General features: G+C 35.9%; 2 long non-coding RNA genes across 6 annotated transcripts; both read right to left on the reverse strand.

The window, feature by feature from the left end:
* Window positions 1-9,235: 9,235 nt before the first annotated feature.
* Window positions 9,236-13,055, reverse strand: LOC113301266. 4 transcript variants are annotated; one of them, XR_003336159.1, is made up of 4 exons: window positions 12,736-13,052; window positions 11,796-12,468; window positions 11,513-11,620; window positions 9,236-9,758 (listed from the first exon to the last, which is right to left on the reverse strand). It is a non-coding gene; the product is annotated as an uncharacterized LOC113301266 (long non-coding RNA). The 4 variants fall into 4 exon arrangements; XR_003336157.1 differs by having other exon boundaries at window positions 11,796-12,138; window positions 12,254-13,048; XR_003336156.1 differs by having other exon boundaries at window positions 11,796-13,036.
* Window positions 13,056-31,499: 18,444 nt separating this feature from the next.
* On the reverse strand, window positions 31,500-34,111 carry LOC113301739. 2 transcript variants are annotated; one of them, XR_003336455.1, is made up of 3 exons: window positions 33,798-34,111; window positions 32,734-33,700; window positions 31,500-31,730 (listed from the first exon to the last, which is right to left on the reverse strand). It is a non-coding gene; the product is annotated as an uncharacterized LOC113301739 (long non-coding RNA). The 2 variants fall into 2 exon arrangements; XR_003336454.1 differs by lacking the exon at window positions 31,500-31,730 and having other exon boundaries at window positions 32,591-33,700.
* Window positions 34,112-72,089: the final 37,978 nt, after the last annotated feature.

A 72,089-nucleotide genomic window follows, 5' to 3' on the forward strand; every position in this document is an offset into this window, starting at 1 on the left:
TGCTCTGATACCAATTGAAAAGGCGGGGGGTCTAACAACACCACCCAATATTTCGCTTAGCAATCTGTATGGACTAACTCCAATATACTTTACTAGAGAATCAACTAGACAGTCAGACTCAATCTAGATTAAAGTATATCGAGGAGTTAATATCTCTCTCTTGATTTAATTTACTCGAGCTAATAGAATCAGCGAGTCTTTAATCAAATACAAGGAATAACTTGGATGGTACCAAAGACCAATATCCAAGGATCAATCACTGTAAATCAACAACCAAAGGTTGGATATTCTAATTGATGATCTACAACGCACAACCTGTATTATTTCAATTATAAAGATAAACAATATAATGCGGAAATAGAAATAACACAGACACCAGAATTTTGTTAACGAGGAAACCGCAAATGCAGAAAAACCCCGGGACCTAGTCCAGATTGAACACACACTGTATTAAGCCGCTACAAACACTAGCCTACTCCAAATTAACTTCGGTCTGGACTGTAGTTGAACCCCAACCAATCTCACACTGATCCAAGGTACAGTTATGCTCATACGTCTCTTATCCCAGCATGATGCTACATACTTGATTCCCTTAGCTGATCTCACCCACAACTAGGAGTTGCTACGACCTAAAGTCGAAGACTTTAATAAACAAATTTGTATCACACAGAAAAGTCTACGGTAATAGATAAATCCGTCACCCACGAATATACCTACGAGTTTTGTTCCGTATTTTGATAAATCAAGGTCAACATGAACCAATTGATAATACAGACTTATATTCCCGAAGAACAGCCTAGTATTTTCAATCACCTCACAATAGTCTTAATCGACGCAGCGAAAAAAGATATTGTGGAATCACAAACGATGAGACAAAGATGTTTGTGATTACTTTTTATCTTGCCTATCGGAGATAGAAATCCGAAGCCAATTATTGAAATTGTACTCGTACGATAGAAACAGCAAGTCAGATCACACAACTACAAGAAAAGTAGTATCGGTCTGGCTTCACAATCCCAATAAAGTCTTTAAGTCGTTAACCCGGTTCGAGAAAAGAAAACCAGAGGTTAAAGGAGAATCAACTCTAACCTAGCACAACTAGTATCACACAGAATTTATGAGGATTAGTTTCCCAGTTGCTAGAGTTCTCCCTTATATAGCCTTTCAAATCAGGGTTTGCAATCAATGTTAGCTTAGTAACAAAGCATTCAATATTCACCGTTAGATGAAAACCTGATTTAGATTCAAGATAATATTTATCAACCGTTAGATCGAAAACATAGATTGTCATACACAAATAAAATGCACGTTCCTGGGCTTGTGTAACCGTACCCAAACTTATACATTAGTTGGTTCAACAATAGTTAACCAAATGGTTAGCCATATGATCAATTTCATAAACCACTTCTTCACCATAACTAGTTCAAATGAACTAGTAAGAGAGTTTTTCAATTGCTTAGATCTTATGTAACTTCACAAGACACAATCGAAACAAAAACGATTTGATTCACTCGAATCGTTTCATGAACTTTATATCCACGGTTTGCAAAAGCATTGCTTAATCAATAAAGATGAGTTCAAGAACAATTGTTTTTAGATATAACCTACTCAAGTTCGCGGACTTAAGTTCCCGGATGGAGTTCACAAACTCCAGCCGAAATTCTCTGGTTTGAGAACTCCGCCAGTTCACGAACTGAGCTTCCTGAGTGAGTTTTCAAACTCCAGCAGATATTCTCGGATGAGAACTTCCGCCAGTTCGCGGACTGAGTTCGAAAACTGTGCAAACAATTTCGGTTCTCTTGATCAACAAAGTTCGCAAACTTTGGTTCAAGGAATAGGACTTATACATATATGTGTTTCCACAATAATGCTTATATCCATCAATGGTTATACAATCTAAACTCTCATTTCAATCATTGAAACATTCTCAGAGTATGTTATATAGTTGTTATTCACAAACCATTTTTCGTCAGAGCAATTTTCAAAGTGATTGAAACATAATATGACTTTCTTCACTAGGTAAAGATGAATTTGGCTAAAGCGAAATCTTTACCAACACATATTTTGATAAATAGATAGGCGAGGTAAACTCGAAAAGAAATACCAAATGTGTATAATCTAAGTCTATATAGCAAAACGACTTTTGTCTCAAGATAGGAGATAGAGTAGATAGACTTTTGAGTGATAGATAAGTTCAAGTCTCCGCATTCCTTTTAGTCGATTAAGATCCACCGGTTCCTTGAGTAATCCTTCGTCTTGTATGATGATTTCCATGGACTTATTGAGCTCAACTACATTTTCTATCCTAGTCCGAGAACTTAGCTATAGTAGACTAGAAATCAAAACTTATAGTTTTGATCACTAACATTGACAAACATGCTTGAGATAGAAACGCATGCGAGTTCGACCGAGCAATGCTCTAACAATCTCCCCCTTTGTCAATTTTATTGGCAAAACTATTAATACATATAGAATACAAAAAAAAATACATTTTTGAAGCTCCTATTCCACATGCCTAATCTTCAACATTACTTGAAATCTTCGTCACTCCCAAGTACTCCAATGATCCCAAAGGTTGTAAGTTTAACATCATCGTTGTTCAAAATCCGTAGCTATAACAACGAGAAAACAAGAGTTCTCAATCATTGTTATACGATGTCATAGTATCATTACACCGCGTCAAAGTTCAATTGTATCACAACTTTAACAACAATACTATGGTGATATGTCACTCCCTCTTAGCCAATACTCCATCTCACATGGAAACCACTCCCCCTTACATAATGGCATGAAAACCATATGTATTTGTAGTGTGAACTACATATTAATTCTCCCCCTTTTTTTCAATAAAAGTGGCAAAGGTACAAGAACGGGATTCTAATGAAATTTTCAAAAGACATATTTCATGACCAAAAGAAAGCATATATCAACTTGTTCTTTAGATGCAATCATAAAGCCGAAGCTAAATGCATTCATCAAGGAGTTTATTAAGATACAAGATAACCCCTAAAATATTCCACATCCGCACTCCCTATAAAGATTTGGCAATTAAGCACAAGTTCAAAAGAACTCTTCCCCATTAAATGATATTCCCGAAAGAACAACAAGAGCGACCTTAATTTCAAAAAAAGAAAAGAAGGATTTTTGTTGGACACCAAAAACCATAAGAATGATTTTCTATATCCAAACACTCAATCAAATTAATCACAAGTAAACCCATGACTAATTTAATCGAAATACACAATCAAACTAATCACAAGAGTAATCAATTTAATTGGTCATATTCGAAATAAAGTATCTCATGGAACGACAACTATGCCAAAACAATGACTCAGTCGATACAGCTCAATGTAAGACACCTTATGGAACAACACGGTATGAACACAAATTGTGGATCGGAGATCGACCTAATACCGTGGAATAACCAAGGACTCATTCTATTTTCATTTTCACAAAGACATCCAATAGACATAATCCTTGAACACAAAATATTTTAACCTATCTTCCATCAAAAAATGACATAATAGGCTTAACTTTTGTATTTATCAAAAGTCAATTCATTCTTTCATCAATACATACATATCAACTCACGAACGACTTTACTTTTGACAAAGTATGGGACAATCAAGTTCAAGGACGTAAACACACATATCCCATAACAATATTGCAATATACAAAACCATAAAGATTAATACTGCTCTTCCAAACAAATTTAGAATTTAAACCAATAAATCTAAAAAATAAGAAGATGAAAACGTTGGACATAGATATGTGTAATCACAATAATAGCTATTCCAAACTCTAGTTATTATTCTAAATAAAACAAGAAAATAAGATATACTAGGAAAACATAATCAACAAGCTAAGAAAAACAGACTCCAGTGCCAAGGCCGAACACGAACTACAATCATATAGACGGTTCAGAATCTTCACGAGTCTTGAGATCTTCTTGCTTGTGATTGACAGCATCTACTGCAACTTTAGAAAAGATGTCTTCATTGAGAAGGTATTTAATTTGTGTTTTCATGAGACCAAGGTCAGATGTAACCTTTTCCAACTCAGTTTTTAACACGTCAAGACTTTTCAAGGTATCATCAAATTGCAGTTATTCTTCCTTGTAATATTTAAGAAAGTCGTGAACCACTTCATCAGATATCATATCCCCATTCTCAATATCCTCATGCGAGTAGGCATAGTAACATGAAGCCTTGGGATGATCATCTTCAACAAGGGTTATTTTCTTTCTCCCTTTGGACTCAAAACCAATACCTTTTGGAAAGAAAGCCTGTCGCAAAACCACAAGCTCGTGAAGAGAAAGACATTTCTTGACAAAATAAGATAACCTAGAGTAAGCAAACGTGACTCAAAGGTTTGGTATGTATGGTTTCTTGGGGAAGAAATTTTTTAGGGTTTACATGTGTTGACCTGTGATGGTAACCGTGTACACATACGAATACAACATGACCCTCAAAGAATATACCAACAACTTTTTCTATATGAGAGACTCATACATGGCTCAATAAATTCCATAACCATGGTGAAGAATTTAGAGCACAAGTGTAGCAGGCAAAAAGAATTCCAAGGAGAGAAACAATACTAGACACACAAATACTTTTTAGGCAATATTGTCTGCAAACACTAGTTTAGCTAAAGACGATAAGAAGATAGCTCAACTAACCAGAATACAAAAAATGCCATAGTATACCTGAAATTTACACATCTTGCTCAACAGGATTTTTATGAGCTTGTGATTAATTAGCACAAGTATGAGCTTTAAGCTCATTAAAAGAATTGTGTTTATTATCGAGTCTCTTTTTCCTTCTGAATCTAGAGAGAGATCTCTTTTGATGTGAAAAATTATCATAAACTTACTGTCATCAAAATATGAGACATAGTTTGAGTTCTTACCCGAAGAAGTTTGATCTGAGGAGGATGACAACTTGTCGACAATATCTTTATACCATTCAATTATCTTTACCAGGTTATTTCTCACATCTTCAATTTTTCTTCTTTCTCCTGGAATTTCTTTCACATCAAGGGTAACGTTGTTTCCAGAGGAAACGACTTGATATTTCCTTAGGTGATTCTTGTTAAGACTTCTATTATGCTTTAAAACATTTGAGGAATTCCTTGAACTGACTTTTCCGGTAACATACACAGGATAAGTATGAAAACCAACTGGTTTAGACATAGGAATGTCAGTTACACCTTTGATAATTAAATCCAAGGTGCATTGAATTTGAACAAGAGAATTTTTATTCAACTTAGAAATTCCTTTTTGTTTAGCAGAACCTTTTGTTTCACAAAAGAGAAAAACTTTCTGATCACAAGTGTGATTAGACCAGGTAGTCTTAACAACCTCGTTAGGAGATATCTTCCTTCCATGTGATGTGGAACATCCTTGATTAATGGGGATTTCAAACACATTTTTCCTGGATTGAAGGGATTCCGTCTTTACTTCTGGAGATGTAACAATTTCAGTCGTGGCAGAAGTACTTGGTATATCAGACTGCTTAGAGAATCCTTGAATAGAGAGTTTAATCAAGCGATGTTCAATTTCCATGGCATCCTTTTTCAGGCTAGCCTCAAGAGTTATACTCGAAGAATGATCTTCAATATTTTCTTTGAATTTGCAGTCTCTTATTACACCAAGAAGAACATTGACATGGTGTTTCAACCGATTAAATTTATCAGCTTGGATTCTAGCAAGATTTAGAATCAATTCACTCTCTTCAGCTGTTTCCAGTTCATTAAAAGAGATAGACTCTTTTGAAGGGAAATCGGAACAATACATGTCAATGTTTGTCTGTCTCGTGAACACAGGGTTCGTCTATATTCAAGATTGACGAATATTTCTCTTTAATAGAATTAGACGAGACAAAACTTTTATTTATGGTGACGCGTTTATCAGAGATAGTACTCTTGTACATAGAGTCAGATCGCTACAAACACAGACTTGTAAGGTCTTAAACGTGTTGGCCTGCTCGGATACCAATTGAAAAAACGGGGGTCTAACAACACCACCCAATATTTCGCTTAGCAATCTATATGGACTAACTCCAATATACTTTACTAGAGAATCAACTAGACAGTCAGACTCAATCTAGATTAAAGTATATCGAGGAGTTAATATCTCTCTCTTGATTTGATTTACTCGAGCTAATAGAATCAGCGAGTCTTTAATCAAATACAAGGAATAACTTGGATGGTACCAAAGACCAATATCCAAGGATCAATCAATGTAAATCAATAACCAAAGGTTGGATATTCTAATTGATGATCTACAACGCACAACCTGTATTATTTCAATTGTAAAGATAAACAATATAATGCGGAAATAGAAATAACACAGACACCAGAATTTTGTTAACGAGGAAACCGCAAATGCAGAAAAACCCCGGAACCTAGTCAAGATTGGACACACACTGTATTAAGCCGCTACAGACACTAGCCTACTCCAAATTAACTTCAGTCTGGACTGTAGTTGAACCCCAACCAATCTCACACTGATCCAAGGTACCGTTATGCTCCTACGTCTCTGATCCCAACAGGATGCTACGTACTTGATTCCCTTAGCTGGTCTCACCCACAACTAGGAGTTGCTACGACCCAAAGTCGAAGACTTTAATAAACAAATTTGTATCACACAGAAATGTCTACGGTAATAGATAAATCCGTCTCCCACGAATATACCTACGAGTTTTGTTCCGTATTTTGATAAATCAAGGTGAACATGAACCAATTGATAATCCGGACTTATATTCCCGAAGAACAACCTAGTATTTTCAATCACCTCACAATAGTCTTAATCGATGCAGCGAAAAAAGATATTGTGGAATCACAAACGATGAGACGAAGATGTTTGTGATTAATTTTTATCTTGCCTATCGGAGATAGAAATCTCAAGCCAATTATTACAATTGTACTCGTACGATAGAAACAGCAAGATCAGATCACACAACTACAAGAAAAGTAGTATTGGTCTGGCTTCACAATCCTAATGAAGTCTTTAAGTTGTTAACCCGGTTTGATAAAAGAAAACCAGATGTCAAAGGAGAATCGACTCTAGCTTAGCACAACTAGTATCACACAGAATGTGTGGGGATTAGTTTTCCCAGTTACTAGAGTTCTCCCTTATATAGTCTTTCAAATCAGGATTTGCAATCAATGTTAGCTTAGTAACAATGCATTCAATATTCACCGTTAGATGAAAACCTGATTTAGATTCAAGCTAATATTTATCAACCGTTAGATCGAAAGTATAGCTTGTCATACACAAATGAAATGCATGTTCCTGGGCTTGTGTAACCGTACCCAAACTTGTACATTAGTTGGTTCAACAATAGTTAACCAAATGGTTAGCCATATGATCACTTTCATATCAACCATATTCTTCTTCACCATAACTAGTTCAAATGACTCAAATGAACTAGTTTGAGAGTTGTTCGATTGCGTAGATCTTATGTAACTTCACCAGACACAATGGAAACAACAACGATTTGATTCACTTGAATCGATTCATGAACTTTATATCCACGGTTTTCAAAAGCATTCCTTAATCAATAAAGATGAGTTCAAGAACAATCGTTTTTAGATATAACCTACTCAAGATCGCGGACTGGGTTCGCGGACTTAAGTTCCCGGATGGAGTTCACAAACTCCAGAAGAAATTCTCGGGTTTGAGAACTTCGCCAGTTCGCAGACTGAGCTTCCTGAGTGAGTTTTCAAACTCCAGCAGATATTGTTGGATGAGAACTTTCGCCAGTTCGCGGACCGAGTTCGCAAACTGTGCAAACAATTCTGGTTCTCTTGATCAACAAAGTTCGCAAACTTTGGTTCAAGGAATAGGACTTATACATATATGTGTTTCCACAACAATGCTTATATCCATCAACGGTTATACAATCTAAACTCTCATTTTAATCATTGAAACGTTCTCAGAGGACGTTATATAGTTGTTATTCACAAACCATTTTTCGTCAGAGCAATTTTCAAAGTGATTGAAACATAATATGACTTTCGTCACTAGGTAAAGATGAACTTGGCTAAAGCGAAAGCTTTACCAACACATATTTCGAGAAATAGATAGGCGAGGTAAACTCGGCTCGAAATACCAAATGTGTATAATCTAAGTCTATATAGCAAAACGACTTTTGTCTCAAGAAGAAGATAGAGTAGATAGACTTTTGAGTGATAGATAAGTTCAATTCTCCACATACCTTTTAGTCGATGAAGATCCACCGGTTCCTTGAGTAGTCCTTCTTCTTGTATGATGATTGCCATGTAGTTCTTGAGCTCAACTACACTTTCTATCCTAGTCCGAGACCTTAGCTATAGTAGACTAGAAATCAAGACTTATAGTTTTGATCACTAACATTGACAAACATGCTTGAGATAGCAACGCATGCGATTTCGACCGAGCAATGCTCTAACAATGTGTAAATGCTAGAAACCACATCCCCACTATGAAGGAAACGGGTTAATTTACACCCACTACTTCTTTCCGCCACTAACTGCCCGCTTTCCAGACACTTTCTTATAATGGGCGTGTTGCACGCCGCACGCTGTAAACCGCCAGACCAATACCCTGATGAGCATCCCCTAGTTTGTGACATGTTTGATGTCTCGAGTATTTTTGTGGAAAATGTGTAGCAGATTGATGTGTGGATCTTGTATGCAAGACCTAATTATTCTGATCAATCATGCACCAGCTAGGTGGCAGATGATCATGTTGTGGCAAGTCAAGCCATGGAACCTGCCGCAGGAAAATGGCGTGTGGACCTGAGACTTATTATGGGCCGGTTAACTCCGTGGCGAAGTTGGACGACCGTGATTGTTGTTTATGAGAAAAGGTGGTCGTTGATTATGGCCACATCTCGTTGGCACCTGGTGATGTCATAGTGGCGCCAGTGGCATGGTGGCACGATTGGCACATGCCAATGGCGTAATGGCATGATAGCTATATGCCAGTGGCATAGTGGCGCGAATAGCGCCTGGCGTAGCCACGATCGTTATATCTTGGCATATTGGTGTTGGATCCAAATATGGCTCGGCAATATTGGTTCCAGTTGCTGTATCAAACCTAATGTCCTAGGTAGCATTATTTGGCATGGTTGGCGTAGCGGCCTTACCTAAACTAGGGTTTGGCATGCCAGAACCCTAATTAGCGCGTGTGGCATGCGGACACTGGAACACAATAGGTAATTATACATCTTCTCCAAAATTGTTCTTTAGATGAATATTATTTTTTGAAAATTTTATTAGATCACGAAGATATTACATAATATATAACTTAAGGGCTGGTATTGATTTGGCCCCAACAACAATAATTGCATTTCGAATTTTCGAATAACAAATTTACATGTAGAGGTGTGTACACTGCTCTAGATAGCTTCATGCTCTTTCAAAGTGTTGTGACCATTCCATCTCCTCTACCCAATGCCCAGTTTCAAGTGGGGTGTGTGGTCTGTAGACCACAAGGCATATACAATGTGGTCCATACCACTTATAGAGCCATTAACTAAACCATTAGAGAAGGAATTGAATTGCTCATATTGTGTCTCATCCAGTGGTACTTAGCTTCCAGTCGACTTCTAAATGTTCACAATATAATGTACTTTTAACTTTGCTCAGAGCTATCTGCCTGTGTTGGAGTAACAGAAGTGATCGCTTCTCTGATCCTTTTTCCACCTCGTCAGTTATTCTTTTGCGAGGCAATTTCCTAGAGAAGTTCTTCCATTTTGATTCCAACTGGCAAGCTAGAAGAATAAAAAAGAAAGAAAACAATGGTCAGACTCTCTGCCTCTACTTAACATATATGTATAGAAAAAAAATGTGCATACTCATGCTACCGCTCAGGAATGCGCGACAAACAGGGAATACATGGAACAATTAAAGTGTAAAAAGTTCAAAAATAAAATAAACAGTAATCAGACAAAACACACACAACAAAGAAGAATACGACATATGCATGTTTAATATGCGCACTCCACCAGGGTGAATTTTCTAATGACAGGTTTTGAGTAAAATACTCGAGACTTCTCTTCATTTGGTCATAAATGAATCTCGCAAATATCATATACAGATGAACTCAGTAACAGATTATGATAGAAAAGGTGGATGTTGGTCCCTAAACAATATACTGCATAACAACAAAGGCTATTGTGATAAAAAAAAATCGAATTCAGAATCTGATGCATCTGGAGACTGGAGTCACGATCATCCCAGGCAAGGTTTCAAAAAGCGAAACGCTATCCTAATAAAGTGCAAAGCACAGCTTCAAAACGTTGTTGAAGCGTAGCTTCAAAAAATATATATAAATAAATAGATAAACTTCTTAACACAAAACCATATGAAAGTAAGATCAGAAGAATAGTAGTGTAGATTTCTTAGCTTGGGCAGGCAGGCTAGCCATTGCAGATCAGAAGAATAAAAACGTAGAATATAACGGAAGAAGAAGAAGAAGATGTAGAATAGAAGGTGAAACATTTGAAGTCTCCAAATAGGTAGCTTGTTGAGAGTTGATAATAGTTTTTAGGGTTTTTTTTTTTATTAAAACAAAAAAGGAAACTCCGGACTTGTTTTTGGGCTTTAAAGCCCTCTTTTTTCCTAAAATATTAAAGGGGACGTTTTGAAGCGTTTTTATATTGAAGGGCTAAAAAGCGAGCTTCAAAGAGTTTTTTGAAACAATGATCCCAAGACAGCATGGAAAGAATAATGCTCAGATCTCAAAAACCAGCAAGTCCACTTTGTTACACCTGGAGACTTGAAACTGGATACCAACTGAACTCCAGTTCAAAATAGTTCATGCCAATTTAGAGCATGTTTTATCCTACAACACTAAGCTTGTTCACCAAATCAGTAAGACTCAAGATGACTCACAAGAAATCATCTTTACGAGGAATTTCATTTTTGTGATGTCGCTTATAAGTAACAAGTCATGGTACAGAACTACAGACTATCTAGTGTTCTGTGGAGTCTAATTCTAAGCCATTAGCAACGGATGCACAGAGGATTGTGACCATAGGTATCTTCTGTATTTATTATTATACCTCCTGTTATTTCCATCATTGTACATAGATATCAGTATATTCAGGCTTCACCAAAATAAACAGATGCAAAGCATGAGCAGAAGGCAAAAATGCAAATCATCTTGCTGATTGTGATTGTGAAAGGCAAATATCTCCGAACAGATACAAAAACGTTAAACGAGAAAGCGAGAGAGACTACTAATTGTGATTGTACTTCCTTTGATGTATACAGAATTTCCCTCTTGCTAGTCCTTCAGCCAAAGGATTTGCAAGGGTCATCACCTAACGATACAAAGTTGGAAGTTTTGGCGAACAAGATACTGCAGTGGTGTGCACACGTACAACTACGTTTTCACTCTCTGCAATTTTTAAGGCTCAAAGGTATCCCTAGTGTAACCACCTTAAACTGAAATAATGCACGAGAATCATCTTTAGAGCCAAGACACAACATGAACTTGAGGATGAATTTGAGTAACTAATACCTTCGCCTATGGTCTTTGAATCCTTGAATAATGCATGCACAAATCCAAGGTCTTCCTGAACGTGATGCTTTGGCTCCACCTTTGAGTTCACCATTGTGTTGTTTCAGACTAGAAAAACAAAATGCATAAATTTGAAAATTAAAAACATTGACACCATAACCTAATATTATTATGCTATGAGGAAGTATATGGAGATGCCATATTGTTTTCGTCCAATCAATCTTATAAATTAGTGGATTTATTAATCTATCTAATTGATAAACACAAGAGTTGATTTAGTTACCGGCGAGAAAAATTGGTGGTGACACCAACATATGTTTTTAGAGGTGCGTTGGTGGAGAGAATCAGATAGACCGACCACGATGATGGTGATGGGGATGTTGATGATTGATTTTGGGGTATGGGAGTTTCAATGTGTGATTTTAAGGAGCGGAAGGTTTTGGAAAGGATCATCCTTCTCTCCTGCTACTGTCCGTCTGTTCATCATTTCTAGGTTTCCCATCTCGCTTTGGCCCCCCTTATAGTCACGTGCAACATCATCCTCGCACGTGCATCCCCACATCTTAACTAAACTAACTAAAACCGATTTATTTATAATAACCAGTGTAGACACATGCGCGATGCACCTGTAATTTTGTTCCAAACCAAACCGAATTTTGCACTCAATAATTTTCTTCCCGTAAAAAATCCATTTGCACACAAAAAAAAAGTGTTTTCTGTGGAAATGGTCACTTGTCAAACCTTTTACTCCCTTTCTGGAGAACTGGATGCTCGAAACGGCCCAATTGCAAAGTCTGGGTGCCTTGATCTCAAAGGGCACTTGTACACGTTTTACGCATGGAAACCACGTGTTTGAGAAGAATTATTTTCGGTAATTTAACAATCTTAGACCGATCCTCTGTCTTTCTCCCCTCCACCACGGTCGCCGGACTTGCTAGTTCTCTGTTTATTATTCCCTGTAAACCAACATCAAGCTTTCATCACAGAAGTGGGAGAGATGGTTGAACAATCATTGATATTTATTCATCGGGGAAGTACTAATGTTTTGTTAGCATTAAAATAGGTCAGCCTCAATAGAAATCACAGGTGGCAACGGATGGTTTTTTATGTTCCATTAAATCCATCTGGATATTAGGAATGGGAGCCAACAGTGTATTAAGGGTGTGGGTGTGTTTTGGATTTGGATTTCATTAAGAGATGAATCGACAAAGAGAATGACCTACCCATTCACGAACCCCAGAGATGAATATGGATGAATTAAGTGAATTCTGAAGCACATCCCCTGAACACCAACTCAGGTTAAATAAGGAATGAAACAGATTGGGTATAGAAGGAGAAAATCAAAAGAGAGATCTCAAATTCTGAGTAGAGAAAATCAATCTGTACGAAGAAGAAAGAGAATAAAAGGAATTGAAAAAAAAACGAACCGAGAGAAACAATGAAGATGAGATTCAGTAGGTGTTTTGCAAATATGCGGTGAAATTAAGGACATTTTAATAAAAGAGGGTGGCCACGGTTGAAAAATAGGTCTTTTCTTTATATTAGTAATAGCATCTCCAAGAGAAGGTGCAAAAAATTCTATGTGGATTTTTATTTAGTCCTGTTATTTATGAGGTCTACAATAGAGTGAATGTAGGACCTCATATCTAAAAAATCATCTCCAACAGTGAGAATTTTAACCCTTAAAATTAAAAGAAAATTAGTTAAAAACATGACGTGAAGGCGCAACCGGAGATGTAGATAACACTTTCTTGAACACCTTCATATTTAGTAATTGGTCCCTCCTAACTTGTAGGACCTTACTGTTGGAGATGAATTTATGTCAAACGGGGTTTTAAAATCCTATATGTCACCAAAAATAAATAAATCTACCCTCTGTTGGAGATGATCTAAGATAATAATATGATTTCAGGTGATTTTCCTCTGTTGTAGTTAAAAGCTGAATCAAACTCTCTTCTTAGAGCTTCTGGCTCCATCAAAAAAATATTGACCAATAGAAATCTAAGGATTTTTCACACCATCAATATTTTTTACGGGAGCACCACGAACATTAAACCTAAAAACTAATATTTCTTACGTCTCAATCAGAAAAAGAAAAAAAAACGTAAACAATAAATGCGTCTCAATTAAGAAAAATAAGAAAAGAATTTATAAAAAACTACGTGCTTTCGGATTCCTAATCCAAGAAAAAATCCTGAGGCCGGTGCGTATATATATTGCATGATCAAGAGATAAATACGCAACAAGCTGCAACATTAGATTGCTTCTGCCAGAAAAGAGATGGGTGTGCGCATCATATTTACAGATGGGTAGATGCAGTCATAGCCGGCAGGATACACACTCAACACTAAGTGCTGGCATAGTCTTGCAACATCGGCACAAAAAAAAAATCCATCACTGCTATTGTCTTGCGATGGTAGTGGACTAGTGGTAAAAGACTAGGAGGAAGATTAAGGTCAGAGATGAGTTTTAGTATATTTGCACCCAATTTGGGTCAAGGTCAAACATATTTGACCAAAAGTCAGCTTCCCCCGGAAGTTTTGGCTTTCCCTTTAACAAAAATCACATTAAAAGCTCAAAGATGACATTAATAGATCTAAATACAGTGAATTATATTTTCATGAAAGGAACCATTAGGTATAAGTTGTCTCTGTTCAAACAGTTGCAACAAAGCAGTCGAGTGTAATAGACGTGCATTGACTATCTTTATATTTATGAAGAAAATTACAGTAAATTGATTTCGTCCAAGTGCAGTCCATTGATCTAAAGCATACAGTGTATAAAAGTTAATTCATGAGAAAAATTAATTTAGAGTTTATTCTTTATATGGTTACCCAAGAGTTTATAAGAATAGCTAGTAAGGAAAGATATTTTTCTCTCTCTACCGAGTTTTGCTCTACAACTCGGTTTGTTAGAGAGTTTGTACCCGATCCACCATTAATAACCCTCTTCCTCCTTCCCCTTCTCTGCATCTAAGTTTAACTACAACGTGATCTTCCCAATCTCAATCATCAATAGTTTGTTTGATATTTAAACCCTGTTTAGGAAGGCAAGATGTTTGATTTGGAAATACTGGAAGGACAAAGATTTTAGGTTCGTCATCACCTTGGAAATTGCTTCTCCAATTGAAGCTTTAGTGCAGAGTTTGTGCTAACGTGGATTTGCTTCAGGGTCAGCATCAGCCTCTCACAACTCTCTACACCCGGCAAGAAGAATTGCAGATGATAGCTGTGGAACAAATCAGTTTCCAGAATCCAATCAACCCCACCTTTCTAATGGGAATTCTACCTCTGGTACCTCCCCCACCACCATCTGATACACCGCCTCCCAAAGATCTATTTTATTCAATCACTTAATCAACCTCAATCAATCAATCAAATTATCAGGGAAGCTGAAGCATGAAATTCAAGATAAAATTTCCAGAGAAACAACAATCAGCAAGTGGAAAAAAAACATCTCCATCATCCTTTTCGTTTCAAAGCTGGATATCTTCAATAATAACTCAAAAATCAAATTCCCCATCAGAGACCACACTCATCAAATCTAACCAAAATCCATTCCTCGGAGGGAATTGTAGAGAGGAAAATCCTGATAAATCTGCCATCGACGATTCAGTGAGCAAGCTTAAATCGGTAAGGGACCAGTCTGATCCAATGATCCTAAATGACTGGAAAACAGCCATATCGACGCAGAACTACAACCTTGTACTTCCCGAACTGCACGACAAAGGAAATAGCTACCTGAGTTTCTCTATAGCAACTCGGTCCTATACTGGGTCAAGTCAGGACTCCAAGCGGTTAAAAAGCAAGGGCAAAGGGTAATTATGGCGACAAAGTCCAAGGACACAAGGGTTAAATCATGGGAAGTAATAATTGGTCCGAAAAAAGCTGGTTCCTGTCACGATAAAGCGAAGTGGGGAAATGACAGACTACACAAAAGTTATCCAGAAACAGGGAAATCTTGTCTCTTATCTATCCCTTTATGTTTAATAAATAAATGCATTAAGGTTCTTAGTGTAGTTTTAGGGCAGTTAAACTGCTTTTAGTTGCCTTATGTCTGTTTTAGGAAAGTTGAATTGGTCGTTTTGAGTCTGTTTTAGTTACTATGTCTGTAAACATGTGCGCAACGATGAATATAAACATGTGCACAACTGTGTGTAATAGTTGCCAGAAAAGTCTGGATTTAGGTTATAATATCGAACACAGTCAGATAGTGATTCACTCTGCAGGTTTAAGATCGATTCGACTCCGGAAACGTTTCTACATCAGCTTGCTTCCATAACAACCTGTACATATACCATCGTCAGATTCAGTATCAAGTGATCCCTCTCTCTAAATTGGGATTGATTATCTCCATCGGGTACTTCGTTTGCCAACTAGGGATGATAAAATGTCTTGGAACTGTTGCGACCAAAAAATTTGGGTTGCTCTTGTAGGTAGTCTTTCAATAAGTGCTAATATCCTTAGCCTTCGTCTTCTACCACTCTCGAAGTAGAGTGTTTTACGGCATCTCCAACAAGCAGCTGACATCGGAATCAAGAAGAAGCTGAGGATGTCTTACAACCGGGTAGTCTCATATCACCAACAAGCTAGAGAAGTACTTAATCACGTTGTCTAACACGTTTCTATGTAAGTTATGTAAGCTAAGCGTGGAAAAACCGAAAAGGCCTCTCAACAAAAAGAGGATATCACCCGACCTCAGTCTTTACCTCTTAGACTCTTAAGAGATAAGACCCATTATGATATTCCAAATATGTAAGTTCGGTTGCTTAATGAATAAATACCAACCTTAAAAAAAAAGAGTTTATAAGAATATTATCATTAGAAATATTTAATTACGACAAAATATCCAAGCTCGTGCAGATCACGGGCGTGATACCTAGCGCGCGTTACTAGCGGGCTTTCGTCATCCGAGTAATAAAACTACAACAAAACAAATTGTGTAAAAAAAAAAACCCAAATTCCCCAACTGTCTAAAATACCCCACGTATTTCACTCGGTTCCATCGCGTATCTTCTTCTAGTTCTCTTTCATGGTCTCTCAAACATAAGAAAATATAAAATCTAAGAATTCATTTTCCCTATCTTCATCCGTAGCTAAAATCATCCTCTGATTTTCGATTTTCTCTTCTTCTCTTCTTCAATGCTTACTTACTTCAACCAATGAAACCAGTTCTGACCTAAAATCGTCTCAATTTTCTGACCTAAATCCTCTAAAATAACAAAATGGTGAAGAAGCAAACTAAGCAAACTAAACAAGAGAAAACAGTTCAAAAAACTCCAAAAGGTAAGAATCATATAAACCATGTGGTGATAGTGTTAATTTTTTTGGTCTTTTTTTGATGAAATCACGTAACCATTAATTAGGTTGATGCTTCATTTTTTTTTTCAATTGAATGTGAACAAAGATTATTAGGCTTAGTCTTTCAATTTTTTGGTTTTTTTGTTTGGTCTAGGTTTCATTTGTTAGGTTTAGGTTTAATTTGGTAAACTGTTGTTTTCTTATGTTAGGTTTAGTTTCAGATTCCATTTTCTTCAGTGGTTTCTTTGATGAAACCAAAATTGGTTTCCATCATCTTCATCTATGATTCACTTATCGAGTGTTCCTATCATGTTGTTCTTATGTTGGTTGCATTATTTTCTCTTTGACAAATTTGGTTCCACCAGAATTGTTGGTGTGTTGGTTAATTATAGTCATTCTGATGAAATCATTTTTAGTTGCATTATTTTCACTTTGTCAAATTTGGTTCCACCAAAACTCTGTTGGTTCTCTGATTAATTTTTGTAGTTTTAATGAAACCAAAAATGGTTTCATCATTCTTCCCTTGTCGAATTGGTTAATTATGGTCAGTTTACCAGTTTATTCTTGTTTTGGCTGCTAAAATCAGTTTTGTTTATGTTTTCTGTTTGGTCTAGGTTTAATTTGGTAAGCTCATCAGAATTAATCTAACACATATGGTTATGGTTTCTTCATTTTTTCTGTACTTATAGTTTTCATGTGGTTTACATATGGATTCATAATTTTTATGGTTTGGCGCTGCTGGTATAATATGGTCTTTTTTGATGAAACTATTTTTGGTTTCATCATTTTACAATTGTTAAATTGGTTCCACCATAACTGATAATGTTTTTGGTTGATTACTGTTCATTACTAGTCGGTGTGAGCAGATCTTACATTTCCCAACTGTTAGATTTAATTCCACCAGAACTAGTCTGGTATTGTTGGTTGATTCTGGTCGGTTTGATGAAACAATTTTTGGTTTCGAAATTTTTTGATTGTTGCATTGGTTTCACCAGAACGGGTTCGGTGGTGTTGGTTTCGATTTTGATGTTTTTGATGAAATTAGTTTTGGTTTCATCATTTTCCCTTGTCCAATTTAGTTCCACCAGAACTGATTTGGTGGTGTTGGTTAATTCTGGTAGTTTTGATGAAACCATTTTTGGTTTCGACATTCTTCCCTTGTCGAATTTGGTTCCACCAATACTGGTTTGGTAGTGTTGGTTAATGGGATTTTTGATAAAGTACCCCTACTTTTAACATTACACTAAAAAAATGCCCCCATTTTTTAAAAATTTGTTAAAGTACCCTTGCCTTGACCGTTTTATTCAAAAAAAGGTAAACGACAGTTAGCAGCTGTTAACACTTAGGTGGAAGGGTCAAAATGTCCAAAAAGCCCTTCCTCTTGAGTAGAGTTGGATTTTCTTGAATCGTCGACTTGAAACGCCGAGTCAAGCAAACTCCAAATCAATTCTACTTCTTATTTCCTGCAATTCCTGTCTCCCCTGTTTATGGCTGTTTCCCGACCATAATTTCATGTCATTTCATTGCTAGCTTCCCTGCACAACCTAACATTCATCTATTTAAGCCCATTCATTCTTCATTCGTCATTTGCGTCAGTTCAGCTACACATGCCAAGGCATATAAACCTTGTTCTCTGTAGTTGCAATCTGGAACTCTAACATACCACCACCACCAGCACAACTGCATCCATTCTGTAACCACCAATGCGCATAGCACCATTAGCAGCTTCATCTACTTGCAGTAATTCCATACACAACCAACTTCATAATAAACATTGCAACACTTACCACTGTCTCAGTTCATTGCAGTTTATATACTCCTGCCATTTCCTGTCTCTTAATGCAGCTCCAGTTCTTGAGATCCCTGTACTTCGACTTTAGATACATCCATGCAATGCATACTCCTGCCATACAACACCAGCTGTAAACCGCATAAACCAAATCCAGTTCATAGTTCAAACACCACCAGCTCATCAAACACCACCAGCTCATCATCACTGCGTCTTTCATGACTGTTTTCCTAGCCTTCATCTGTACAACAGCTGCAACCTTGTTCCTCCAAATACAAATCCCATAGTTCCATTGAAACCACCATTTTCTAAGCCTGCAACACAATCCCTTCTCGTTCTCTTCCAGTAGTACACAGATTCAGCACAACTCATTTCTTATCTGATTGTGGTCCTAACATACATCTAAGATCATTATGTAGCTTCAATCATCCCCAGTTTCAGTTCCCTGTAACCACCAACAATTCAACTACAGGACCAACAACTCAACCTCCATTTGCAGCAACATAACATTCATGGCCACAACAAACAACTAATTCAATCCAAGCCCACTCTTTAATTCATAACCAGCTTCTGAATCTTTCTAACATCAGCTCCATCTCAACTCCGGCTAGATTTCAATACCACCACTGCTTTACCATCAACACCACTGCGGATCCAAATTCTTCTCAAAACGAAATCAAACAAATACACATTATATTCACCACCAAATCAAGACTGTAACCAACACCAATTCCATCTCAATCGAACCCATACTTCATTTTCCACCAGCAAAACCTTTTCCCTCAAATTCGAGCAACATAACTCAAATCTAAACCAAATTAACACTTATTCAAGCTTGCTGTGTTCTTCTCTGTGAATCTCAAACCCTAGTTTTCTTCTCTTCACCATCAGATTCAATAGAATCCCTAGATTTATTTTTGTTTCTTAAAAATCCCCAAATCCGAAACCTTAAAGTTATCTGTGCAATATGAGAATCTTCTTTAGTTGGTTTTTATTGATTTACCAACTCTTTCAACTGCAACTTCTTCTTTTGTTAGCGAACCCAAATCATGTTCTCCCGATATAATATTCGCAACATCATAAATTCTTTCTGCAAAAAATCAGATCCATCAAGCCCTAGTTTTCCATTTTTTTCTCAAACTAAACAAGCCTTAATAGAAGAAATTACAGGAGGAGATGAACTTGAAATTAATTGAATGATTTGAAGAAGTTAAAGGAAAAGATGAAACTTGATTCTCACTTTCTCATTACGCTTCCAGGGAAGAAGGAGAAGAAAACCAGGGGGTCGATGAAGATTTTTGGGAATGAAAGGATTTGGGACATTTATGTTTGGGTATGGGCTTTAGTGTAATTTCTGCATACAATTTTTACTGGGTGAACTGGTCTTGACCAATCAATGTGGGTCCAAGACGGAAAACCAAACAGAAGGGCACTTTAGAAAGTTTGAAAAAAAACGTGGGCATTAATTTTATGGGTATAAAAAAACGGGGGTACTTTATCAAAATTCCATTGGTTAATTCTGGTAGTTTTGATGAAATTCTTCCCTTGTTGTTCTACCAATATTGGTACGACAGTGTTAGTTTATTCCTGTATTGGCTACTAAAATCAGTTTTGTTTTGCATGGAAAATACGTCAAGATTCCCTTGTTGGTTCTACCAGTAATGTTTGTAATTCCATACCAACAATTTTCTTTTGCAAGTGCTAACCATTGATAAATTTGTTTTGTAATTTCAGGGTAGATTGTGGCCTTCATGTTTGTTATTACATGAAGAGCCTCTTGAAGGGAAACATGAAGTCTCATGAAGAGGATATTTCAGAAAAGGTGGAAAATAGAGCAAAGTTGTGCTACAAGATCCTGATGGACAACCCACTGAAAGAATCATAAAGGAAGACATAAAAATTAGTATACTGTCAACTAGTTGTAAACTTAAATGCTTATAATAGTTTATAAAAGGTTTAAATGGTTTATGAATGGTATCAACTAGTGTACTGTCAACTAGTTGTTAACAATGTTTGTAATGGTTTCAATTATGTTTAACGCAAACCATATTGTCGCAGAATGTTATGTCTGTTTTTTTGATGAAAACGAAAAGGGTTCCAACATATTTTGATTCCATTATAGCAGTAAAATGATGAAACCAGAAAGGATTCCGACATATTGCAGGTGAAACCAAAATGAAAGGGTCGTATTACGACTTGGTTTAAACTCAAAAAATTTGACATATTTCAAGGTATGGAACATTTTTATGTTCCAAGGAAGAAGTCTAATTACAACAAAAAGTATTAGACAATAACAGGAAACACACCAAGGATCGGTTTTTGGCGATCGACATTCAATACAATGGTAACAAGTCATGGAAATAGTTTATAACACGGCAAATAAAAAAAATACAAGATAATTCCGACATACTTGGACAACTCAACAATGCACAGTTAAAAAAGCAATGAAATTATAAAACCAAAAAGGGTTCCAACTTATTTTTGTTCCAAAACAACAGTAGAAATGATGAAACCAAAAAGGGTACCAACATATTGCAGGTGAAACCTAAAATGGAAAACATAATCTAAATGAAACACCAACAGGAAATTAACATGTTTAACTATAAAAATGAAATTTAATGAACTGTAATCAAAATAAGGTTAGACTATAAGACTTCACATCCGCTTCGTAGAGCTTGTCCTTCGGTTATGAGTAGTCAATAAATTGAGACCACCACAAGTTCGCATCTTCTTGTTAGGAATTGAACTTGTATTAGGAATCATTTTCTTCTTACTTGGGCGACCTGATTGTGGATAAACTTTAGGTACAAGAACAACAGACTTGGGTGAAATTGTTGCAGGTCTTTCAACTGTGGGAACTGGATGAATTGGTCTTGAATATGATTCTCGATAAGACTTAATTGTGAAGTAGTGTTGTCTCAAGAAAATTATCATATCACAATTAAGATTGGTTTCGTCGTCAAAATCTAACAAAAATTAGATGAAACCAAAATCAGTTTTATGCAAATGTCTCTTCAGTATCTCCTTTGAACAGGTGTTGGCTTATTGTATGCCTGCCAGAGAAATTACAAATTGGTTTCGTCTACAAAAGCTAAAAAAATAGATAAAACCATAATTATTTTCAACAAAATTAAAAAAAAACATATGAAACCAAAAAGTTTCATGCAAATGCCTCTTCAGCATCTCCTTTGAACAGATGTTGGCTTATTGTATAACTACAAGAGAAATAACAAGTGGCATTATGCAAGTCCAAACCCAATCAACAAAAGCATAAAACTATCAGTATAAATTGGCGCTCTATTGCAAACAAATTTCAATCACCTACAAAAGAACAACATAGATGAATAAGATTTTATCATACTGCAGTTGTGCATTTTATCATACTACAATTGTGCAGACATGTTCAAAGATACTAAAGACACGCAAATCATTATTTATCTACTGATTTGCAAACTAATTAGTTTAGATGGGGGGAAATTGGCAACGTAAATGAAAAAATATTGGACCTACCCCAAATCTTATATGCAGAAATAGCGATACACGGATGACATCACTTCAAAGCGTCTAACTTGTCACTAATTGGGTAAAAAATTCATCTTACACTGATGTGATTTTTACACATGAAGACAATGACTATAGAACTAACAAAATATATTTTTACACATTTCTTTTGCAAATTGTAAGAAAAACGAAAGTTCTGCAAAGTAAAAGTAACGAGAAACGACATGAAGCGAGTAAATAATCTTTCATGAACGTGTTACATACAATACTGATTAGAATAGTTAGTCGTATTACTTGGTGTTTCTATAAAACGACGTCGACGATACTCTAATATAACCATCTTATCATTGAAGCTCACTTGGTGTTTCAACAAATCTATTAACACCAAAAATAATAAATATTTAACATTTCTTTGGGTTTTTAATTACCAATTGCAACAAAATTCACAACAAAACAAGATCCAGTATCCAATTTAGTTAAAAAAAGCAACGAAATGACAGGATTTTAATTACTTACCAACTTTAAATTACCATTCTAAAATTCATCGTTTCTCCCAATACAATAAGCAGATGAAATTGAATCTCCGTCAATAGTTCATTTCCACCATGAGATCAATTCGCCACCATCACCACCTTGGTTTCGCTAATTGATCTTGTAATAATAATCGAATACCTGAATCATTTCGACGCATTTTCATATTATTAGTTTTGGTGGCGGAGGAAGGGGAGGAGGTGCCACCGGTAGGTTGGAGGAAGAAGACAAGAAGCCGGTGCTGGTGGAGATGATTGTGGTTGTGTTGGTGGTATAGAAGTAGAAGGAGAAGGTGATGTTTCCGGTGGTGAAGGTGGAGGAGGATGCAATGGAGAAGGTGGTGTTGATGTCTGATCTGAACATCGTAACCGGTTTGGTGGCGGCATATGCGTTGTTGGTGGCGATGTGAAATGGTAATATGCGATAAAAGAAAGAGGTGTTGCTGGATATGAAGGAGGAGGAAGAGGATGAGTTTTTGGTATCGGATCTGGATGTGGTAGTGGTTTGGTGATGCTGCGGCGTTAGGTGGTGGCGGTGGTCTTAGGGGAAGAAGGAAAAAGAAATGAAATCACGAGAGGATAAGAAAGACTTATATGCATGTATACACTATAGGGCAGGTTTGGAAATACATAAAGTAATGAAACTAAATTTAACAATTTTAAATGGAACTTGAAACTTTTAATACTGCTCTCATTTACAAGTTAGTATGAAAAATTGTCACAGATGATAAGGAATTGTGGGTGCAAATTTTGAATGCTAAATATTTTAAAGATTGTAGCATTTTTCATTTAGAAAATCTCAATGAAAATTGTTCCTGGATTTAGAGGGGCATTTATAAATGTATTGATATTATAAAAGATAACAGTTTTTGGGCTATTGGGTGTGGTACCAGAACTAAAATTTGGCTTGATAGCTGGGTTATTGAACTTGATTATCCACCTATTCCTGCTGAAGGTCTAGTGAACACTGTTTCATATACTTATGTTTCTGATCTTTTTATAGAGAATACTAGATTCTGGAATGTTCACTTAATCTATTATCTGTTTGACAAAGATTCTGCTGAAAAGATTATTAATATGTCTGTGCCTGCTACTGGTAAGTATAATCTTATTTGGTTGCCTGATAGAAAGGGTCAATTCAGTGTTAAAAGTGTCTATAATGTGTTGAATAAAGGAACTAACATTACCGCAAGTTCCATTGCAATCCCAACTCAGGTTTGGAAATCTCTCTGGAAAGTTCAACTCCCTCATAAAGTAAAACTTTTTACTTGGAAATGCATTAGGAATATTATTCCTACTAGAGACAAGATTTCTAGCTATAAGAGTGGCATTGAAACTCATTGTAGCTTATGTAACCATGTAGTTGAATCTTGTGATCATCTCTTTTTAGATTGTCCTTATGCAAGATCTGTCTGGTTAGCAGTTAATATAAACGTGAGCACGGTTTTAACACAGCATGGCTCCTTTAAGAACTGGGTTATCTCTTGGTTCTCAATAGGTGCTCAGCTAGTTTTTGGCTCTGGTATTACAAGGGATGATATAAACAAAACTCTTATGGTTACTTCATGGATGATTTGGAAAGATAGATGCACTAAAGTTTTCCAGAATAAGAATCCCAACAGGGATATTTCAGTTGCTGGGATTAATAATCTCACTGTTTTGAATACTCATAGTTCAAACAGTCACAATGTTCACTCACAGGTTCAAAGATGGAGGCCCCCTGATCCTGTATTTTTAAAAATCAATTTAGATGCTTCATTTATGCATTTTAATTCTCAAGGAGATTGTACTAATTGTTAGGGATTTTGCCGATACCTGCATTGGAGTCCAAGGGAAATACTTTGATGGAGGAATGAAGAAAGGAATAGAAGTGGAGGAACTAGAGTGCAGAGCTATGCTAGCAGTTGCTACTTTTGCAAGCAATGTAAACTATAATATAGAAGTTTTTGAGAGTGATAGTGAGGTAGTAGTTAAGTCAATCAATGAGCAAACATCTTATGTTCATTGGATGAATAATCATTTTATCTTAGACATTAAATATCTGTTAGGAAAATTAGATGAGTGGAAATGTATCTCTGTTAAAAGAGATGCAAATGGTGTTGCTGATAAGCTAGCTAAGAAATCTAGAACATCTAAGGCATCTTTTACATATCAATCTGTTCTTCCTCGTGATGTAAAAGAGTGGATTGATATGGACTACAATGTAAACTCTTAACTCTATTAATAAACTACTTTTTGCATTAAAAAAAAAGCAATTTTAAATGGAAATGGGGTTTTTGTTTCATTTCTCCTGAATATGGTTTTCATTTATCCCAAATAATATGACTGGTGATTGTGTAACTCAAAGAGTATCACCTTGGTCTTTTAGAGCTTAATATTTTATATAAACCAAGAAAGTTTGGAGTCGTTAATTCCATTCGTTTTATGAATACCAAAGATCAAAATTTGATCATAAATTTCAAGAAAGTAATAAAAATCGGTTATTATTCCTCTCTGAAATGCACAAATTTGGTCGCCAAAACTCAAGAACATTCGGATCGCAGGTAAAGGGTTTTCTTCTTATAAAATTCTACATTTGATCATCTATCTAAATTTCTCTGGGTTTGGGTTTCATGTATTCTAATGAAATCATATTGGGTTCTTGAAATATTTAGTCAGGGTTTAGCGATTTTATTGTTGAGTAACTGAAGAAATTAACTCTCTTGAGTTCAGTTGAACTAGGATCCAACAGTAGAACTCTCAACAACCTTTTTTTTTTGCTCGATTACTTTCAAGAACCTGTACACAATGATTCTTGATTATTTTTAATAACTTTGTTAAAATCTTCTTCTAATTTTTGTATTCGGTCAAGATAAATTCTTAAAATCTTATCAAATTTTTAATTTTTCTTTTGATACGAATGTTTCTTTCTTTTAATATAAATGTTATGCTTCTTGTTTAATCATCTTTAGGAATTTTTCTTGATGATATTAGAGATAATACCTCTTCGTCTAATCCATCTTACAGATAAAGAATTGACTTTTCTAATGATGAAGACAACAGAGTCGATGACTCAACCGATGAGGATAATTTCCCATATGATATGGAGGGTGAAATATTAAATGGAACTCAACCAGTTGTTGGGACTACTGAAAACCAGGAGAATACTGCCCTGGTTCCAAGTAACGGAATGGATGATTTAAGCGATGAGGATAGTTTTCCTTACGACATGGAATGTTACGGTGAAATCTTAAACTCAAATAACATGAATGGATATCAACCAGTTGTTGAGACTAGTGAAAACGGAAATGCACAGGAAGATGTCATTGTTTCAAGTAATGCAGGTGAACCAGCTGAGTTGAATGTTCAGGTTTCTGTCCCAAATTTGGAGCGTCGTCAGCTTGATCCGAATGTGGAGACTAGTGTCAATGCTGATACTGAAATATCTGCTAATGTTAAAGTCTGTGGGCATCCAACTCAAAACCAATTGGCAATGAGTGGAGCGTCCCTTCCATATTATATTTTAAGTTAATTAAGTATAGCGATGTGGGACTATTGTCCTTTCACACGCCCTCTCACGTGTAAGGCCAGTCATTGGGCCTCACACGTGGACCTACGTACGAGTTACCAGTCCATCGGTAACAGGTGTACACAGGTGAGTGACTAAATCAGGGGGTAACACCTCGGCCAGTGTCGGCACTGGCCTACACCCCGGGTGTACAAGTGACAAAATCAATTAAACACTTCAGCCAGTAATTCGGCCTACACCCGGCGTACGCAGGTCTGAGTCTGGGGCTTAGCTCTGATATCATGTTAAAGTCTGCGGGAATCCAACTCAAAACCAATTGGAAATGAGTGGAGCGCCACTTCCATATTATATTTTAAGTTAATTAAGCGGATTACAGTGATGTAGGACTATTGTCCTTTCACAACTAGCCTGAATATTTCAGTTGGGACAGGCAAACTTCTGAGCAACAAACATGTTCAAACGATTTTGACATGTCTCCTACTTATTTTCCTTACGACACCGATCGGTTTGGTGTATTTATGAACTTGGACAGAAATGAACAGGAGCCAACGGATGGCACACGTGCAATGGAAGATGAAAATGTAGCTTCCTCAAGAAACCAAGACAGCGTTACTGATGATGTTGCAATACCGAATTTGAGTAATATATCGGTCGAAAATGAAGAAAACTTTGGCCACCAATCAGATTCGAATGAACAGGATCCATCCCCTCCATATTTCCCCTATGACATGGATCAATTTGGTGAATTCTCGGACCCCAACAACCAGAATGTACCTCTACGAACAGATGAGATTAGTGAAATCCATGGAGAAAGTGCAAGCAACGAGGACAATGAGCTGGTTGCTGAACCATCAAACTCAAGTGATATGAAGAGAATCTATCTTCTACACTTTTCCATTCCGACTGCTTTGGAGACTTTAACAATAACATGAGCGACGATTTGCATTTTACAATATGAGCGACGATTTGTATTTTGAAAATTATATGCCAAGTAAGCAAAAGTTCTGATGGATCTCAACAAACAAATGTCAATTCTAAAAATGATGGTGGATATGTCGAGGTTACACATAATGAAGATGATGCTACTGATAACTAAGGCTGCACAATAACCGGTTGAGAAGACCTGTACCGGACTGGAACCGGAAAAACCGGACCGGAACCGGTATAGTCGGTACAGGTAACGGGAATTAAACATGGGAACCAGTGTAGACCAGGACAGGTACTGGTTCTGCCAAAATTCCCGGCTTGTACCGGACCATAGTACCTGTTTAATCACATCCGTTGATTTTCTATGAATCCTAGTCGTTCATGCTAGGTATTTACTTCACTTATTACTCTTAAAAATTTTCATCGTCATTGTTCCTTCTTCTTCTTCTGTTCTTAGGCGACAGTAACCAAATCTCTTCTTCTCCAGCAACACCACTAGAATCAAATCGCTTCATCTTTCAATCAGTCAGATATGTTCGTAAGCGACACCACCAGGTCCACCACCATCTATTAGACTATTACAACTTCCAACTCCTTCTTCTTCACTTCTTCTTCAGTAGTTTCAAAAACTAGCAGCAAGTCAACATCTTGATTAATTCGTATAGCTATAAATTGACATAGGGTTCTTATTTATTTCATGTTAGATTAATTTGTTAAATGAGATTTATGTTCTTATTAATTGCATGTTTGACTTAAGGTTTTGTTTGAGATCGATTTGGAATATCGTGGATTGAATCGATTGATTTTGTTGAAATTAAACAACAACAACAACAACAGGTAATTGTGAAATGGGTTTGATTTGTTTGATCTTCGTTTTTCTTTTATCAATTGATTTGGTGAAAGAAGAAGAGAGTTGGGTTTGAGATGGAATGGTATTTTAGTTGCTGATACAGGTTATTGGTGGTGGTATGCTGCTCAAATTACGGAAGAAGAGGAGTTGGGTTTGAGCTGAAATTGAAGAAGAGAACAAGAAGAAGGGATTAAATGGGCTCTGGTGGTTGCTAATTTCTATTGCAGTGATGCAAATTAAAAGGATTTGTGATGTTGGTGTTGTTTTGGTGGATATGCAGCTGTTTATTGATTATGTGTATACAAACTCCACTGTTTATTCTGTGATTATTGATTCTGTTTCATTCTGAACTTTGTAACAACAAATTTCTGCTAATAAATTGTGTTTGTTAGGGTCTCTGAATGCTACTGGTTTAATGTTAATATGGGTAAAAACCCGGTACCGGAGGTATAGGTACAACTCTAGGTACAGGTACCGGTCCTCAAAATGAGGTACTGGTCAACACCAGGTACAATGACCGGTTCCATAAGAAAACCGGGTCGTACCGGACCATGTGCAGCTCTACTGATAACATTCCCAGCGTTGCAGTTCTGAATAGTAGGGTCAACAGTGTTACCGATGATAATGTTTTTAAAGAGTATGGTTTCTTACGCAATTTGTACCTGAATCCTTCAAACAACAACGATAACCCCCTACTATTACCTATCAGTTTTCAGTTCTTTTCCCTTTGTTATTTTTAGCACTGATATGAATTTCTGTAAGCTTATGCATTTACATTTTAAAAAGCCAAAGAAATGGAGACTTTTGAGCTATGAGTTACTTTCATCCTTAACCACATATATATGTTTTATGGCGGATGCAGATTTGGATGATTGGATAAAAATATTACTTCTCACTCTCGATTAATTTTGGTATGCTAGCATTAACAAATGTGAAGCATCCACGAGGGATCATATTGTTATGTTGTCCATCTGCAACCCGACTTTAATAATAGTAATAATATCAGCGCTCAATGAATGGATTGAGTTTCAGTATGAATTTAGATTTATTGTAGGTTCACCAAATTAAGAATCCATATATGATCTTTAATGCTCATCTTCTTCTCTTGTATAATTTTCTTTTGGGTTCCTACTTGATAACTGAACTACAGAATTATGCGGAATTCAAACGGTATATCAGACATAACATGACTTTTGTCACTAGGTAAAGATGAACTTGGCCAAAGCGAAAGCTTACCAACACATATTTCGAGAAATAGATAGGCGAGATAAACTCGGCTCGGAATAGCAAATGTGTACAATCAAAGTCTATATAGCAAAACGACTTTTGTCTCCAGATAGGAGATAAAGTAGATAGACTTTTGAGTCATAGATAAGATCAAGTTTCCACATACCTTTTTGTCGGTGAAGTTCCACCAGTTCCATGAGTAGTTCTTCGTCTTGTATGATGATCCGCCATGGAGTTCTTGAGATCAACTACACTTTCTATCCTAGCCCGAGACTTAGCTATAGTAGACTAGAAATCAAGACTTACAGTTTTGATCGCTAACATTGACAAACATGCTTGAGATAGCAACGCATGCGATTTCGACCGAGCAATTCTATAACAATCTCCCCCTTTGTCAATTTTAGTGACAAAACTATCAATACATATGGAATGCAAAAAAGATAAAGAAACTTATGTAACTCCTATTCCACATGTCTAATCTTCAACATTACTCGAAATCTTGGTCACTTCCAAGTACTCCAATGATCCCAAAGGTTGTAAGTTCAGCATCATCGTTGTTGAAAATCTCTAGCTATAACAATGAGAAAACATAATTCTCGATCATTGTTATACAGTGTCGTAGTATCATTACACATCATCAAAGTTCAATTGTATCACAACTTTGACAACAATACTATGGTGATATGTATCACTCCTCCTTAGTCAATACTCCATCTCACATGGAAACCACTCCCCCTTACATAATGATCCGAAAACCATATGTATTTGTAGTGTGAACTACATATTAATTCTCCTCCTTTTTGTCAATAAAATTGGCAAAGGTACGAAAACGGGATCCTAATGAAATTTCCAGAAGAGATATTTCATGACTAAAAGAAAGAATATATCACCTTGTTTAGATGCAATCATAAAGCCGAAGCTAAATGCATTCTTCAAAGAGTTTAAAATACAAGATAACCCCTATAATATTGCACAGCCGCACTCCCCACAAAGATTTGGCAATTAAGCACAAGTTCAATTAAGAACTCTCCCCCATTAAATGTCATTCCCGAAAGAACAACAAGAGTGACCTTAATTTCGAAATAAAAGAAGGATTTATTTGGACATAAAAATCACATACGAGTATGAATTTGAAACCAAAAATACTCAATTAAATTAACCAAAAGAGAACCTTTGATTAATTTAATCGGAAATGCTCAACATAAGTGAACTTATGGAGACTCAAAAATGCTCAATTAGATTAATCATAAGAGAACCCATAATTAATCTAATCGGAATACGCAACCAAATTACCATAAAAAGTAATCAATTTAATTGGTCATGCTCGACATAAAGTACCTCATGGAGCAACAACTAAGCTATTCGTATGAAAATAATCAACTCAGTTGATAGTACTCAACATAAGACACCTTACGGAACAACACAGTATATACAAAAAATATGGATCAGGAAAGATCAATACTGCGGAATGCACAAGGATTCATTCTATTTTCTATTACTATTCACATAACGACATTCAATAGACATAGTCCTTGTAAACAAAAGATTTTAACCTATCTTCCATCAATAATGACTAGTATATGACCCGTGCCGTAACGACCCGGGCTTTGGAGTTGGACACCTTTATATTTGTTTTTTATCTACTCTGCATCAGTCTGATGCACAATGTGCTTCCTTGGTTACGTCCCTTGTGATTCCACCATTAACACGTTCTAAGTAGAGCGCATCCCAATTATGTGCAGTACTATAGAGAAAATGAATCGATATCTGGTTGTCCAAAAATCTTTCCTAGAAATTGTATTATTTTTTATACATTGGAAATTAAATTATTAAAAGTATATTGATCAACAATCTGAGTGATAAGTTAGTCTTGTTTATTTGTAGGGGTCTCCATAATATCAGAGGCATGGTGATGATAATGAGGATCAACATGTCACCAACATAGATACAATTCAGTCAGTGCATGTCGTGTATTTGTTCAGGGTGATGTGAAATGTGAGGTCATTTACTGTCAAAGAAAATGTGAGGTCATTTGTTCTTTGGTAAAAGTTGCTGCACTATCCTTTAAAAAAACCATTTTGGTAACATAATACTTCAACCCATCGTAGAGTCCACATCCTATCACTGTATAAATCTTTCTGGAAATAAAGATACCTCTCAAGTGAAGTAGAATATTTCTCTTAATGATTAATCATAACTAAAAGCAATATGTCTGCTTATCCAAATTATTTTCTTTTCCTACTTGAAACCAATACAATTTGCGGAAAGATGCAGAGTTCCACCACTATCTTCTATAGTGTGGTCATATCCATATTTCTGGTGATTATAAGTAATTACTATAGTGGTGTTTACTGCTGATGATAAAGGATACTCACATACGCTAAAAGGACAACAGTGATTGGATCACAAAACAAAAAAAACACAACATAAGACAATTAAATGCGACATTCATGAAAGGAAAACACAACTTTGAAGCTAGGAGGCATCAGTTTCTTTATGTTAAACGCATGTTGCCATCTGAAGGTTTCTCAATGCATTATGATAACGTCGAAGGCGGACTGAACTTTGGCTTTTACCTGTCCCTCCCTGCATTACCAAACAACTCCAATGTAAGAGAATGACATATCATACACGCTTCAAAGAATGGAGTCATGCTGGCATTATATTTTAACTGTTCTAGATGTACATGGAAAAAAAAAAAAGGAATTGCACATTTTTTGGGATTCTAATTTAATCTGGTACATATATCCCTTCCCGTAAAGTTTCAAATGCATATTGAGTGACCTGTGTGGTGTCATAATGTACAAATTAACTGAGAATGAGAGAAACTCAAGGAGCAAGGAGGATATGGGACCACGATCTCGCTATTCAGAGCAGCAAAAACAGCAGACCCCTTCCACCTTCAGCTCAACCGCATTATGTCTTTCAGCAAATTAATTGTCACAAAAACAGATACATGTGGTAAAGAGAAAGTCACTTTGGTTTCGCATAAAATCTCAAATTGTGTCGATATTGTTATGTTCTTTGCTAAAAATGAAATTTTATACAGAAGAATTAACATGTGTGTCTTTGGAGAATATATATATCACATTTTGAGGGATCCATGCTTGCATTGCTTGAAATTCCTAGCTAGGGGTGGATACCTACGTGCTTGTTGGACCCATAATGCCTACCATGGGCCAGAAGAACCAACAGTATCACCAAGCAATCCCCTTTGACATAAAAAATTTCCTTTTCTTTTAATTCTCTCTCATGTCTAGAAAGTTGTCAACTTTCTAGACATGGGATTAATCAAAAGCACGGGATCCAGCATTTTGGTTTGAGTACCAAGAACATATTTTGTCAATTCTAGCATTTTATATTTCTTAGACTGGATTTTTCATTACCAATCACAGTTTCCATTCTTTTGACATTAGTACCAAGAATATTTCCTTACAACAACAAAATGGCTTAACCAAAAGAATGACGGAATCATATAAAAATGCAAATACAAAAAGTCCATTTCAATAATGAACCAACTGTTTGATCAAGGAAGATTGATCATTGGAATTTATGCTAAATATAATTCTGGTAAGGAAAAAGTTCCTACTCTTATCTGCAACTTGCTTTGATTGACCATGTTGCTGGATTTCCTTCTATATGTGATGTAATATTGAAACAGTTAAGAATTTCACTTAAAATTCCTAAAAAAAGTTGAATATCCACTACAAAAGTTCAAGAACGGTAACATACATAGCTGGCTTGATCCTGCTAGAATGTTGCATGTCGATGGCAGGTCACCTACGAAACAATGTGTAAAACACTGCTACTTCAATAGATAGTTCTTCAAAAGGTAAGTATAGCGGTACTGTAAACATCTGCTACTTCAAGATGTTGATAACCAAATGCAGCACATAATACTTCTTAACTAAGTCGAGCAGCTAGCCAATTTTCCCTTTGGAGTATGCTAATGATCACATGCTCTAAGGAACCACAGCCAAAGAAAGAGGCAATCGCTAGCGCATAGGCTTGTTAAGCCTATGAGCATCCCCCAGCTAAAGCGTGGATGAAGTTTACTCAACGAAACCTATCTAATATGCTAAGTGAGCTTGTAGAACCTAAAACAACTCATATATATATACATAAAACTGGATTAGTGTGCCGCACCATTTTCACCTTTTTATCTTTGAACCTGTGAGAGGGACATGAAGCCGTACTAATTTTTGGTTTTTTTTTTTTTTTTTTAGTTTGGAGGAATAAAACATGAGCAATTTCAGTTCTGCAGTGAACGGTGAACCTGTTTAAGTGTCTGCAGTGTTTGTATGAACAACTTATGGTTAACACTTGCAAATTTAGCAATGAGAAAACAATGTGTATTCTGACAAACACTTTATTATTGCACTCATAAACTAAGAAAATCAGAAAATATAGGTGAGATTATTAGGTTTACCTCGACCTACTATAGAAGCTCACGGATGAACAACATCAGTAGACAACTTGGATTGTACTTTAAGTGAATCCCATCTTACGGAAACAATATTATCGGTTTACCCTCATGAAATATCTCAAAAGATGAGCTTTGAATCCAAAATTCAACACATTTCAATCAAAGATAGTTCCAACTAAAAGTACCAATCAAATACAAATTTAAAGTAAAATTAAGATAGTATTTACCTAATATTCTTTGGAGAGCACGCTGAAGAAAAAAATGGAGAAACCTGGGAAGATGATAAACCGTCTAGAGGTTTATATAGTCGAGCATTTCAAGGTAACGTAAGAAATTGATTATTGGGTTGTGAATTGAAGGGATTGAATGCTGCAAATAATGGTTTCTGTAACTTTGCGAAAAATTGGAGGAGAGCTGCTGGAAATAAATCCCTAATTTATGGTGCCGTTAATGGATTTTGTGACTGAAGAGGATAATAAGGGAGGAGCCGATCTTAGCGGTTGGAACCGGGAGTAAACCATGGATTCATTTTCAGCCACGATTTGCCTTCCAACTTTTTGAGCTTTGAGAGCAAATGATGGCCCTTGATGGTAATAAAACTCCCAATAGAAATCGTCGGATTAGACAAAAACTATTTGTTTTTGTAAGATAGACATAATAGGCTTAACTTTTGTATTTGTCAAAAGTCTATTCATTCTTTTATCAATACATGCATATCGACTTACGAAAGACTTTATTTTTGACAAGAAATGGGACAATCATAGTTCACGGACGCAAACACACGTATCCCATAACAAATTGCAATATATAAAACCATAAAGATTAATACTGCAAAAATCATCTTTAACAGTTTTAGAATTTAAACAAATAAACCTAAAAACATGAAGATGAAAACTTTGGACATATCTATGTGTAATCACAATAATGGCTATTCCAAACTCTAGTTATTCTTCTAAATAAAACACAAAAAGAAGATTTACTAGGCAAACTAATAAAATCAAAGTTCATTGAGAACTTCATACCTTTCAATGAATCCATCAAAGAAGGTGTCACTGATTTCCTTTACTCTCTTGACCGTGGATACACCATGTTCGTGAGTTAGAACACCAACTTTACAATCAACAACCCGAGCAAGCTGTCTAGCCTTGACGCAGTCCATGATGAGCTTCTTTTGATTCTGTATCAGGATGTTCTGATTAGCAAGGATTCTGGCCTGACCATCTAGGAGTTGGTTTATTTGCAGTTGAATATTTGCAAACTCGACCTTTGAATCGTTCTGAAAACGAATTAAATCCTTGACAGAGTATTCAATCCAGGATTTGTGATCCTTTCTTTCAAACATCTTCTTTAGAACCAGCTCTTGAATTGACTCACGTCCTTGAGCGTCTTCCTCCATCTCAAGATGCACAATCTCTTGAGATTTTGCAGAGTTCTCCGTATAATTTTTTGTTAGAGATGGAAAAAAACAATATGAAGCAATATATATGTGTATGTAAACAAGAGAAGGAAACTCTTGTTTTTGGAAACCCTATGAACTCATAAGTGGAGGATGCGAACGTTTGTGGACTGTCAGCACACAAAAACGAAAAAAACTTAAACAGAAAATATACAACATACTTGAGTAATTCTCAATTATTGTCCTTGCACCTCTTAAGTTAGGAACAAGGAAAAGAAAACCTGGAATCAGGTGGTAGAGTGAGAAATAATCCCAACATGATCATTGAGGATGGAGTTGTGCTTATCATCTGACAGCTTGATTTTTGTGTTTATCGCCTTTCTTTGATTGACTTTCCTCCCAGAATGGTAAAACACAGCCTGTTCAGCATAACCGTCAGAAGGATTTCTCTGAGGACTAAATCTAGTACCTCTTGCAACTGGTTCAAGAGGATCAGGATAGAGGGGGATCCATTTTCTAGACTTAGATTTACCAGAAACAGTCTTATAAAAACAAGGAATGCTTTTATCAGCAACACAAGGATTTATACCACTAGAATGCATTTGAGCCCTGTGATGACTTCTAGAGAGGCGATCATTTTTATAAGGTTTCTGGTTTTCTGTGGTCATGTGATTCACTGCAGTAGTCGACCGACTATTTATTCCATTGACAATGGAAAGAAGCAAATTATGAAGTTTAGAAATTTGTTTCCTCCTGGCAAAACAATGGATAGCATAGTGATTCCTTTTTTCACAGAATGTACAGGTTCGTGGAGGAAAAGCAATAATTGGCACCCTTTTTAACTTCATATCCATATGAGAAGATTGTAACTTATGTAAACTTTTCTTGACACAATCTTCTTCTGGAGAACATTTCGTCATGTACTGTAACTCAGGAGAATTAGTTTGTATAGAAGAGTTTCTCCATAAGACAGAGTTTTCCTTTTCCAAGGATCTCACTGTTCCTGAGCTAGAATAAGATATGCGCTTAGTTTCTCTTTCTCGACACGAAGTCTGTTAAGATCTAATGAATGCGTCTCGAATAAACGTTTTTCTCTAATTGAGTCTTCCTTAACAATATCCTCAAGAACACTAATCTTTTCACGTTGTAGAGTAGTTTCTTGGAGAAGTTTTTCAATATTCTTATAGAAGGACTCAATGATGTTATAGAGTTCATGCTCACGATCAAGAGACTTTTCAAATTCATCAATAAGCTGATCATGATCCTAGAAATCAATAATCTCAGTAGAATTTTTTGAAATTCTGGTGAGCTCCATTTCAGCTTTTGCCATAATGATCAATGTCTCATCGGAGAGAGAGATGTCAACACATGGGACAACCTTCTTACCTCGGGATTCGGAAGAATCAGCTAAGGAGTAATCCTTTGAGGTATTCCCAAGACATTTGGCATAGTTAAAATATCTAGAAGACATCTTGGTATGCGTGTATGTCATAGATTCTGTCCTCAGACTCATATTGCCATAAACACATACTTGTAAGGTCTTTAAACGTGTTTGCCTGCTCTGATACCAATTGAAAAAGTGGGGGTACAACAACCACACCCAATATTTAGCTCAGAAATCTGTATGGACAAACTCCAATATACTTTCCAGAGAATCAACTAGACAATCAGACTCAATATAGATAAAAGTATATCAAAGAGTTAATGTCTCAATCTCTCGACTTGATCTATACTCAAGCAAATGGAAATATGCGAGTCTTTATCAAATACTAGAGAGATAACTTGAACGGTACCAAAGACCAATGTTCAAATATCAATCAATTTCCATCAACAACCAAAGGTCGGATTTTCAATTGATTGATTCTAACGCACAACCTGTGATATTTCAATTATAAAGATAAACAATATAATGCGGAAATAAAAATAACACAGACACCAAAATTTTGTTAACGAGGAAACCGCAAATGTAGAAAAACCCCGGGTCCTAGTCCAGATTGAACACACACTGTATTAATCCACTACAGACATTATCCTACTACAAACTAACTTCGGTCTGGACTGTAGTTGAACCCCAATCGATCTCACACCGATCCAAGGTACAGTTGCGCTCCTTACGTATCTGATCCCAGCAGGATACTACGCATTTGATTCCCTTAGCTGATCTCACCCACAACTAAGAGTTGCTACGACCCAAATTCGAAGACTTGAATAGACAAATCTGTATCACACAAACAAGTCTACAAAATAGATAAATCTGTCTCCCACAGATAAACCTACAAGTTTTGTTCCGACTTTTAATAAATAAAGGTGAACTGGAACCAATTGATAACCCCGACTTATATTCCCGAAGAACAGCCTAGTATTATCAATCACCTCACAATAATCTTAATCGACGCGTCGAAAGAAGATATTGTGGAATCACAAACGATGAGACGAAGATGTTTGTGACTACTTTTATATCTTGCCTATCAGAGATACCAATATCAAGCCAATCTTTGCGATTGTACTCGTACGATAGAAATAACAAGATCAGATCATATAACTACGAGAAAGTAGTATCGGCCTGGCTTCACAATCCCAATAGAGTCTTTAAGTCGTTAACCTGGTTTTTAGAAGAAGAAACCAAAGGTTAAAGGAGAATCGACTCTATCTTACACAACTAGTATCACACGTAAGGTGTGGGGATTAGGTTTCTCAGTTGCTAGAGTTCTCCCTTATATAGTCTTTCAAATCAGGGTTTGCAATCAATGTTAGCTTGGTAACAAATCATTTAATATTCACCGTTAGATGAAAACCTGATTAGATTCAAGCTAATATCTTTCAACCGTTAGATCAAAAACCTAGCTTGTTACACACAAATAAAATGCACGTTTCTAGGTTTGTGTAACCGTACCCAAAGATGTACATTTTTTGGTTCAACAATAGTTAACCAAATGGTTATCCATATGAGCACTTTCATATCAACCATATTCTTCTTCACCATAACTAGTTCAAGTGACTCAAATGAACTAGTTAGAGAGTTGTTCAATTGCAAGGAAATCTTATGTAACTACACAAGACACAATTGAAGCAAAAACGATTTGATTCACTTGAATCGGCTCATGAACTTTATAGACGCGGTTTACAATTAGCATTCCTTAGTTTATATAAACATGAGTTCACAAACAATCGTCTTTAGATATAACCTAACTCAAGTTCGCGGAAGGAGTTCTCAAACTCCAATAGATTTTCTCGGGTCGAGAACTTCCGCCAGTTCGCGGACTTAGTTCACGGCTCTTGTTCCGGTACTCTTGATCAACAAAGTTTGCAAACTTCGGTTCAAGGAATAAGGACTTATACATATATGTGTTTCCACAACAATGCTTATATCCATCATTGGTTATATAATCTAAACTCTCATTTCAATCATTGAAACATTCTTAGAGGACGTTATATAGTTGTTATTCACAAACCATTTTTCGCCAAAGCAAACATAACATGACTTTCGTCACTAGGTAAAGATGAAATTGGCAAAAGCGAAAGCTTATCAACACATATTTCGAGAAATAGATAGGCGAGATAAACTCGGCTCGAAATAACAAATGTGTATAATCAAAGTCTATATAGCAAAATGACATTTGTCTCAAGATAGGAGATAAAGTAGATAGACTTTTGAGTGATAGATAAGATCAAGTCTCCACATACCTTTTTGTCGATGAAGTTCCACCAGTTCCTTGAGTAGTTCTTCGTCTTGTATGATGATACGCCATGGAGTTCTTGAGATCAACTACACTTTTTATCCTAGCCCGAGACTTAGCTATAGTAGACTAGAAATCAAGACTTACAGTTTTGATCACTAACATTGACAAACATGCTTGAGATAGCAACGCATGCGATTTCGGCCGAGCAATGCTATAACAATCTCCCCCTTTGTCAATTTTAGTGACAAAACTATCAATACGTATGGAATACAAAAAAGATAAAGAAACTTATGTATCTCCTATTCCACATGTCTAATCTTCAACATTACTTGAAATCTTCGTCACTTCCAAGTACTCCAATGATCCCAAAGGTTGTAAGTTCAGCATCATCGTTGTTGAAAATCCGTAGCTATAACAATGAGAAAACATAATTCTCGATCATTGTTATACAGTATCGTAGTATCATTACACAGCATAAAAGTTCAATTGTATCACAACTTTGACAACAATACTATGGTGATATTTATCACTCCCCCTTAGTCAATACTCCATCTCACATGGAAACCACTCCCCCTTACATAATGATCCGAAAACCATATGTATTTGTAGTGTGAATTACATATTAATTCTCCCCCTTTTTGTCCATAAAATTGGCAAAGGTACGAAAACGGGATCCTAATAAAATTTCCAAAAGAGATATTTCATGACCAAAAGAAAGCATATATCATCTTGTTAAGATGCAATCATAAAGCCGAAGCTAAATGCATTCTTCAAGGAGATTAAAGATACAAGATAACCCCTATAATATTGCACAGTCGCACTCCCCACAAAGATTTGGTAATTAAGCACAAGTTCAATTAAGAACTCTCCCCCATTAAATGTCATTCCAGAAAGAACAACAAGAGCGACCTTAATTTCGAAATAAAAGAAGGATTTCTTTGGATATAAAAATCACATACGAGTATGAATTTGAATCCAAAAATACTCAATTAAATTAACCAAAAGAGAACCGTTGATTAATTTAATTGGAAATGCTCAACATAAGTGAACTTATGGAGACTCAAAAATGCTCAATTAGATTAATCACAAGAGAACCCATAATTAATCTAATCGGAATACGCAACCAAATTACCACAAAAAGTAATCAATTTAATTGGTCATGCTCGACATAAAGTACCTCACGGAGCAGCAACTAAGCTATTCGTATGAAAATAATCAACTCAGTTGATAGTGCTCAACATAAGACACCTTACAGAACAACACAGTATATACAAAAAATATGGATCAGGGAAGATCAATACTACGGAATACACAAGGATTCATTCTATTTTCCATCACTATTCACATAACGACATTCAATAGACATAATCCTTGTAAACAAAAGATTTTAACCTATCTTCCATCGATAATGACTAGTATATGACCTGTGCCGTAACGGCCGGACTTTGGAGTTGGACACTTTTATATTTGTTTTTTATCTACTCTGCATCAGTTTGATGCATAATGTTCTTCCTTGGTTACGTCCCTTGTGATTCCACCATTAACACGTTCTAAGTAGAGCGCATCCCAATTATGTGCAGTACTATAGAGAAAATGAATGGATATCTGGTTGTCCAAAAATCTTTCCTAGAAATTGTATTATTTTTTATACATTGGAAATTAAATTATTAAAATTATATTGATCAACAATCTAAGTGATAAGTTAGTCTTGTTTATTTGTAGGGGTCTCCATAATATCAGAGGCATGGTGATGATAATGAGGATCAACATGTCACCAACATAGATACAATTCAGTCAGTGCATGTCGTGTATTTGTTCAGGGTGATGTGAAATGTGAGGTCATTTACTGTCAAAGAAAATGTGAGGTCATTTGTTCTTTGGTAAAAGTTGCTGCACTATCCTTTAAAAAAAAACTATTTTGGTAACAAACCATTTTAGTAACATAATACTTCAAACCATCATAGAGTCTACATCCTATCACTGTATAAATCTTTCTAGAAATAAAGATACCTCTCAAGTGAAGTAGAACATTTCTCTTAATGATTAATCATAACTAAAAGCAATATGTCTGCTTATCCAAATTATTTTCTTTTCCTACTTGAAACCAATACAATTTACGGAAAGATGCAGAGTTCCACCACTATCCTCTACAGTGTGGTCATATCCATATTTCTGGTGATTATAAGTAATTAGTCAGCATAATGTGATTACTATAGTTGCGTTTACTGCTGATGATAAAGGATACTCACTTACGCTAAAAGGACAACAGTGATTGGATCACAAAAAAAAAAACACAACATAAGACGATTAAATGCGGCATTCATGAAAGGAAAACACAACTTTAAAGCTAGGAGGCATCAGTTTCTTTATGTTAAACGCCTGGTGCCATCTGAAGGTTTCTCAATGCATTATGATAACGTCGAAGGAGGAATGAACTTTGGCTTTTACCTGTCCCTCACTGCATTACCAAAGGCGGACTGAACTTCCGCCAGTTCGCGGACTGGGTTCGTGGTCTGAGTTCACGGCTCTTGTTCCGGTTCTCTTGATCAACAAAGTTCACAAACTTCGGTTCAAGGAATAAGGACTTATACATATATGTATTTCCACAACAATGTCTATATCCATCATTGGTTATATAATCTAAACTCTCATTTCAATCATTGAAACATTCTTAGAGGACGTTATATAATTGCTATTCACAAACTATTTTTCGTCAAAGCAATTTTCAAAGTGATTGAAACATAACATGACTTTCGTCACTAGGTAAAGATGAACTTGGCCAAAGCGAAAGCTTACCAACACATATTTCGAGAAATAGATAGGCGAGATAAACACGGCTCAAAATAGCAAATGTGTATAATCAAAGTCTATATAGCAAAACGACTTTTGTCTCAAGATAGGAGATAAAGTAGATAGACTTTTGAGTGATAGATAAGATCAAGTCTCCACATACCTTTTTGTCGATGAAGTTCCACCAGTTCCTTGAGTAGTTCTTCGTCTTGTATGATGATCCACTATGGATTTCTTAAGATCAGCTACACTTTCTATCCTTTTCTAAGACTTAGCTATAGTAGATTAGAAATCAAGACTTATAGTTTTGATCACTAACATTGACAAACATGCTTGAGATAGCAACGCATGCGAGTTCGACCGAGCAATACTCTAACAATATAGATTAGAGTGTTTACCTATGACAATTATATCAATGAGAGAAAGGTAAACACAACAAATACTGCAATTGAACAAATTTTGGGTCTCAAAAAATGACTAAATTAAAGAAAGCAAGCAATCAAATCGATCAATCGTTCTAATTAGGTGTATCAATTTTGAGGATGGGAACCCTAACAAAAATTGAGAAACCCTAAAATTATAAATTTTGAACGAAGAAAAAAAAGAATTTAAGCGAATTAAACACAAAATCAGGATGTAAATATTAAGGGTTTTGAAGAGTACCTGATTTGCATCCACCAGTTGGACCTTAGTTGCTCAATTCTCAGTGGTGGATTCAACTCCTATTCCTTCCATAGCGTCCAAATCAATATCAGTATTATTGAGAAGCGAACCAACATCTTCTATACGACTATCATCTCCACTTCTAGCGAAAAGGGGATTTTCAAGAAGAAGGGTGTAATTTTGATGGATGGAGTTTGTATTGGGGATTTCTCTGAGAGCGGTAGTGGTTTGAGAAGAATGAGATAGAACTGATGCAGTATCATTTCTGCTTCTTTTATTTCTCTTTTGTGCTTGGGATTGAGAATGCTGAGGCCCATCAGAAGACCTTACTACAAAGCTTTGCGATTCAATGACCATATACTCATTCACAAAGCTATTTGAGTTTGCAGATTGATTCAAATTAGCTTGTTGAGCTTCAGACTCTTGTTATTCTTCTATAAGATGCTTATGTTTAGCATAATAATCATTCCATTCCTCTGTATTGAACCTCAAAATCATATGTTGATGAGCAAAATCTTCACAATCTTCTTCCTTATGAATTATGACAAAGCATTTAGGACATGTTTTCCTTGGATGCTTGTCATAGTGGTATCTTATCAAAACTTCTTGCTTCTTACATTTAGTAGCCAAGTACCTCTTTTGTGCGGTTTACTGAGATCAACTTCAATCTTAGCAGCGATAGTTTTCCCACTTTCCTTCTTCCTCCCAGGTGAATTTTGTCCACTGGTCTACCAATATCTTTGCACATCTTCTCAACGATATCACTATCCAGATGTTCCAACTCCAGTTTTTTGAATTGAACATTAAAAACTTGGTGCGTGAATTTGTAGTCAGATATAATCATATTAGAGTTGTAAACTTGAAGCACCAGACGGTGGTCAAGGATATTCCATGGTTGATTACTCCAGACTTCATCCATATCTTATTTACTGCTAAACTTGAAGACAAAGAGATTTATATCCATAAATTTAATATCTAAGTTTCTGTACCTACTCCAGATTATTGCAACATCTTTCTTTATTTTCTGAATGTCCAGTTTACCATTTGCTATAATTTTTCCTATGAGGTTGGATGCAACAATTATCCCGTGCCGCAATTATGGCCAATTCATAAATGTGAAACTTCAGTTACTAAACTAAAAGCAAATCATCTGGCTGTATGTCATGCCAGTTACCTAAAATCCTTCCATATTCCTTCTTGAAAATTCGCATTCCCATTCTATCTCATAAAACCCAACCCTAAGTTCTTATGAGGGCCAGAACATCTTAAACTTTATCTCACATGACATACAGCCAGATGATTTGCTTTTAGTTTAGTAACTGAAGTTTCACATTTATGAATTGGCCATAATTGCGACACTAGAGGATTGCCCAATTTACCCTTGTCTTGAGCAAACCTGCAGATGGAGGATGGATTCATGGTGAAACTCCCAATGGTACTAAGGATTTCATTTGATTGATTGCTTTTGAAGAAAAAATCATGATTCTTGGAGTGGAGATCTAGGTGGTTGATAGCATAGAAAGATATATTAGCAAATAACACAACTGTTATTACTGAAACACTGTCCCAATAATACTCATGTTGAAGAAATAGAGTGACACAACTGTTTATGAAGGAAACACAACTGTAATAGGAAAAGCACTACTGCTGCAAATTCACCGCTGGAAATACCTGCTAAGGCAACAATTGAGGCTACAAAGCAAGATATTAGCTTTACATTAAACCAGAATTAAAAATAAAATGATAAAAGAAAATTGAGAAAGTAATTGATTGTAAAATCAAGCAACTTCCCTATAAAGTTCTTAAAGGAAATAATCAGTGTCGTTCTTAATCAACATTAAAACTTCACTGTTCAAGAACCAATCGATGTTTCAAAACAGCTGAAAACCATATATTCAAATAAGAGGTAGAAGTTTAAATCCATAGAAAATTCTGAGCAAATTCTGAATTTTTCGCAACTAGATCATGAATGAAAGATGGATTAAGATGCGCAAATTACGTGGATACTTAATTCATTCATTTTTTAGATCTCTAATGTGGGTGGAAAATAGGCGGAACCAAGAATATTTGTTGTCCGATGAAGATTAGATCTTTAATGGCCACTTCTAGCCTAATTTTAATTTTCATGTCTATCCCTCAATAGATGACCTATTTATTTTTTTAGAAATTAAATAAATACCTCTCTTTTTTATGCTATCCTTAAAAAACTTCACAAATACCCCTTGAGATATAGCTGAAATTTTCATTAAAAATGTAATTCAATAATCTCTTATTTAACCTTCCGTCTCTTCTTCTTCTTCTTCTTCTTCTTCTTCTTTATTTCTAATAACACATAAGAAAACTCTTCGTTGACTCCATCGCTTCCACCACTACCATCTTTATCGCTTCCATCACCACCACCACCATCTCGATTGCCTCCACCACAACTAGAACCACCAGCTCCGTGATGTCAGTCGTTACCATCAACAGATCTATCAAATTGGGTTGGTTTGGTTTTGATAGGTGGAAATGGAGTTTACAGATTAAGAAGAGTAACCCCGACACCAGTTCCAGCACCACCTCTTATACTTCCAGCGAATCCTCCACAAGCAACAACACCACCACCTCCTAAACAATGGATTTAGATCGACTTTAAACTACAAAACTCAAATCTAATGACGAACCAGCGATAAACTAATCTCCAATACCTAGTGTTTGTAGGTAAGATGACCTGCTGGTTTTCTGGTAAAAAGTGGTGGGGGTAAGTACTCGAAGTAGAAAATCTCCCAAACCTTTAAACAAATGTACTTCACGGGAGTACGTTGAGTTCGAGAGACTAATTTGTAGGACGCTGGCCTAAACCAATACAATGGTTGTTCCAGGTTCAATTCGGTCACAAGAGGAGGAGAAGGGTCGGTCTGTAGGGAGGTAAGCTGAGAATGTCTGGAGATCAATGCAGATTGATCAATGATGTGATGTATTGAACTGCTTAGAAGATGAATTCTCTGTACAGATGATAAATATTGTCTGTAAGTGTTTAATAATTGACAGTGATGAGTCTTACTCGAATGTTGTTGTTCTTAGTTCTTTTATCAAACCATAGGTTGAAAAACCTGTTTATTGCAACACATCGATCTCCTGTAAGTGGTGATAGTTGAAGGAAGTAGAAGAATGGAAAAGTGGGAGAACGTGCAAAAACCACTTCCACTTTGCGTGGAAGACTTGGTTGATTGACCATCCACTTACATTTACTCCTTAACTATCAGCACGGCTACTTACATTTCTCATCATGGATGTGCCTCACATCACACGTGATATAGGTCGCCAGACCAGAACCCTAATGATATTCCCCCATGTGACATGAATTGATGTCTCATGTGAAAGTATGCTTAGCAGATGTATTTTTATGTGTTGTCAATCTTTGACCTAAGACTATGAATCTTAACCGATGAACCGAATGGTTCAGGGTTCAAGGTCATGATAGATGAATCATGAAGTGCTTGCTGGAACAACAACATGTTCTGCGGACCATGGACGTTGAATTAGTAACTGATAACCATGGCATATCATTATGCTAGATGAAGCAGTAATGATAGTTAAATGACTTGAATTAATGATCATAGGTTAATGAGATTGTTGGATCGATCACAAACCATTGTGATGGTGCGTTGATCACTTGATAGGAAGTCTCATAAAAATAATCATTGTTGAATGATCATAGAAGGTTCATCTCCGATCCATATATCATGAGTCATTTGAATGACAAGGAGAGAATATAATATTAAAATAATGATCGACTGACGAACCAAATGTTGGTTGATGAACTAACAAGATACTGATCGCTGGATCAGTATGAAATTCTCGAATGTTGATAGCTGAATCAACATGAGAAATATTGCTTTGTTGAGAAATTGATAGTTGAATCAATAAAATACTAATAAAATATTGGTAGTCGACCGAATATTAAATTATTAATTAAAATGTTAATTACTAGATCATCATAAAATCATTGTTGTTTGAACCTATTCAGAATTATGCTAGACAGAGCATTAGGTTCGAAACCCTAATTTTGATCAATGTATGATCAACTGAGAATCAAGAGGAGAGAGGGACCGGAAATATGGGGTGATTGACCGACCATGTAGTGCTTAGATGCTCGACTGATCATTCATTAAGTCCTTTGCAGAGCAGTTGGTGAAAGGAAGATTAAGTCGAGCATTCACTAAGTCCTTTGCAGAGCAGTTTGTGAAAGGAAGATTAATTGTTGTTTAATCATTTTTAAAATAGTGCTTGACTGAGCATTAGGTAGTAAAACCTAATTATGGAGAGAGGAGGGACCGACCAAGGGGTGTGAAACTGTCCCTTGGTGGCCATAGGACCATCTGATGGTGAATGGATCATCTTCCCAGTTCCAAGAAAGAGTTTGAACCAAATATGAACTGTGGATGATTCATTGGGTCATTAATCATTGAAAGAGATGGGACCGGCTACTGCAAGCCAAAGGGACGACCATGACCGGTCATGGGGGCATGCCCGTATCGTCATGCTGTCCGCGGACCAATCCTGAGACTTTCGAGCATTATTTTAATATTTTATGAAGAATCTGAGTTTAACTGAAACTCTTAATCTTGGTTGAAAGACAAATCATTAAAAATATTATAATAATATTATTTTAATATTTATCATGGTAGAAAGACATGATGGTTGCGAGACCGATTGATTTGCTAACCATATGGTCTATGGAGTAAGATTTGAAAAGATATGGAAATATGGAGTTTTGATAGAAAAAGCAAGTCCTTGAAAGAGGGGACCCTAATAATAAAATAATATAAAAAATAAGGAAAAGGAGTGGGGAACTGGCCAAAACCGGCACACAGCTAACCGGAGTCCGGACGGCTGTGTGGGCCCCGTCCCTTGGTTTTCCTATTTTTAAATTATTTTTATTAATATTTTCGCTCTCTTCCTTTTCCTTCTTTGATCAAACTTCCATATCCTTGTTGTTCCATGTTTTTGGATGTTTTTTTGAGCATTATTATTAAAGACACCCGCGCCTTTTACTCGGGACTTACTCGGGGGTGCCCATGTACCCGAAAGGTAAACATTCCTCACTGCTCCATGGAAATCAGCCCAGAAAAACCATGGATCTTGTAAGTGGTTATTAGTGTATTTTTCTAGGAATTCAACTGATGAATACTGCAACTAGAATTAATTAGTGGCAATATGTTTATGAACATTTAATTGATTTAAATATGGTGTGATCGGCATCATATTTATTCTGACTATTAATCTGGGTCAGCCACCAGATATGAATTCCAAATTCAAAAGAGATGCTGACTCACTGAGTCTTTCTACTTAATCAGGAAACATTAGGCAGACCCCCTTTCCTACCTTGTCAAGAAAGACACATAACAAACGAACGGCACAGATCATCAAACACTAGTGTTTGTATAAAAAGCCACATCATACAAATTCCTCAATAGTATCATTATTATTAAATTAACAAGCTTATTATAAGGGAGGCATGGTTTATTAGAGGGGCGGCATTGTGATAGTAATGTCCCTTTAGTTAGTTAGGGAATGTCCTAAAGGGGATGTAAATTAATTAGATTATCCTTTTCACCTTAAATCAACCAAAATCAAATCAATTTTTTTTAAACCTAATGAATCAGAAAAAATCAAATCAGTTTTTTTTCCATCTTCTTCTTCATCTTCTCTTCTCCTCCATCAACCGTAACCTCCATTAAAACTGGAAATTTCATCGTCTCCGATTAATCAGCGATTCGAAAATTAATCAAGTGTAATGACTTATATGAGGTATATTATGAAAAACCCAGTTAGGGTTAGTTTGTTTTTTTCGATTTAAGTTTAATTTCTATCAGAAATTAGGGTTTTAGGTGAAAATTGAAATTGAAATTTCTAGGTTTATGTGAGTTACGGTTGATTTTAACTCTATTACGAACCGTAACTTGAGAATTTGATGTTGTTACGGTTGGTAATAGTTCAATTACCAACCGTATGTTCTTATATCTGAAAATTTTCTTCAATTACAGTTGGTATCGAGCATTTGGTTACCAACCGCAACTCAGTTACGGTTGGTATCGAGCATTTGGTTTATTCGATGGTGATATCGGGTATGTCTTCTTAACTCTTTGGGTTTTGTCTAGGGTTGCGGAAAGATCCTGTAATGGTTTTTTATTTAATGAAAGTTTTTCTGATGTTGGTCGTGGATGTAGCCTGTAAAGGTGAACCACTTATATCTTGTGTTGTTTGCTTATTTATCTTATGTCTATCTTATTATTCCTTCCATGTTCGGTTCAAATCACCAATTTCCCTTTGTGATCCTGTGTTCCACTACGCTCGGGGTGCCAATTGGTTTCAGAGCCCTTGGATGGGTTGGCGTGATTGAACCTGAAATTGAATGATAGGTTATTATTCGGGTGAAGTAAATTATTTTTGAAGATAATGTTTCAACCGGTGTTTACACAAAGATGGGTTTGTGATGGGATTTACAAATTGGAGAGGTTCAACTTGGTAGAAGTGTATGTTCTTCATTTAGTCTTTATGATGTAGTATGAGATGCATAATAAGATTGAATGGGGTGGAGTACATATTTATTTATTGAAGTGTGTTAGTAGTCATACATTATAAAGAATGGGTTACAAAGTTTAAAGAAATGATGAGGATGTGAAGTCTCATGTAAAGCAACTCCATCAATGCTTCAAAGTTATGCGCGAGATGTTACAGATTTATGTTCTTAAGTCTATGTTAAAGTATTTTTGACGGCTTGCACGTAACTTCAAGAATGTGCCCGATCTAGAAAGAGTGTACCATGGTAATATTGGCATTCACACGATATATATTCTGAGAGAGTATGTTGGGTGTGATGGTGGTAAAAAAAAGTATGTCATATTGGTGATGGATTTGGGATCCCTCAGAGGATTAAGCCTGTTAATCACATTGGAGATATCAGATGGTTTGTTTCAGATAAACAGTAATCATGATATATGCTGGAGTATGATATTGAAGCTAATTTTTTTTATTTATTATTAGTATTTAATATGTTTTTAGATTACTGGTTAAGTGGAGATAGCGGTGATTCTTCTAGATGGTTCTTTTGGTGATTAATGGTGGAGTCTTTGCAAGGATTCGTTGATGGTGATTGAAGATTTCATGGTATTTGTGAAACTTGATCAGTTTCACAAGTTTTCTTTATTAATAAGATGGTTTGAAGATTTTTTATCGAAGTCATGGTGTTTTGGTCGAAGAGATGGTTTTGTCAAGTTGGAAGTTTGGATGTGAGCTTTAAAAGTAATTCTACGGGTATATCGAGATAGTGAACAACTCTGGTGGAAGATGAAGTTGATTTCTTGTGATCGTATCATGCTTGTTAGAGCACTGCTCGGTCGAACTCGCAAGCGTTGCTATCTCAAGCTTGTTTGTCAAGTTTAGTTTCCAAAACTATAAGTCTTGATTTCTAGTCTACTTATAGCTAAGTCTCGGACTAGGATAGTAAGTGCAGTTGAGCTCTAGACTCCACAACGTTTATCATACAAACACGAAGAATTACTCAAGGAACTAGTGGAACTTCATCGACAAAAAGGTATGTGGAGACTTGATCTTATCTATCACTCAAAAGTCTATCTACTTTATCTCCTATCTTGAGACAAAAGTCGTTTTTCTATATAGACTTTGATTATACACATTTGCTATTTTGAGTCGTGTTTATTTCGCCTATCTATTTCTCGAAATATATGTTGGTAAGCTTTCGCTTTGGCCAAGTTCATCTTTACCTAGTGACGAAAGTCATGTTATGTTTCAATCACTTTGAAAATTGCTTTGACGAAAAATAGTTTGTGAATAACAATTATATAACGTCCTCTAAGAATGTTTCAATGATTGAAATGAGAGTTTAGATTATATAACCAATGATGGATATAGACATTGTTGTGGAAATACATATATGTATAAGTCCTTATTCCTTGAACCAAAGTATGCGTACTTCGCTGCTCAGGAAAATCGAACTAAAGTCCGCCTACTGTCGGAAGTTCACATGAATGGATATAAACATTGTATGTGAACTCATACTTGTGTAAGTACAAAATTCTTGAACCAAAGTATGCGTACTTTACTGGTTTAGGATGACTGGAGCTAAGTATGTGTACTGTCGAAAGTTCACATCCCGTGAATTTCTGTTGGAGTTTGTGAACTGAAAACAAGCTTAGTCCGGGTAGTTAAGTATGCGTATCCGTATGCGTACTTAAGTGGGTTATTTTCTAAAAAATAGTTTATTCGTGAACTAAGACTTTTATAAATTAAGGAATGCAATCTTTGCAAACAGTGGCTATAATGTTCATGAATCGATTCGAGTGAATCAAAACTGTTTTTGCTTCGATTGTGTCTTGTATACTTCTATGAGATATAAACAATTGAACAACTATCTAACTAGTTCTTTTGAGTCATTTGAACTAGTTATGGTGAAGATGAATAAGGTTGATATGAAAGTACTCATATGGCTAACCATTGGTTAACTATTGTTGAACCAACTAAGTGTACACGTTTAGGTACGGTTACCCAAAAGTAAATGAAGTTACATTTCATTTGTGTATAACAAGCTAAGTTTGATCTAACGTTTGAAAGATATTAGATTGAATCTAATCATGTTTTCATCTAACGGTGAATACTGAATGCTTTGTTACCAAGGTAACTTATATTGCAAACCCTGACTTGGAGACTATATAAATGAGAACTCTAACAAATGGGAAACCGAATCCCCATACCTCATGTGTGATACTAGCTGTATAAGCTAGAGTCATTTCTCCTTTAACCTTAGGTTTCGATCGAGACCCTGTAGGTTAAGAACTTGAAGACTTCATTGGGATTGTGAAGCCAGACCCAACTATTTTCTCTATAGTTGCGTGATCTGATCTTGTTGTTTCTATCGTATTTGAGTACAATCGTAAGATTGGCTTGAGATTAATTTCTCCGATAGGTAAGATAGAAAAGTAATCACAAACACCTTCGTCTCATCGTTTGTGATTCTACAATATCTTGTTTCTCTAGTCGATTAAGATTATTGTGAGGTGATTGATATTTCTAGGTTGTTCTTCGGGAAGATAAGTACGGAATATCAATTGGTTCTTTTTCACCTTGATTTATCAAAAGACAGAACAAAACTCGTAGGTATTTCCGTGGGAGACAGATTTATCTATTCCTGTAGACTTTTCTAGTGAGACAGATTTGTTTATTAAAGTCTTCGACTTTGAGTCGTAGCAACTCTTAGTTTTGGGTGAGATCAGCTAAGGGAATCAAGTGCGTAGTATCCTGCTGGGATCAGAGAAGTAAGGATCGCAACTGTACCTTGGATCAGTATGAGATTGATTGGGTTTCAACTACAGTCCAGACCGAAGTTAGTTTGTAGTAGGCTAGTGTATGTAGCGGCTTAATACAATGTGTGTTCAATCTGGACTAGGTCCCTGGGGTTTTATGCATTTGCGGTTTCCTCGTTAACAAAACTTCTGGTGTCTGTGTTATTTCTTTTCCGCATTATATTTTGTTATATAATTGAAATATCACAGGTTGTGCGTTGAATCAATCAATTGGAAAATCCAACTTTTGGTTGTTGATTGAAATTGATTTATCCTTGAACATTGGTATTTGGTACCTTTCAAGTGATTTCTCTTGTATTCAATTAGACTCGCAGATTTCTATTTGCTTGAGTAAGTATTGAACCGAGAAAGAGAGATAAAAATCTCTTTGATACACTTTTATTAAGATTGAGTCTGACTGTGTAGTTGATTCTCTTAAAAGTATATTGGAGTTAGTCCATATAGATTGCTAAGCGAAATATTGGGTGAGGTTGTTGTACCCCCACTTTTTCAATGCTTGATAGCATGATCTGGGATGGAGATTGTTAGGAAAACCGCGAGTTTCCTATTTTAGGAACGTTTCCACATTGAGTTGGATTTCATAATCAAGGTAATATAGAGTTTAGGAAAGAGTTTTAGTTTCCTGATATGAGACAAATACTTGGTGTCCAAGTTTGTGTTCAATATATATGTGACTAGAATTGTAGGTTTGTAGACATCCAACCTAAAAGAGTAGTAAAGCCTTGTGCTTAGGTTTTTGGTCTATTAGTTGGGAGGGTCAAGTGCTACCATGAAGGCAATGTCGATGTGAAAGAAAAACTTGTAGAGAGAGGATTTAGGGAAAACGCGGGAATGGTTAATGAAAACGCGGGAGTACCAAAATATACCACCAACTTTTTTTTAGGCAATTTGTATGAACAAACTCAATACAACTCCGAGAGTTAAACTCAATCAAGGAATATTATCTAGAGTTATCTCTCTCTCTCTCTCTCTCTTGCGATTAGAACGTTTACAGAAACAAATCCGTGAACCTAATCATAAAGAGATTAATTGGACGGTACCAAACACCAATGTACAAGAATCAATCAAGTCATATCCAACAAACTAGGTCGGATGTATCTACTTCGATTGATTAACGCACAACCTGTGATACTTCAATTAAAAAGATAAACAATATAATACGGAAAAGAAATAACACAGACACCATAAGTTGTTATCGAGGAAACCGCAAATGCAAAAAAAAACCCGGGACCTAATCCAGATTGAACACTAAATTGTATTAAGCCGCTACAGATACTATCCTACTACCAATTAACTTCGGACTGGAATGTAGTTGAGCCCTAAAAGGTATCCCACATATTAAGGTACATTCGTGCTCCTTACGCCTCTTGAATCCCAACAGTACTCCGCACAATTGATTTCCTTAGCTGACGTCACACCAACTAAGAGTTGCTTCAAGTTAATTGAAGACTTTAAACCAAATCTGCCTCCCACGTGATTAAGCCTATAAATGATTTCCTTTTACAATAAAAAAAGTTTGATCAAAGGTGATGGAAATCGATAGCAATAGACAAAGTCTATCTAACCTCAAAATCCGGTCTTATGCAACCCGTAGTGCAGCCTAGATTATTATTCACCTCACAAGTATAAAACTTGTGGAATCGACAAAGTTTGAGAGGAAGAGAACTTTGATGATTTTTATCTATCTTGATCGAGTGAGAAGCTCAACAATCGATCAAGATCAGGATACTCGAGTTATCAAGGAAAGATAACTGGACCTGGCTTTACGAATCCCTATGAAGTCTTTGTAGTCGCTAAACCCTAAAAGGATTAGAAAGAGGACGACTCTAGATATAACTAGGACACACCAAAGTAGTGTCGGAATTCAAAGATACCAGTTACTTGAAGTTCCCCTTTCATAGGTTGCTTTAGGTTTAAGCTAAGATAGCTTTGGAACTAAGCAAACAATATCGACCGTTAGATGAATCCTTGAATCTGATTCACATAAATAAGATATACACTCTGGTTAGGTGAAACCGTAACCGAACCGTGTACAACAACTATGTTCAAGGTGATTAGCCGAAACTAGCCGATTCGAACTTAAAAGCTTAACATTCATTTTCATGAACACTTAAGACATTAACCTTGAGTCACAATCATGTGATCAAATAAGTCTAGTGTTTTTAGAGAATTAATCAAATGTTAATTATCTCGTAGAAATGATTTAATCATACTTGAAAATAAGCAACATGATTAGTAGGTGTACAAAGTACAAATACCATAGCCGTTTGTGAGTCAGGTCAGTCAGGGTACGTGTACCGGTTTTTAAACATTTAACCAAACCACGTTTTGGAGTTAACAGAACTATTTAGGTGTGCGTACCGTTTTGGAAACCTTAAGACTATGATCGGTTCCGGAGTCCACATAACTATTTTGGTTTGCTTACCGGTATGGATACTAAACCGAGTTCGGGAACACATAACTATTTTGGTACGTGTACCGGTTTGGATATCAACCTGGTTCCGTGACCACAGTTCCTAAATGGTTTTGCATACGAGTATGCGTACCGATCCGGTTCACGAGTAGAACAGATTTTTCATATGATATACATAAGAATATTTGTACCACAAATCTGCAAGTCGATATATAGCTACTCCGCTACGTGTACAAGTACATGTAATACGGGTTCAGACTTATAATAGGTTTTCCAGTTTGTAAAACTGATAACACTGTCTTGTATCCGAATAAATAGTAGTTCTATATTTCTCTCTAAATCGATTCGAAACATTCCTGAATAACATCAATGACACATATCACTGTTCCAGGCTATTTTCGAATAATAAAACTTGAATCATGATTTTGATTCCGAACAATAAATTATTCTTAAACGAAATTAATCAGGTATGAAAAATGTTCATTAAGCTTAATCATTATATTTCGAGGACTAATTATCAAGATAAACTTGACTAGAAATTTTTGAATATGCATAATATTCTAATTAGTTATGTGACGTCGCCTCTGTTAGAGCACTGCTCGGTTGAACCCACCAAGTGTTGGTATGTCAAGATTGGTTGTCATATTTAGTTCCAAAACTCGAGTCGCTATTATGTAAACTACAGTCAACTTCGATAGGTTAGACTAGAAATGATAGAAGTATTGTGCTCCAGTTACTCACAAAGATCTGAAGATGGATTGAGGACAACAAAGACATCATCCTTCAACTTGAGGTTAGTAACTATGACTTGACTTGTTCCATATCTATCTTGTGTCTTTCAAATCTTTTAGATTGAAAACATAACATGCAAAGTTATACTATTATGATCGAAGTGCTAAGGAATTTATTGAATCACGAAGTATAATGTTTATCTTTAGAACTTCATAGATATGACATCGACATAATCTTTTAGATGCTATTATGACTATGTATATGGGTAAAGGTGAGGATGAAATCCTAGAGAAAAATGTTTTACATGTGTTCTAAGGAAGTAAATTCATGAACTTGGTTTGTGAATCAAAAAGGAAATCGCCAGGCGTTATTGGTATTGTTATTCATTGCATATCTTGTGAACAACCAATATGTGTGATTAGTATAACCGTTCATGACTTGTTTGTGTTCTTGGTAAAACTATTCACAAATACCTAACTTATGTATTGGTATGACTTTTATTAGTAAAACCGATCTTAAGTAATCACCTGACATGGTATGAACATGTACAACAAGTTTTTAGTATTGGGGGAACCGATCCTATGAACATGTGCAACCGAATACAAGTTTATACCATAAATAAGGGGGAACCGATCCTATGCACATGTGCAACAAGGGGGAACCGATCCTATGAACATGTGCAATCGGCCTCAAGAAATGTCAACCCAATCTGAGCACGTTTTTTGTTTTTAACACAAAAATTTACCCAAAAATAGATTTTCGAATTTTCTATTATTCTAGACATATTATAGATACCGAAAATATATTTGGTTAATATGGATACGTGAATAATGTCAACATTAAGATTTGAGCATCTTATTTAAAGAAATTATGAAAACCGAATTTTGCTATTTATTGCATATCTTGAGAATATTTTCGGTTTTGGAAAATCCTTGGTGTCCAAACTTCCTTGATCTATAAATACCTAAGTTTGCATCTCTAGCAAACTTATCCTTCGTGACAGCAAACTTCCTCGGTTGTGTTGTTACGGGTGTAGCCGCCTATTCGGAGAGGAGAGTAACCTAATCAGGCGAAATCTCTTACGACCGCTCAGTTTAAAGTCTTCTTTGGGATTGAGAAGCTCTAGCGTGTACCGTTTCTCTAGCGTGTACTGTTGCGTGTACCGCTCAGTTTTCGATTATTGATTTGTTTGACTAACGGTTGTTGAATCTTTGATTGCACCTAGTTTGTTTATTCTTGAGAACCTTCTCTTCTGATATAAGGCTCACTCAAACTAGATCAAAGATCAACGTTTCTACGGATCTAAGTCTTTCTAGATCCGTAAGATAGATTCATTGATTTTCCATTGTTAACAGACTCCGTTCTGTGCGACAAATCAATAAGGAATCAAGTTTGTTTTTGCAGGTTGTTACTTTGAAGATTAAATCGAAGATTGAAGACTTTGAAGATTTGAAGACTTATGTTCTTGTGTTTTGATTTTTTGGTGTAACTTTTTGTGACTTGATTTTCGGGGATCAAAAAGGTTGTTTATTTTTAATAAACATATCCCTTTTTAAGATCAACAAGTAGTTTGTGATTCTATCATAAACCTTGTAATAAAGACTGATTATTTCGGTAATCATTGTCTTGTTTGATCTTGTAATAGAGGAACTTCGGATCTGGTAACAGGTCTTAATAATTGAATATCCTTAACTACACTTATATCATATATTTTGGTATTGTGATTAAAAAGTGAGTTGTGTTACCAAACAGTTTATCCTTTACTGTTTGGTATACGATCCAAAGGAATTCTATCTTGAAATATTGAACCATTAAGAAGATAGATTATATTTAAGTCCTAAAGAGAACGCCTGTTCTGCTAGGATATCTAATATCAAATATCTATTGAGAACTTCGGTTCTGCTAGATATTATCAAAACAAATATCTATAGAGAACTTCGGTTCTGCTAGATATTGTCAAAACAAGAATACTGCTGAAGCTGAGTATCTAGGATTTAAGTTTACTTAGTAGTGTATACACGAATTTGCAGGTTTACTTTTTGTAGCGTCTTAATTCATTGAGTATTCAAATCTGGACTAGGTCCCGTGGTTTTTCTACAAGATTGTAGTTTTCCTCGTTAACAAAATTCTGGTGTGTGCTTTACTTTATTTCCACCTGTTCTACTAGGATATCTAATATCTAATATCCTTTACTGTTTGGGTACCCTCGCCTTTTCAATTGGTATCAGAGCAGGGAAACACGAAAAAATCTAACAATCTGTGTTTAATGCGATCCAACCTATAATACATGAGTCAAAGTAGAGTTAAGCGAGAGCGAAAACTAAAGAAATACTCAGTTAACGTATCGCAAGAGGTTATTGAACCACCCTCAGAATTTGTTTGTGAGCAATTGCTTACTTACAAAAAGACATTTGAGAAAAATCAGGATGATTTTAAAGCAATTTGTATTGTATATGAAAAGATGCATCAAAGTCACAAAAAGTTTAGGGAAGATACTTCTCAACAAATACAGGGTCTTGAAGAAAAAGCGAACGCTAGTCTCTCTCAAGCAGAACTATTAACAGGGGAGCATGATGCTACTCTTGAAAAAATTCATTTGTTGGAAGAGAAACTTGTTGAATCTGATGCAAGGATTAACTTTCAACAAAAGAGTTTTGAAGAGAAAGAAGGTGTATATCTCTCACGAGAAAAACGCCTTGAGGCTGATCTATCCAGTACTCTTGATAAAATCAAGATGTTAGAAGAAGAAAATTTGGAACTGAAAAAAATCCAATGAAAGCTCAAAGAAGTTAACCTCAATGTTAGAAGCAAGTAGAAATCATCGTGATACACGAGGATTGGGATATAAGGGAATAAATGCTTCAAATATTAGCAAAGAGGTAAAATTTGTTAAAGCTACAAATTCTTCTCAACCAGAGGTTTCCACTGATGACAAAGATGCTCATATTTCTTGTAAAGAAGAAAAGTCTGTCAAGCCTAAGAATAGTGTTCAACCAGCAGTAATCAAAGAAAGCTTTTCTACTAATGTGAAGAAAGCAACAATGTTGAACAAGGCTAAGAAGAAGAAGAAGAAAACTCGTCGAGCTCCAATGCAATAGGATCCATAAAAAGGTAACATTAAAACTCATACTTCGTATATTTATACTAAACATTGTTATTATTATGGTAATAAAGGACACTTGCAATGGGGATGCAAAGTTCGTAATATGCAAGATGAACTTTATTTTGTATCAAACGAATTGTCTAAGTTTGCTCCTCATAAGAACTCATATCGACATTGTCCTAAGTTTAGGCAAAAGAATTATTATAATGATAATTCAAACTTTGCATATCGCTCGACAAGGTCATCTCATAGAAGACCCAAATATAGAAAGAGAGATAACTTTGTAAATGCACAGACAAGATCTGATGTTCCAAATTGGAGAAAGGATGTTTCACAAAGTATTCAAAAGGACAATCGTTCTAATGGTATGAAGGAGAAAGTTGCTCCTGCGAAAACAACCTCTAAATGGGTCCCGAAGTCCTCCATAGACAAGAAGGGACCAAAAGTTAGTCAGAAGAATGACTCTCAGTTGTTAATTGTTGGTGGCAATAATTACAAGAGTCTTCTTGAAAGGCTAAAGAAAGACATTATGTCTGAAATCTCTTGTACTAGTAAAGGTTGTGATAATGACACTCTTCATCACAATTCAAAGAAGAAAAACAAGAGATGGAACAAGAGAAAACAAACCAAGCAAGAGGTCAAGAATGATGATTTTGTCTTAGTCACTCGTGACGAACAAGACAAGGATCAACTCAACACAACCTAGTTGTGTTGGAATGTGCATGCTCACCTTGGTTCTCAATCTTTTGAAAGGTGAGGAAGCACATGAAAAACTGAGCACATGATCTCTCGGTTATTATATGACTAATTAACATCTTTAGAGAGATTGTTTTTCTTCTAAACTCATACCTTATATTTCTATATTTGAGCTTTTTATAGAAACGGAATTGTGAGTTTATGATGTTGATATCTACTGATCATATATGTGTAGCTTTTGTTTATACGGTTAAAATGAGCTAAAAATCACTGAATTCGGGCATCGTATGCAAAAGTTATCTCGAAAACAATTTAGTATTGTGATCTGTCACAACTAACTCTTGGGAACCGATCCTATTACCCTGTCATAGTGAGGGAACCGATCCTATCACCATGTAATAGTGTGGGAACCGATCCTCCCATACGAAGAAGTGTAAAACTGTTTTGCGCATAACTTCTTCGTCCGAACTCGGAATGACCTCATTCTTTTTGCGTTGGTTTCGTAATTCAATTTCCTAAAATATTGAGGTAATTTCAATACTTGATTTTATGTTGACTATTTATTGTGCATTGCAAATTGATTTATGGGACGTTTGATTTCGGTTTTACTACCTTAATATTCGATCTCATATGTTGTGAACCCTTGTGGTTTGGGTGACTTTTTGGTATAGCAGGATTAAATTCTAGCCCATGTTGGTAGGATTTATCAAAGAAACATGAGGGGTTATGGTAGAAACAATATGTGAAAAAGTCACAATATGTTGAATTGTTTTGGTTTAGCATAAAAGCATATGTGTTTCGACGGTTTTCAACTTTTGCTTGCAATTGCTAAAACCGATTTTCAACCTTTCTCTGGTAAAGGTTGGTTGTTGTTATTCTTTTGTTTTTCATAAGGATGACAACATGATGATATTTCAATATCAATTCTCCTTGGACGAAGATGCAATCATATTGGAGAAGTGGATGCGAAATTTGAGGTAATAATCTTGTTAGTTAATTGTTTTCCTGTTTAAGAAAAGCCTGAGTTTATATTATATATATTTACTGCTTTTGCTTAACAAAATTTCGGTTCAATTGATTTTTATTCCATGATGTGTGTGTGGATGTGTGTGATTCAATTGGTTCCGGTTAAAAAAAACTATTGTTATATTGCTTTATTGTGTGGTATCAATTGTTTAGGCTTACAAAATTTCGGTGCAATTGCGGCGTTTTAATGCTTATGTTGATTCAATTGCTTCCGGTTGAAGTGAATAATTATGCAAGTTCATTTAGTTGCTTTGTATGAATTATTTATGGTTTAATGAAATAAAAGGATTACGGGATGAGTTGTTTAGTCCAATTCGATTCCGGATAAGAGAAACTAAGTTAATTCTGATCTTATTTAGACTTATCGAAGTGAGGTTTCGGTTATTCAAGTCTAATAGAATGCCTTAACAAGAAATGCTAGTTAACTAACCTAATACTTGTATTGTTTAAAACTGAAAGGTCTAAGTTTATGGATAATTAGAACCTGATGAGAAAAATAGATTTATCTTTATTTTGGTCTTATCGAATTAAGCGGTTGTTTTTGAATAATCGGTTTAGCAAAGGGACTAAGGTGCTTAGTTGATTTTTGTTTTGCTAAACTAAATTGAAAAATTGTTTCGGAAAATTGTTTCCTTGGTAACATATCAAAATAAAACTACCTGTAGTTTCGGTTTTGATATTGGTTATCAGAACATGATGTGTGGAACCCTCGTGCCTAACTCTACAGGTTGCAAGTCTATTTTGAGATTTGTAAGATTATTTTCGTGTTGTCCTTTATTTTCTCGTTCTTTCTCATTTTGTGACAAAAAGGGGGAGAAATATATGGAGTAAACAAGTGATACTAGCATTGATTTTATATTAATTGGTATCGCTAAGGAAAAGAACATTGGTGCTTGAACGTTTATCTAAACGAAAGAGTGAAAGCACAGACTAAGGGGGGGTAACTTATCATATTACGTGGTATAAAAAAAATGTGTGGATTGAAAATCTACCTATCTTACCATTAGGGGGAGTAGTATAGCTTTGTTATTATAATGTCAACAGCGGCATTTATGGTTTGAATATCTTCAGGTTTTTGTGTTGTTGAAATGTGAATTTAGCGTATGAAGATTAGTATGAGTTATTTTTTTAATTCGTTTAACTCCATATGTAATAAAGTTTTGTCACTAAATTGATAAAGGGGAGATTGTTAGAGCACTGCTCAGTTGAACCCACCAAGCGTTGGTATGTCAAGATTGGTTGTCATATTTAGTTCCAAAACTCGAGTCGCTATTATGTAAACTACAGTCAACTTCGATAGGTTAGACTAGAAATGATAGAAGTATTGTGCTCCAGTTCCTCATAAAGATCTGAAGATGGATTTAAGACAACAAAGACATCATCCTTCAGCTTGAGGTTAGTAACTATGACTTGACTTGTTCCATATCTATCTTGTGTCTTTCAAATCTTTTAGATTGAAAACATAACATGCAAAGTTATACAATTATGATCGAAGTGCTAAGCAATTTATTGAATCCTGAAGTATAATATTTATCTTTAGAACTTCGTAGATATGACATCGACATAATCTTTTAGATGCTATTATGATTATGTATATGGGTAAAGGTGAGGATTTCATCCTAGAGAAAAATGTTTTACATGTGTTCTAAGGAAGTAAATTCATGAACTTGGTTTGTGAATCGAAAAGGAAATCGCCAGGCATTATTGGTGTTAGAGCATTGCTCAGTTGACCCCACCAAGCGTTGGTATGTCAAGTTTGGTTGTCATATTTTAGTGAATCAAAACTCATGTTAAGAGTCGCTTGATTATGTACTAGAGTCAACTTCGTATAGGTTAGCTTGAAAGTGTTAGGATATGAGACATTACAAGTATTGTGAAGTCTTGAAGATGTGAAGAAGCAAGGAGCTACAACGACAACAATCATCCTTCCACTTGAGGTTAGTGATATTTGACTTGAACATTTTCATTCCCGAACGTATCTTTCAAGTTGTGCATATAGAAAACATAACTGCGAAGCATATTTGAGCTCTAGATAGACATAGTATTAAGGAATACAATACAAGGTTTATTTCTTAACCATTAAACTTTGTAGATAAGACATCGCCATAATCATTTGAATGCTATTGTGATTATGTATAGGTATGAGGTGAGAATTTCATCCTAGGGAACAATGTTTACATGTGTTCTAAGGAAGTAAGTTCATAAACTTTTTTGTGGATCGAAAAGGGAATTGCCAGGTGTTATTGGTTTTGTTATTCATTGCATATCTTATGAAAAATCAATATGTGTGATAGAGTATAACCGCTCACAACTTGTTGTGTTCTTGGTAGAAGTATTCACAAAGGCCTGACTTATGTATTGGTATAACTTTTATTAGAAAAACCGATCTTAAGTAATCACCTGTAGTATGATCGGATTTTGTATGTCTGATCAACTAAAAAGAAAGGGGAACCGATCCTTGTAAGGGGTGCAGTACATCAAAGGGAACCGATCCTTGTATGGGGTGTAGCAAGGTTTATAGCAGATAGGGGAACCGATCCTATGGACATGTGCAACACGTTTTTAGGCAAAGGGGAACCGATCCTATGTACATGTGCAACACATATAAGTTAGATACCATATATATGTAGGGAATCGATCCTAGTACCTAGTCAACCGAATTTTTGGAAAGCTAGTGTGACTATGCACAATACTCACATGGAGGTAGAACCGAAACTTGTTTTGGTAGAACCGTAAACCCATGATTGTGATTGAATGTTGGTTTGATCAATCACATAGTTCTTGAAAGTCAGATGAACCAACTCTAAATTGTTTGGAAGTGTGGCAAATCGGTTTCAAGGTTGTAAGTGTGAAAGAGAACTTGCAAAGTAAAGATGTCGACAAACTTTGAACACGTGTAGACGCCTATTTGGAGAGGAGAGTAAACTAATCCTTCGTAACAACATATTTACTCTTTTGTTGTTGTTACTGGTGTAGACGCCTATTTGGAGAGGAGAGTAACCTAATTAGGCGAAATCTCTTACGGCTGCTCAGTTTAAAGTATTCTTTGAGATTAGGAGGCTCTAGCGTGTACCGTTGGTGGGAAACTAGATAATTACGGTTTATCTTTTGTTTTCGGTTGATTTTATTGACTAACGGTGGTTGAAATCAGATTCCACCTAGTTTGTTTATTCTTTAGAATCTTCTCTTCTGATACAATATTCACTCAAACTAGTTCAGAGTTTTGACAGGGATCTTTAGACTGTTGTTAGTTCTAAAGACGATCTCGTGATAATCCATTGTTAACAGACTCCGTTCTGTGCGTGATTGACCACAAAAGATTCAAGTGATTGTGTGCAGGTTTTTATTGAAGATTTAAGAAGATTTGAAAACAAAGAAGATATTGAAGATCTGACATGGGTTTTATAATCTTTGGTGTGAACAATACTTGTTTGGGTGAAAGAGGATCCAATTAATAATCGGTTTATCCTTGTGGTAGATTGGATTGATTAATTGAGTAGATCGGCATCAACACGATTCTTAGGATTAAAGGTGTTGTTGGCTTAATATTAAACGACTACCTTTGGGTGATTGAATATAAGATAGATTTAAGGTCCTGACGAAGGATTTTATGTTGAGATAAACGGAAGAGCCTTTGTCCGACTCATATCACTTGGTTGAATAGAGTTGATACCTTACAAATTTGTTGTTCCTTTACTGTTTGGAATACGAACCAAAGGAATTGTTCCAAGTACGTGACTTATTTATAAGTTGGAGGCGTGTGAATACAGAAGGAACTAGGTGAACTATAGGGTTAGTTACTTGGTCTAAACTATACGAAGTTAGTGTAATTTTGTGTAGCGGCTTAATCTTGAGAGTATTCAATTCTGGACTAGGTCCCGGGGTTTTTCTGTATTTGTGGTTTCCTCTTTAACAAAATCTTGTTGTGTCATTTACTTTTATATTCCGCATTATAATTGTTTTATTATAATTAAAGTAAATTACACAAACGTTAATTCTTATTTACTTGATAAGCAATCCTATTGTGTTTGGTTAAGTCCGAACCTTTGTATCAATTAAACATACTTCGTTGTTGTATTGTCTCGATCTAGTATCCATAGACGATCACACGAAGTATGAACCGATTAGTTGTATTGTCTCGACTCAGTCCATAGAAAATCACTTTCGGAGAAAGGACTTATACGTAGGAAAAGTTTTAGCTTGAGGTATATTTGAGTACCCTCGCCTTTTCAATTGGTATCAGAGCAGGCAAACACGAAAAGATCTAAAAATCTATGTTTGGTGGGATCCAAACTATAAGAATTGAATCTAATGTATGATTCAGTTAACGTTATGCAAGAGTTTGAATGCTCAAAATTTGAAGATGTTAATACTTCATTGACTCATGATCCAGGAGTTACGAAAACATCTATGTCTTTTTCTGAGGAAAAAGAAGATGTTGATAAAGAATTGGTAAAACTCCTAAAACCTATACAATCTATGTCTTCTAAAGTGTTTATTTTAAAGACAGAGTCAAATCTTCTTAAGCAGGAGATCAGAGAAAAAGACATTCAACTGAACTATCTAGCCAAAGAGAAAACTAGAAGCTCTTGGTAAATCTCTTACAGATAAAGAGACACGTCCTATGATTCTTACTAATGATGTTGTTGTGATTTCTTCTGATGAGGAAACTAAAAGTCCTTGCTCGACTTTTACAGATTGTGACAAAACCGGGTTAATCACATCTGAAACAGATCAAGATGATGGTAGTTTGCCTAAGTACATCAAGTTAGAGGAGGATGAGAAACCAGCTTCTAGATCTACTGATGATCAAACGAAATCTTGTCCAAAGGAAACTTTGAACCGATTCCGTGATGACTCTAATGAATACAATTTTCAGTCACTTGACAGGAAACTTATACTTCTTTAACATTCGGTGGTAAATTTTTTTAAAGAAGTTTCTTGTCTTAAAAAACTGAAAGATTATTCCACAGTAGAAAGACAGATTATACTACATCCCAATAAGATCAACTCAAAGGAGTCAGAGGAAAGAGTTGATAATCTCTTCTGGAAAAAGGTTCCTCCGCACCCATATCGAAACACTTCTGGTTTTGATGAGGAACGACTTCAGAAGGAAGGGAAAGAGCGAATCTCTGCCAAAAGAAACAATCAGGATTTTCCGATAGTTGTTTCAAATGATCACACTAATGTGAATAATAAATAAGTCCTTAGAATGAGAAAATCTTTTGAAAATCTTATTGAAATAATTAAGAGAGATCTAGCTGTCTCCGAGAATTCTCACATTAGTACATTTTCTCCACATGATCATATCTCTAAAGTTAGAAAAGATCGTCGTCTTGGGAGAAAATATTTTGGACAGAAATTCCCTAAAAGAAACATGAACTATGTTTCTGATATTCACTGTAAGCTGGAAAAAGCTTACTCCGATGCAACTTAGTTATATCATATGTTGTGCTTTCTCATCTTTTCGTGCTCATAATCTTTGATGGGAAAGGCACAATAAAACAGGAGCACATGTACCTTGTGTAGTAGTTTATCAGAAAAACTCTGTGATAGTATATGGGTTGCTGCGAATCCATGGAAGTCTGAAAAATGTTCATGTTTAAACATGTTTCTACAAAATGGAGTTATTTGGAATTTTCGGATGTTTTTAACAAACCTTCCAACTTAAGTTTCTCGGATTAAGGGAACAAAATATATTATTTTATATTTTCAGATTTTCCAGAGGTATTTTGGTCCGAAAGTTGTCTCTTTTAAGAGGAGATACTTTTTCTTGTCTGTATTTGAAACCCTGAGGAATACTTTGTATTCGTTCATAACCGATCACGCCTCCAGTAACTCGCAGTGTCTCAAAGACTAATAAGGAGGAAGCTCAAAAGGTTAAGGGTTGTCAAGGAATCAATACAGAGAGAAAGGAGAAAGGCATTATGTCTGATTATGACTTTGATAGTTCAGTTGGATCACAAGATGAGTCATGTCTGTTAGCTTACAACAAACAAGATCTAACCAAAACCCAATGGATTCGTTCTGATAGTATGTCTCAATATATCCAAGGTTTTGATGAAATAGAAACCAATCTTGCTTTGATTATTCGACATCAAGATTGGGTAAAAGAGAAGTACGAACGAACAAGAGGAATTCTTGCTTAGCTCAAAGCTCTAATTGAAGAACTTGAAAAACAAGAAGTGGTTGCAGACAAGTCTCTTGAGACATGCGTTAAGAGTTTGTACACTGAGACCTCAGTGAACAACAAGAGCACCACTAGAGATAAAGTTATTTGTTGTAATACTTAATCTAGTTTAATAGACACCAATTTTTGATTTCTTTCATTGATTGTATTGGTCTATTAGGAATAAAATTATTTGATTAGTAATTTTTCTTGTGATAGTTTTCGGTTTATATAGCATATGCTTAATTGCTTTTATATTATTGCTATGTATGTTTATGGGATGTTTGATTTTGGTTTTACTACCTTAATATTCGATCTCATATATTGTGAACCCTTATGGTTTGGGTGACTTTTTGATTTAGCGGGATTAAGTTCTATCCCTAGTAGGTAGGCTTTATTAAAGGATCATGAGGGGTTCTGATAGAAACAATATGTGAAAAAGTCAAAATATGTTGAATCGGTTTTGGTTTAGCATAAAAGCATATGTGTTTCGACGGTTTTCAACTTTTGCTTGTAATTGTTAAAACCGGTTTTCAACCTTTCTCTGGTAAAGGTTGAGGTGTGTTGTTATTCTTTTGTTTATACATAAGGATGACAACATGGTGATATTTCGATATCAATTCTCCCTGGACGAAGATGCTATCATATTGGAGAAGTGGATGCGAAATTTGAGGTAACAATCTTGTTAGTTAATTGTTTTCCTGTTTAAGAAAAGCCTGATTTTATATTATATATATTTGTTGCTTTTGCTTAACAAATTTCGGTTCAATTGATATTTATTCCATGATGTGTGTGTGGATGTGTGATTTAGTTGGTTCCGGTTAAGAAAAACTATTGTTATCTTGCTTTATTGTGTGGTATCAATTGTTTAGGCTTACAAAATTTCGATACAATTGATGTGTGTGTGATTCAATTGGTTCTGGTTAATAAAAACCATTTTTATCTTTCTTTTGTATGGTATCAATTGTTTAGGCTTACAAAATTACGGTGCAGTTGCGGTGCTTTTAATGTCTATGTTGTTTCAATTGCTTCCGGTTGAGATAAATAAATATGTAAGTTGATTTATTTTGGTTTGTATGAATTATTTATGGCTTAACGAAATAATTTTTGTACGGGATGAGTTGTTTAGTCCAATTCGATTCCGGATAAGAAACTAAGTTAATTCTGATCTTAGTTTGTCTTATCAAAGTGAGGTTTCGGTTATTCAAGTCTAATCGAATGCCTAAACAAGGAATGTTAGTTAACTAACCTAGTACTTGTCTTGTTTAAAATTGAAAGGTCTAAGTTTATGGATAATTAGAACCTGATGAGAAAAATGGAGTTTATCTTTATTTTGGTCTTATCGAATTAAGCGGTTGTTTTTGAACAATCGGTTTAGCAAAGGGACTAATGTGCTTATGTCATGAACAGACTAATAGAATCAATTACTAGCAGTAACCTACTCTCCTAACTTAAGGAAGAGCCTATCAATTTCTTGATTAAATTCAACATAATCTTCTTACAAAAGCATCTGGCCAATAAATAGCCGCAACAACACTCAGTTCACCCATTGGGTGATAACATAACTACTAATCCCACCCATTGGGTGTTCACAAAAAAATTAGGTGCCTTAGAAGAAAATAAGCTAAATGGGTCTTTAAGGTCTACAATCCCATAACAGACTTTACTACTAATCCCACCCATTTAGTTACATGACAATACCCCCTCCTTTGGCACATCCTTGTCCTCAAGGATGAAATCATGGAAGTGAGAATGAATGTGACTGGCCTCCTCCCAAGTTGCATCTTCTGGTGGAGAGCCAGACCATTGAATAAGCATCTGCAACACAGTTTTATCCCCCTGATAATGTGTCTGGAATCCAAAAAAGCTACTGGCAGAACTATGAAAGTACCAGAAGAATCCACCAGTGGCAAGGAGGTAGCTGGACTGTGATGTTGGCCAATCTTCTTCTTCAATTGGGAGACATGGAAAACAGGGTGTATCCTAGAGCCCACTGGTAATTGCAGTTTATAAGCCACAACACCAATTTTTTGCAAAATTTCAAAAGGGACAACTTAAAATTGGACCGTAAAGCCACAAATGATTGCTTGTAGGGCTGTAACTTCAAGAATACTAAATCCCCAACTGAGAATGACCTGTCAGTTCTATGCACATCTGCATACTGTTTCATCCTATATTGAGATTTTGTCAGATCTTCTTTTAAAAGTTTCGGCATGTGATCCCTAGCCTGCAGGTAGTCTTGCACAGCAGCAACTGAAGTACTGGCTTGCACAGGGAATGCCAAATGTGGAGGAATATAACCATAGAGAGCCTGGAAAGGAGTCATCTTGAGGATAATATGAAAGTTGGTGTTAAACCACCACTCAGCCAGTGCCAACCAATTAATCCATAGTTTAGGTGAAGAACTATTCATGCATCTTAAGTATTGTTCCAAACATGCATTAGTTCCCTCAGTCTGACCATCAGTTTGAGGACGGTAAGAAGTGCTAAGGTTCAGCTGATTCCATAGGGACTTAAACAAATGCTGCCAAAAGGTATTGAGAAACACCTTATCTCTGCCTGAGACAATAGAAGCTGGCATGCCATGGAGTTTGAATATATGATCATAAATTCCCTGGAAACAGATATGGCAGTGAAGGGGTGGCTCAATGCAATGAAGTGACTATACTTAGTCAGCCTGTCAACCACCACCAAAATAACATTCTTCCTAAAAGACATTGGCAGGCCTTCAATGAAGTCCATAGAAATGTGTTGCCAAGCTGTGTCTGGAATAGGAAGAGTTTGGAGCAGTCCAGCTGGAGGAGAAAGCTCATGCTTGTTGCATTGGAAGATATCACATTCAGCTACAAACTTGAAAATGTCTTCTTTCATCTTGGGCCAAAAATAATAATAATTTAGCTCTGTTGTAGGTCCCCATCATGCCAGAATGACCTCCTACAGCTGATGAATGAACTAAGTGCATAATTTGATTCCTAACATGATTTCCAGATCCCACATACAATCTTGTCTTATATCTCAATATGCCTTGCTTCAAGGAATAGCAGGAATCAGATGAAGAAATAAGTAATTGGGACAGAAGTTGTTGAGCATGAGAATCATCAGAGTAGCTTGAGATAATGTCTTGAGTCCACTGAGGTTGAGCCACTGATAAGGACTGACAAGCTGGTGTAGAATGAGGCATTCTGGATAAGGCATCAGCTGCTTTATTTTCCAAACCTTTCTTATATTTAATTATATAAGTCAAGCCCAATAATTTCATCAACCACTTCTGCTGCAACACAGTGGTAATTCTTTGTTCCATGAAGTATTTAAGACTCTGATGGTCAGTGTGGATAATGAATTGATGCTGAGACAAATAATGCTTCCATTTTTGCATAGCCATGACAATGGCCAACAACTCTTTTTCATAGGTGGACAAGGATATATATTGAGGTCCTAATGGTTTACTGTAGAAGGAAATTGGCTTATCCTCTTGCATTAAAACTGCACCCACACCTGTAGAGCATGCATCTGTTTCTAGAATAAAAGGTTTGGAAAAGTCTGGTAAAGCTAAAACTGGAGCAGTTGTCATGGCAGATTTGAGAGTGACAAAAGCTTGTAATGCTGAAGGTGACCAAAAGAAAGAGTCCTTCTTGAGCATATCAGTTAAAGGTTTGCTAATATTTCCATAACCTTTAATAAACCTCCTATAATATCCAGTTAATCCCAAAAAACCCTGAGTTGTTTAAGATTAGTTGATTGGGGCCACTTCTGCATAGCTTCAATCTTATCAGGGTCAGCAGCAACACCCTCAGAAGTGATTAAGTGTCCCAAATAAGATAGTCTTGGTTGAGAAAAGCAACATTTGGTCTTGTTAGCAAAGAGAGAATAGTCTCTTAACAACTGTAATGTTTGTGAAATATGCACAACATGTTCTTCAATGGACAAACTATAAACTAAGATATCATCAAAAAATACAAGGATGAACTTTCTTAAAAATGGTTTGAAAATGGTGTTCATCAAGGATTGAAAGGTAGCAGGAGCATTGGTTAAACCAAATGGCATGACCCTGAATTCATAATGTCCTTGATGGGTTCTAAAGGCAGTTTTATGGATGTCAGCTAAGTCCATCAAGATTTGATGATAACCAGATTTCAAGTCAATCTTGGAAAAAATGATAGCACCATTTAGCTCATCTAACAAATCATCTATTAAAGGGATAGGGAGCTTATCTTTGATTGTCATATCATTGAGTTTTCTGTAATCTACGCAGAATCGCCAAGACCCATCTTTCTTCTTGATTAATAGAATAGGTGAAGCAAAAGGACTGTGACTCTCTTGTATAAATCCAGCATCTAATAGCTCTTGTATTAACTGCTCCACCACTGTTTTTTGCAAATGAGGGCATCTATAAGACCTTTGAGAGACAGGCTCAGAATTTGGCTTTAAAGGTATTTTGTGGTCCAATACCCTTTGTGGTGGTAAGGATGTAGGTGGATAAAAGACATCTGAGAAAGATTCTACAATTGTAGAAATACTGGGATGAAGTGGTTCCAGAGGTACAACTGATATTGAAAAAAATTGACCAATAAATGCAGGGGTATTGTCCTTGAGAAATTGTAAGAAATTGTTACCACTAATCATGTTGCAAGTGGGTAGAGAAGAACTGCCCTGAAGACTAATGTGGTTACCCTGATAAAAGAAGGAAATCCTCAGCTCAGCTAAGTTGAATATAACATCACCAAGCTGTTTCAACCAATCGACTCCAAGAACCATGTCGCAGCCCCCGAGTGGTAAAATGCGTAAATCACTGACAAAATCATATCCCTGCATATCTCAGGCTAGATTAGTGAAGATACCTTTACTTATGGTGGTGTCACCATTATCCACAGTCACCAACATGTGACCAGTAGGGGAAAATGGAAGTTGTAATTGCTCATCCAGCTTGGCATCCACAAAACTATGGGTACTACCAGTATCGATCAAAATGAAGATGTCCCTCGACTGCAGATGACCAGGAACTCGAATAGTGGTCTGTGTAACCAACCCTGTCAAGGCATGGAGCAAAATCTCCATTGGAGAATCCAACGACGATGTTGAAGGAGAGGTAGTATCATCTTCTAGATCTTCAAATGAAGATGGAGAGCTATTGTCATCTGACGCAACCAACATAAATAACTGCTGAGTCTTACAAATATGGCCATGTTTATAAAACTCATCGCAATTGTAACATAACCCCTTTTCTCGTCGAACTTTCATCTGAGCTGGGGTTAATCGTTTTATAGGGGGAGTGAAGGTTCCAATTTAGTGGGTGTTGTGGGAAGGGTAACAATAGGCTTAGAATTAGAGAAGGGTGGTTTGGGAGGAGTAGTAAGTGGAGGTAGAGCAGGTCTGGTAGAGTGAGGATTGGAGGAATAAGTAGGGTGAGAGGATGAAAATGCTTTAGAAAATGGTCTGGAACGATTAGGATGAGTGTCGAGAGAAGCCTGTTGAATTCTAGCCAAATAAAAGGCATCTGCATATATAGAAGGTTTAAACATCTGAACAGGGTGGCGAATCTCATCTTTGAGGCCACTGATAAAACTCATTGTAAAGTAAGCATCAGATAAAATGGGGTTATGAGATTTCATTAAGGCTTTTAATGATTCATATCAATCGAAATACTCTTCTACAGTTGTGAGTTGAGACAATTTATTAAAATTACCAACATAATTATCAGAAGCTATGTCTTCAAAGCGACAACAAATATCAGAGGCAAATTGAGACCAGTCTAGCATTGGTTTACCTTCTTGGTAGTCTAAAAACCAGGAATCGGCTCTACCATCAAGATGAATGGATGCTAAATCAACCTTATGAGCATCAACAACATTATTCAACTGAAAATATCTAGCACACTTACGAATCCAACCCCTAGGGTTAGTACCATCAAATCGAGGAAAATCAATCTTAGGGTGACGATAGAATTTACCAGATTGGGGAATCATTGCAGTAAGCTCAGGATGATCTGCATTTTCACCGGATGGATCTGGTTCCGCCTCAGAAATTGGATCAGTAGGAATCCTGATTCTTTGAAAAAGCGAAACAATAGTGGCGAGAGAATCCTTAACAGGAGTCATCTCAGCAGAAGGAGAACGAAATTCAGAAGTAAGGGTCTTCACCGATTCCGCCAAAGTAAGTAATCGATCTGAATGAAGTTTCAACTGAGTTGCAGCTTCTTTTACTGTAGTAATCTTCTCTCCTCCTCCGGTCATTACTAAGATAATCAGGATCGTTAATAGATGATACCAATTGTCATGAACAGACTAATAGAATCAATTACTAGCAGTAACCTACTCTCCTAACTTAAGGAAGGGCCTATCAATTTCTTGATTAAATTCAACATAATTTTCTTTCAAAAGCATCTGGCCAATAAATAGCCGCAACACTCAATTCACCTATTGGGTGGTAACATAACTACTAATCCCACCCATTGGGTGTTCACAAACAAATCAGGTTCCCTAGAAGAAA

This window comes from Papaver somniferum, chromosome 8 (genome assembly GCF_003573695.1).
Source record: "Papaver somniferum cultivar HN1 chromosome 8, ASM357369v1, whole genome shotgun sequence".
NCBI lineage: Eukaryota > Viridiplantae > Streptophyta > Magnoliopsida > Ranunculales > Papaveraceae > Papaver > Papaver somniferum.